The sequence below is a fragment of the Salminus brasiliensis genome, chromosome 16 (genome assembly GCF_030463535.1).
Source record: "Salminus brasiliensis chromosome 16, fSalBra1.hap2, whole genome shotgun sequence".
Taxonomy (NCBI): Eukaryota; Metazoa; Chordata; class Actinopteri; order Characiformes; family Bryconidae; genus Salminus; species Salminus brasiliensis.
The window spans coordinates 2426775-2498863 of NC_132893.1; the positions used below are offsets into that span (position 1 = coordinate 2426775).

At 41.1% G+C, this 72089-nt stretch overlaps 4 protein-coding genes across 4 annotated transcripts in view; 2 read left to right on the forward strand and 2 right to left on the reverse strand.

The window, feature by feature from the left end:
* The first annotated feature begins 13347 nt into the window (after positions 1-13347).
* LOC140537226 (GTPase IMAP family member 9-like) lies at positions 13348-49161 on the forward strand. Its single transcript, XM_072659554.1, has 2 exons — positions 13348-13437; positions 48310-49161. Exons 1-2 carry the CDS (start codon positions 13348-13350, stop codon positions 49159-49161), a joined length of 942 nt encoding a protein of 313 aa, XP_072515655.1.
* A 4264-nt stretch (positions 49162-53425) lies between these two features.
* On the reverse strand, positions 53426-54238 carry LOC140537227 (GTPase IMAP family member 7-like). Its single transcript, XM_072659555.1, has 2 exons — positions 54202-54238; positions 53426-54087 (listed from the first exon to the last, which is right to left on the reverse strand). The coding sequence occupies exons 1-2, from the start codon at positions 54236-54238 to the stop codon at positions 53426-53428; spliced, it is 699 nt and encodes a 232-aa protein (XP_072515656.1).
* A 1690-nt stretch (positions 54239-55928) lies between these two features.
* Positions 55929-56955, forward strand: LOC140537228 (GTPase IMAP family member 9-like). The gene is made up of 2 exons (XM_072659556.1): positions 55929-55983; positions 56207-56955. The coding sequence occupies exons 1-2, from the start codon at positions 55929-55931 to the stop codon at positions 56953-56955; spliced, it is 804 nt and encodes a 267-aa protein (XP_072515657.1).
* Positions 56956-71335: 14380 nt separating this feature from the next.
* LOC140536973 (GTPase IMAP family member 9-like) overlaps positions 71336-72089 on the reverse strand; it is a 2441-nt gene continuing 1687 nt past the window's right edge. Inside the window, exon 3 of the mRNA XM_072659097.1 lies at positions 71336-72006. Within this exon, the coding sequence (XP_072515198.1) occupies positions 71336-72006 (671 nt within the window). The remainder of the gene's footprint in view (positions 72007-72089) is intronic.

The following is a 72089-nucleotide window of genomic DNA, read 5'->3' on the forward strand; positions in this document are numbered from 1 at the left end:
GCCCACCAGAGAAAGCTCTGGTCAAAAACAGTAAAACAGACCCACAGAGTGGTTGGTGTGGTTCAACAGGTACCACCGCTACCACCACTGCCAGTGAGCTAACGCACCATGTGGGAGACTGGGGTTCGATTCCCCACTCTACATTGGCCCACCTCTGTAATACAAGTAACCTCGTAAGTCGCTCTGGATAAGAGCATCAGCTAAATGCCATAAATGTGGTATCAGCTTCAGGACCACATGATGATGTGGATACTGAAGAGCAGCTCAACACCTCCAGACTCTGCTAGTGATATCAATATGGGTTTCTATGAGAACCAGGCCTCATGACTGCAGCTTTGTTTCTGGGCCATGTTCTCATAAGGGGAACTTGACATGCTAAGCAAAGTCCACAGAGGCAAACAGGGTCTGTGCTAGGCTAAAAGTGCTAGGCTAATGCTAACACTCTCTAACATGCCAGTTACCATCGCTCGAAAACAAACTGGACTCCCTCAGAGGAACCAAACTGGAGCTAAACTCACATCGGAAGGGAAAACACCAGCTTATTTATTTTTAGCCATAACTCTCAAGAAAGCCGAATCCTGGGAAGCGAGTGTTTTTAACACGGTGTTAAAACTATGCTGTAATAGGTGGGTCTGGGAGCCATCGCTCATGCTGTAAACTAGCCAATCATAGCAGAGCTTAACATTTTTTTTTTCAGTAGTGAAATGAAGAATAAAAGGAAAACCAGTGTGTTTCATTTTGAGGCAAAGTAACAGGGTGGTAAATGGGCTTGTAAAACCAGGTCTGAGTCGATTTATGCCCCAACCAAAGTCACATACTTTCTATTTATACATGATTCTGAAGCTGCTAATGTTGCTTTACAGCAGCAAAATCTACTGGCAGTACTTGGTGTCCTATTATTTAGTGGAAGTAAATGAGGAACCATGTTTGTAAATGGGATGTATGAAGAGGTTCTTTACCAATCCAAAGGTCCACATGGTACCTCATCATGATGGTTCTTCATGGAACTAAAAGAGTTTCCTCCATGGCTTTGCTCACCAGGGACTCACCAGGGGTTTGTATGGCAATGCTCCAACCTGATCCAGTGAACTTGTGAATCTGATCAATCTGTAGGTCCTCCTTGAAGATAACATCTCACATCATAATGTTTTCTTCAAATGACCTAAATGACCTGCCTTCCACTTGTTCCTCACAGCTGTCCACACTGGTGTCTGGGTTTGTAATTCTCCACACATTCCCCAGCTCCGTCTCTCCAGCTCTCAGCGGTGTTTGAGTGATAGTGATTGTGTTGCCAGGACATCGCTTGGACTTGACTCCTCAACCCGCTCCATCACTTGATAAGTGGTGTGGGCTCTCACATTGTCTTCTTGTTGGCAGATCAAGTCATTGGTTGTGGTTTTCCACCAGAAAAGAAGAGAGCGAACCTTCAAACACATCCAACACAACTTCTCAACATCAGGGCAAAGCATGTTAACATCTGAGCAGCTCCGTTTGACTGTCAGTGTCTATTTAAGCGATGGTTTTGGTGATCTGAGCTGGTGTGCATGGGAGAAGGTCGCATGGATTGACTGATTGATAGATGGATGGAAAGAGCCACTGTTTACTGAACTGACTGCCAGGCATGATTGACCAAAATCTTAAATACTCAATGAACACATTCTTTAGCATCTTTAAGGTGAGACACACACATTATTTGCATTTTCTTTGTGATTTCATGGCTATTTCTGCTTTTGAGCAGTCCAGGGTGACTGTAACCAAGTGACAGGATCTAGGCCTCCCCGATCTTTGCTCTTTTTGGGGTCATCTTGGCATCTTGGAGTAAATATCCCCCCAAAATACACATAAGTCATCCATGTTGGTCTAGTTTTTGGGCCTACATGGCCTGTCTTGATTAGGCCTGTAAAGAGACACTGCAGTACAACTACTGGCTATATTCATTTTTGACCAAAATACGGACACTCCTTAATCAGGTCTGGTCTCTTGGTTGCTACTGGTTGGTCTTTTTAATAACATTAAATGACATACAGTTTTTTATATTCTCCAAAGTGTTGTGAAGTCTAGACCTCGCGTGAACACCAGCGTCTTTTTCTTCCGTGTTCTTATGTGGGCGGAGCTTGTGATATTTCTGAATGCTGAATGGTTAAAAGCGCATATTGAAACCCATTAGGGTGGTTTAAACACCAGAAATGCTTATTTGTGTCAAAGCATGCTAAAAAAAAGTTTGATGTGGCAGTGTGCATTTGCTCGTTTGTCGAGTGCTCCTCTCTCCAGAGCATTACACAGAATGTGCCGACAATAGATTGCAAGGTGATGCGAGTGCACAGCAATCTTGCGAGCACTCATAACCACACATGCCTTTTAGTGGCATAATGAAGGGCTCTCTGCGCAGAGGATATGAATGAAATCAGTACGAGGGATGAACACATAAGAATTAATCAGAAAGTAAGCGCAAGTCTAAGTGTAGTTTAACCCTGTCTGGTCTAATGCATGCCAGGCAACAGATTCAGTATCATGCTTTGTCTCCTGTTACTCATTAAAGCAGCATTATGTGAGTGCTGCTATCGTTTACTCCTGGGCTCCCCCTACAGTTGGGAAGTGTAATTCACTTTTACACCACTGCTATACATACAAAAGCTGCGACTGACACATGCTACACATATACGTTGGCCGACAAGCTAAGAGATACAGATGTGGCATCTGAAGTGAAGGAAGCATGTGGACTGTGGACTGAGGTGTAGTGCTGCTCCACCAGTTCCATAGCGCAGTAGCAGCGTTGCGGCCTGAAGTAGCAATGACGGAGATGCCGTTCTAGAAGTAAATGAGGAACCATGTTTGTAAATGGGATGTATGAAGAGGTTCTTTACCAATCCAAAGGTCCACATCTCTTTAACAAACATGGTACCTCTTCATGATGGTTCTTCATGGAACCAAAAGAGGTTCTTCCATGGCTTTGCTCACCAGGGACTCACCAGGGGTTTTTGTCAATCATGAACATCTGCTTTGCAACCCATTTTCCACACCTTCAACGAGACCCTCACTACGGTACCACCTCTTCTCAATCTATGCATTCAGATATTATAATCAGTGATTCTATGCCCATGTGTTTTTGATGCTCCAGCCCTTCATTGCTGGTCAGTTTCGGACCGCAAAGATGTGGCTCCAGGCTGGACCTGGTTGGGTGAACACTGCACACACTGTCACACCACTGCCATGTCAGAGTCAGCTCTGCGCTGGAAATGGTGGTGCACCAGGCAAATAATATCTGGTCAGCAGTGGCCCTGTGATCACAACACTGACCAGTGATTAATGGGATTAAAAGGGCAGATAATAATCTGTGCAACAACAGATGGTTTATATTAGACCTAGGTGACCAGTTACTAATAAAGTGGATGTGTAAGAGTGTGTGTGTGTGTGTGTAAAGCTATATTTACATTCTGTTTACAGACACTGAAAATCCTGTTGAGTACTTGTTCATATAGTTTCTGTAAGAATCACTTTGCTGTTAATGCTTTCAGACTTACTGCTCCAAATAACAATACAGAGGCTTTTGGACTGGTCGGTTGCTACTGGCAACAGGCAAGGTGGAAAACTCCATGGCAACATGAAGCAGCACTCACTGTTGCATGTACTGAGGCACATTAAATGTACCTTTTTAAAAGGCTTCGAAACGGCCTGGAAGTTGGTCTTTTCCAGGTGAGACTGCGGATTAAAAATCCCACTTGAAAGAGAGAAGATAAGCCTGCAAGACAGCTCAAAAAAAGATAACAGATTTATATATATATATATATATATATATATATATATATATATATATATTACAGATACAACATATCAGCATATGAAACACATGGCATGGCATATAGATGTGACATACAGTATGTAAAACAGGTGCTGGATTTATTATATTGTTATAATATAGTGTTAGAAAATGCATATCGCCACAAGTGCTTATGACTAATTATACAGGCTTATAACAGTCATTATAAGGTATTGGTGTATGCCATATAATGCATTAATAAGGCACTATGAATACTGGGTTCATAGGAATTGTTATTAAAATGTCTACTTAAATGACAAAATATATATATATATATATATATATATATATATATATATATATATATAGCACCTAATGATAAAGAACAAATGTTTTAGTACGTTTAAAAGACATTTCTTAGGTGTTATTTCTTAATTAAACTAATCTGATATTGAGAAATATAATTCATATGTAATATCATTTCTATTAGCATATATTAATGTATGTATATAATTAATGTGAGGGTTTTGTTTTATTATTAGCAGGAATTTGGGCGTTTTTACTTTATATAATATATTTACAAATGCTAATCTGTCTATTTTTGTTCAGTAATGTATACACACATGCCTGACTATGTTTTTATGAATTAATGATAAACACAAGAATTCACTTATGGCAATGTACAGTCATTTTTTTATATTTTCACAAAGTTTAAACAAATAACTATGAAGTCATATACCAACACAATAATGTTTATTTGTTTAAACTGAAATATGAGAGCTTCTGATACCAATGTTAATACTAGAAGCACAGGTGAAAGCAATAATGAAAAGACAGGACTAGGGAGGACACATACATGGAGACTGGAAAAGGGCCAAAAACATTGCACATTATTTTTTACATTGTTTACAAAAAACAATGAATCAATCAATTAATGTCTTAATGTTAATGCTAATAAATTAAACATGCTAGAATTTGTCCTATTTGCAACATCCTTAAGGTGTTTGAATAGAGTGATGTATATATATATATATATATATATATGTGTGTGTATCTATATATATATATATATATATATATATATGTGTGTGTATCTATATATATATATATATATATATATATATATATATATATGAGACCTATAGCTAAAATTAGCAAATTAACACACTAGTGACATAAATTGTTTTTTTTTTATATAGTCACTATAAAAAAAGACAAGACAAGACACTTTCAATAGAAACAACTTTAATAAATGATTTTTTAATTTAATAAGTGAAATAATCTTAAACAGTTCTTACAGTCCCAGAATTTCTTGCTATTAAAAATTAAGGCTTGCTATTGATTCCAAATGTTTGAACCCAAGTATAATTTTAGGACTACTTGCAGCACTTTAATAAATCTGTTGGTCATTAGTAAGCAATTATGCACACAGTGTGCGTCCATAATGGAGTCAGATACAGAATGGCCTTCATGGCCAAACAGTGAGGCCTGGGTTGTGCATTTTTATTACTTTAGCTCTGCAGGATCCCCAGTAAGTATAATAATATGCTTTAATGATCAATCAGGAGTTGGATTGGTGGGTCACTTTTTTGGCCAAATGGCTGAAGTTTAAGAAAAAAAAGATTCACCGCAAAAAATATTTGTGAAATAAAATCGGGGAAGCTCACCTGACATTCAACTAATGTTTAACTGAACTCTAAGCTGAATGGTCTATTGAATGTATCCCTACATTTAACACTAAAACTCAACCTTGCCCTTAAATCAATCTCAAAACCTAACCCTAAAAGGTTGTAGTTTGCCATCCAAACAAAAAGTTACCATGAAATTATCAAATTTATATAATAATTCTCATTTTGGGGTTGTTGATGAAATATTTTACAGTTAATTTCCTTATTTATAGACATTTTTACACGCATTAGGCAATTCTACTGAAAATGTTTCATTACGGTTAAATGATAAAAATTTAAATGATCTGCCAATGGAATAAAAAAACACCTCTAATAGATATAATGATTAAAAACACATTTGTTTTGTTCACTATTATGGATTCCGAACTTTTCAACAGTGATTTTAACACAAGTATAATTATTGGACTCCATGCAGCACTTTAATAAATCTATTGGTCATTAATATGCAATTATGCAACAGTGTGCATTTACAATGGATTCAGCTGCAGAATGGCCTTCATAGCCAAACAATGAGGCCTGGGCTGTGCATTTTTATTACATCAGCACTGCAGGAGCCCCAGTTAATGTACTAATGTGCTGAATAGAACAGTTTTATGATCAATCAGGAATGGGTCATGTTTTTGGCTAAATGGCCAAAGTTTTAGAAAAACATTCACAGCAAAAATGCTGAAATAAAATATTTTGTTAGCTTCTTTTTCTTTGATATTGCTTACATTTTCACATTTTTGCTTTTAGTACATTTATCTACTGGAAGTTTTGCTTGTTAAAAAAATCTAGAATGTTATTAGTTATTGGAAGAAAAAGATAAATTATCTGGCAAAGAAATAAAACACTTTCAATAGATAAAATAATTTAAAACGTGAGATATGTGTAAAATTAAGTACAATAATGATAAAATATCATTAAAATTATATTATGAACTAAGTACAATAATGATCAAATTTCAGTAAAATTATATTATGAAGGTACCGCAGCATCCGGTCTAACACGACCAGACTCTGCAATAGCTTCTTCCCATAAGCCATCAGACTTCTCAACTCCAGAGACTCTCTCTCTCGTTCAACAACCATTTACCCCAGACAATATGGGAAGCATTTTGCACTAATAACTTTACTACCTCACTGGACTCAATATTTATTGCACACTGCATAATTTGCACACTACCCCTAATTATTTATTATTCTCTGTCTGTACTGTGTTGTGTTGTCTGTCTGCACTTGTACTGTGTTGCACTTGTGTTCTGTATGCACTGTGTCTATGTTGCACCATGGTCCTGGAGGAACGTTGTTTCGTTTCACTGTGTACTACACTACACTGTATGTAGCTGAAATGACAATAAAAACCCACTTGACTTGACTTGACCTAAAACTAACAGCCTTTTTTTTACTGATATTGATTCCAAACTTTTCAACAGTGATTTCAAAGTATAATTATTGGACTCCATGCAGCACTTTAATAAATCTATTGGTCATTAATATGCAATTATGCAACAGTGAGCATTTACAATGGATTCAGCTACAGAATGGCCTTCATAGCCAAACAACAAGGCCTGGATTGTGCATTTTTTATTACATCAGCACTGCAGGAGCCCCTGTGAGTGTACTAAAGCGCTGAGCAGAACACTTTTCAGACCATTCAGGACTTGGCATGGTGGGCTTCACTTTTGGCTGAATGGCTGAAGTTTTAGGAAAGATCTGAGAGTGTACACAACCCTTCGGAATGCTCTCTGGCCCTGCCTCGCCCGCCGAGGCCGCCTGTCGATCTCTTCTTGGGGGATCGATGAGAGAGGGATTAAGTAGCAGGCAGGCAAGCCGAAGGAAACATCGATGATGTTTACCTGTACAGAAGAAGGCTTGCGCACGCCGCAGCTCTGTAGGCCAGTGTGCTTTGCTTGTTTATGCTTAGGGTCATTTTAAAAGCCCGGTCATATCCCTGAAACGGGAGCTCGTCCACTTTGCGCCAATCCGACGTAAACATCTGCATAACGTTGTCTCGAGGGCTGTTCCTCATGAATTGTTAATGCGGCTGGGTGGTTAGACGAAGCGAAAAGCGTATTCCCGTAAAATGTATAACTCCTGCCGGAACAGCGAGGCCGCAATTATCCCCATTACACGTTCCGGTAATATTCCAAACCCCTCCTGAGACTTCCTGAGACTTTCCTTTCCGTTTTCCACATGCTCACAGGTTGTTATTGATGAGGTCAGATTTAATCAGGAAATGTTGAGTTTGCCGGTTGTGGCAGACTCGTATGCATCACACATCCCATGAATTATTGTTACTTATTCCGGAGTCCCATTCTTCTCCGTGACACTTATCCCGTAGCACCGCAGCATCCATCACGCAGCAGCCGAAATCTTGGGCTCTACCTTGCATGCATCAGTGGCCTGGGCAGAGATTTTGTCAATCCGCAATCCAGGCGCCCCACCTCACTCAAAGTTTTATACCAAATGCATCATTCATTCAGAGAAAGTACAACAAACCCTACTTATGGAAGTGGTGCAATATTAATGACAGCTGCTGGAAAGAGGTGTGAATGGGAACAGGGGAAAAAATTAGCCTAAAATGACTTCCTATGGATGGAAAGGGCAAAAAGAGGCCCTTTAGGTCATTTCGCCACTTCGGTCATGTATTGAGAAACTTGTTAACCTGTAGAACCCATATGGAACACTGCTATATGGCCTTATATGATCATATTTACCATATATGACCATATTACTCATTTATTTATCCTAAAATATACACCAATCAGCCATAAAAAAAGAAACAGGTGAAAGCAATAATGAAAAGGCGGGACTAGGGAGGACACACAGACTGAAGACTAAAAAGGGCCAAAAACATGACATATTATTTTTATATTGTTTACAAAAAACAAGGAATCAATCAATTAATGTCTTAATTTTAATGTTAATAAACTAAGCATGAATTATTATAGCTAGAATATCTCTTATAAATGATCAGAAAGTCCTATTCTTATTCTTAAGTTGCATAATGTTTGTAAATATAATACATATAAGTAAATTATATATTATAAGTAAAAATGCCTAAATTCCTGCTAATAATAAAACAAAACCCTCACATTAATTATATTAATAGATAGATATATGCTAATAAAAATTATATTACATAACTAAGCTAACACTATACAAGATTGAATGCACAAGACAAGTATATTAAAATAACTGTATATTTATCTGCTATTATATTGTATATTATAAAGGGCAAAAAGAGGCCCTTTAGGTCACTTCGCCACTTCGGTCATGTATTGAGAAACTTGTAAACCTGTAAAACCCATATGGAACACTATGCTGTATGGCCATATATGAGCATATTGACCATATTGACCATATGTGATCATACTACTCATTTATTTGTCCTACAATATACACCAATCAGCCATAACATTAATACCACTGACAGGTTAAATGAAAATCATTGATTATCTTCATCTACAGTGGCTCCTGTTATGGAGTGTTCCCGGTATACAGTATCACAAGTGCTCTAAGGAAGGACAAGGATTCACTACAAGTGGCAAACTAAGTATTCTAAGTATTCTCGGAAGAGGAGGGTCTTCAGTCTGCAAGCGTTGGACTGTGGTTTCGAGATCATAGTGGTACATAGTCAGATGATTATTATCTCCCACATATACCATATGTATTCCATTAGCTTCATTCTCTTAGAATATTATATCTAGACTAACATACTAATAGACTTAGGCACTTAATCATAACTTTCGGGTGGACATTTACTGCTCAGTGTGAAAGAGACCACAAATCAGTTACTTCCCTTCGCTCGGAGTGGAACAAACTAGCTACTCTTCCGGTCCTGAGTGAAGGCCTTATCTGTTTTCCCTATGCTGGCCACAGTGAGCTATTGTCCAAGTGACCTCGAAGTTGCATACCAACTCGTTTGGGTATCTCCAGGTGTGAGGGGCTTCTAAAAAACATATTTGAGCTTCCTTCCTCTTCATTAATTATGCACAAATTTTAATGCCCTTTTGTTTATTCATATCACAATTAGGTGTAATCAATTAGCTGTAACTTCTTTGTCTTATGTGAACCAATGGAAGGTGACAACACCCCATTGGGGAGATAGATAACCTTTTGGAACTTGGTCAACCCTCGGAAATCTCTGGGTATCTTCCAGGCCGAAAACTTTTCAATAAATTGCTTTCTTTTATTACTTTGGAGCATTAATTGTGACTCTGTGATTTTACTGATTTCTGCTTATTTAGAAAATTTTCATCACAGGACAACCAGTGGAAGTTCGTTCCACCACTTCGGTGCAGGACAGAAAAAAGTCTGGACGCTCGTCTTCCGTGGATCTTAAAGGATGGCGGGTCGAGCCGAGCCGTACTTGAAACTGGAAGGGCTCTTGGTGCGGACAGGCTTTTGACCATCACCATCAAGTACGGAGGGGCTGACTGGTCCGGTCTTGGCTTTGTAGGCCAGAGTCAGGGGTTTAAATCTGATGACCTGGGCAGCAGCTACAGGACGCTACAGTGAAGAGAGAATGAAGAGAGTGAAGAGAGTTGTTCATTCTGAGACAAAATAACAGGGTGGTAAACAAACAGAAAATTTGTCACCCCAACCAAAGTCTCATAACTTACTAATTAGACAAAGAACAGCTTAAAATATTCAATAAGAATGCATTCTTGGCATTCTTACTAACCCTTTAACTTTTAAAGGGTTAGATGTAATAAAGCCCATCCCATTTCGAGTTCAGTTGCATTCAAAGCGATATTTATTAACTACGTTCTTTGGTACCTTTAACCCGATTCTTGACAGATGGGGGTAAGCAAGTTCATTCCGCTAATCTACAGCGGCCTGTATTGGCATTCTGTTAAATGTGTGATCAGGGTCACTGCTGCCAACACGTTCCTTTCTCACCTTGGGGTTTCCATGGAGACGAGGCGACGGACTGGCGCCTAAGTGCTTAAAGATCAGCGCGCAAAGGTGCGAAACCACTTTCTAATGGTGCAGGCCACTCGCTGATGAGGCAGTAAACCACACTCTCGTGCGATTGATAGTAAATAAGAGTCGAGTCATTAAAACTACATGACAGCGGCTATAAACTACATTCCCATAATTAATCCACGGGTACACAGCTAGCAGCATCACACCCGGGAGTATTCGCCGGTAATAGATGTAACACTCGCCGAAACACGCCTGATAATAAATCCAAACGGGGGGCTTTTACTGACTTTGATCGCGAAACAAATGACTCTACTAAAACAACAAATAATTATAAGAAGTTGCTGAATTTGGGCCTCGCTCTCGAATTAACTTTCAATTATGAAGGCTGAGGGAGCTGCAGGAGGCCACGTCCAAAGCCTTGCTCATCTCGGGCTGATATAACCCAAAATGTAACATCCAGAGGGGTGGTGCTGGGCTCTGGACACGAGATGAGTCAATTATTCATCCTTCCCGTTGGGATAGGAAATAATCAATGCCGAAGCCAATTTCCTCATGTTGACCCTAAGGTAATTGACTATGAGTGGCGGGGTGACACGGGCCGTCCCGTCGTCCCACTGGGAGGAAATAGAATTTTGTTTGCTGACACCGCTGACGGGAGCGCTGTCGGTTCCGCTGTCCACGCGCCTCATTCCATGTGTATCAAAGCGGGTCAGCGTTCATTTGAATTGGAAAACAGCCTGGTGTTAATGAACACCACCAGTGCTATTAGTTTGCCGAGCGGAATAAGTGTCTGCAGAGAGGGCAGCGGCTGATCAAATATGAGATCAGATTCAAACACAAGTACGAGAGGGGTTGTTTTTTTTCCCTTGAAATCTTTGCTTTTTCTTCTAGGCTACCCTTGTGTTATCGTTATTGAATCAGAAGCGCTGTTAAAATGCATTAGGCAGTGAGTGCTGCAGTATTATGCCGCACTGTCACTGTGCTAATTGCATTTAAACTGCACCTACAGCAGCCGGTACTTAAAACCAAAATCACGTCAGAAGTAATTATTACCAAAGTAACACCAGCCACTATCGTTGCAGAAAGGCTAATTATTTGAGGACTCTGTAACGCACACTGGAATCATTTGGATTAACTTGCAGAGTACAGGGTTTACTCATACACTCCTATTCATTCCCATTCAGCGCCTAGTAGGAATGAACAATATTGCACTGGCAGCTCAGCGGCACTGAGGTGCTGGATTGAGGTTGTGGGTTCAATGCTTGAGAAGTTTGATGTTCGGCCTCCTCTGGATACTCTTGTTAAATTCCCTTTAGGTGTGTATGGTGCCCTGCAATGACAATGGCTGCCACTCTGTCCAGGGGGCCTTCCTGCCTAGTTCCTAATTCTCAATGATCCCAGGTAAGCTCTACACTGTGGACTGGGAATGAGCTGATTAGAAGATAGATGGATGGATGTTGGTGTCTGCAATAAACGCCACAATGTTTGGAAGACCCTATATTTGGGAGAAGAGCCATGCCTGAAGCTCCTCCTTCTTCCAGTCTAACCGCCAAAAAAATTCCCTGTCCGACCTTGTGATTCCTGTAATTAATGGAGCCAACTACCTGAAGCCGGATCCCTGTAGGGCTGTGGTGCAGGACCACAAAGACTAGTTCTCAACACTTGTTGCAACCTTACTCCACTATACATGGATCCCCCCTGTACAACATCTAAAAAGTTTGCCTGTTTCTCTTTGGTGAGGTCACCCAAGTAACCTTTTCAAGACTTGCCTTCAGCAACCCTCTCTTGTCTTGATTGTCTTTCCCCTTGCAACTGATCCAGAATGCAGTGTCACGTCTCGCCTTCAATCTTTCCAAGTTTAGCCCTGCCACTCCTTTGCTGTGTGCCATGGACTGGCTGGCAATTGACTGGCAATTCCGAACTCAGAGCCCTTCAAGCGCTTGGCTCGATCCTCCGTCCTTGAAGATTCATGGAAGGCCAGCATCCACACTCTTTTCTGTCCTGCCCCTGTTTCAATTCCATTCTTTAAATCTCTCCACCAGTTCCGACTTACCCTTTGGCTGTGCATCCTCAACCTACGTTAAACCAGACACTTATGTTCGTTTAATCCCTCGCTCCTTAGAGGAGTCAAATAATCCACTTCACTTTAGCTAATAAAGTAACCCTAAAGGCCCCCTTAAGATGGCGAAAGTGAGGCTAAATAGACAAGGGCAAGTTAAAACACTGGACTGGCACTAAGGTGGTGGAACAGACTTTAACAGCTAGTCTTTAATCGCTGCCTAAAGACACAAGCATTTCAAGAGCAAACTCTGACCCGACCATCTCCATTTCTCTGGTATTCAACTGTCCAGTCTTGCTAAGTCTGTTGCTGAACCATGGCAGCCTCAGCTTTCTCAGTGTTCTTGGCCGACAGAAGTTGAACCCAACATGGTCTTCGGCTGTTGTAGCCCATCTACCTCAGTCTGACATGTTGTTGTACATTCTGAGATGCTCTCCGCAATTATAGTTGTATAATTGTATTGTAGCCTTTCCTACAGCTCCAACCACTCCGGCCATTCTCTCTTGACCTCTCTCATCAACAAGACATTTCTGTCTGCAGAACTTTCGCTCACTGGACGTTTTTTCTTTATAACACCATTCCAAGAACTGCAGGAGATCAGGGGTTTTAGAGAAGTACTCAAACTCATGCTCAAGATGACTGAGCTCATATTTCCCCCATTCTGAAGGTTGATGTGAACACTACCTGTACTTCTGGCCACACAGCTGCCACAAGATTAGCGGATTAGATAATTGCACAAATGCAAAAAGGCAAATAGTTGAGTATATTGAAGTGAAAAAAAGGCTGCAAACCCAAACATAACATCATTTTTTTTCTCCAGTGGACCTCCTGCTGCTTGCATACGGGTCTGTTTGGGTCTGTAATCATTTGTATAGCAAGATAAAAAGCTTCTCTTCCAAGCTAAACCATGGGCGGCCTCCCACTCTGGTAATGACGGTCGACACTAAAAAGTCGAAGCTCATAATGGCCGTCGTGAAAATTCTCAGTGTCTACTTCCAAGTCAAACACCTTGAAACAAAGGTAAGTGCCTAATTTAGCAGGTTCTTTAGCAGCCACTTTAGTTTCTTGGCTCAGTACATTACCGCACTCAGAACAGAAAGACAGGGGGAAGGTTGTGATTGGCTGGAACATCACCACTGGGATTGCCCTGCCACTGCTTGAGTTGCAAACTGTGTCACCTTCGTCTGCATTTTTATGAAGCAACCGACTGTGCTTTCTCTGGGTATGAAGCGTGGCGGGATACCACTCTCTCTTGCGCTCTGTCTTCCTTCAGTCACTAAGCAACACCCCAGTCTTCGCATGCTGTAGTGACACGCCGCAGAGGTGGGTTAGGGTTAGAACTGAATTGGAAATGAGCAGCTGGAAATAGCTCTTGATGTTAAGCTAATCACAGCATGCGTTGTATTGATTCGAGTTATCCAGCAGTGCATCACAAATCCCTTACCCATTCTAACAAAACTTCATGCAAAAATACTATGCTATGTGCAATACACAGGGGAATCACTAGGGACTTATGGATGGGGGTGGGCTAAGCCTCTACAAGAGTCTTTCTGCCTTGAGTTTGGTCTTCAGTGAAAGTGAAAAGCCTGCTCAATTAAGAAAATTGCATTTCTTTGCCTTAGGAAGCTTATGGGTTGCTTTTGTAGTATGTTTTGAGTCTTCATTTACATTGTGAAGCTCCATTCCATCTGTTCTGCAGCATTCTAATGTAACCTGAGCAGAAGGTAGAGCTCTATACACTTCTGCTACTTCTATCAGCAGTCACATCATCAATAAACCCCAGTGAGCCAATTCCATTGGCTACCATAGAGGTATATGCCATAACCCTGCCTCCACCATGTTTAACAGATGATGTGGAATGCTTCGGATCATGAGGCATTCCTTTCTGTCGCCATACTCTGTCCCAGAATGATGGGACCCTCTTTTTGTGTTTCATTTGATGTTATCTAGTTTTGTGTTTCCAGGACACTAGGAGGATAAGGATTTAACATGAAGCCAGCTACTGCCACCACCGAACTGCCACCAATACAGGCAGCCAACAAGCTTTGAGGAAAGCACTGGGTGCCCAGCTCTGCTGTAGTAGCTAATAGACGCCTGTGCCAGCCAGCTGTGCTCTCTCAGGCTCTGGCTGCTGACGGCAAAGCGGCATGGCTTAGGAAACCCTCTGTATTTTCAGTCATAAAGGCATCCCTTGCAGACTGTAGACTTTTAGACAGTAATACGATGGCCTTCTCAAACATGTGCTTGACTTGATTAGATCTTGTGAAGGAGTTTTTTGTTCATCAAGGAAAGAATTTTGCGTACATCTACTTCAGCTGTCTTTAGTTGTCTTCCAGGCCTTTTGGTGGTACTGAGCTTGCCATTCCTTATTTTAAAAGAATGCATCACCTTGTTGATTTGACCACTTTTTTGTTTTTTGGTGTTTTAGCAATCTAATGATGGGCTCCTTCACTTGCCTCAACACCTCTTTGACTTCTTTTGACCCAACAACAGCTACCAAATGCATAATTTAACTCTGAGAATTTACTCCAGGTCCTACTTTGTCATAAAATGACAAGGGAACAGGCTACAAAAACTGCTTATTAGTTACTTTTATTGCTTCATTTCTGACTAAGATGGTGTACAGAAGCAGAATTCCAAATATTGCATCACTGTCCCAATACTCACCACCATGATTGTACGTTCATCATAGCAAACCAACACTAACACCTCTAACTTTCTAAGAGGTCATTGGAGAAGGGGCTTAAACTGGAGAAGCAATACATTCAATTAGTGTAGTTGGTATATATTGGTTTTAGGTGCCTAGATCTACCCTACAGCCCAGTCTTTTACTGGTGTTTTGAATCAAGGTAATATTTTTTTTCTTTTTTTGAGATTCATAATTACAGAAATGTAGCCGCATGTCTTTAATTATACAGTACGGCGAAGAACATGAACTTCTGGGATCATCAGGATAATTGGTTGCAAGCTAACACTGAAACTCTCCATGAGAACAGTCACCACCCGAGAAGGCATGCTGGCATTAAAGAGTAAAGTTTTCCTAGTTATTTCACTTGTGATCTAACCATCCACTGAGCCAAAGTTGAGAGGTTTGTGCTTTTTATTTTACTATTTAATTATTCTATAATTTTTTTTTACCAATTTATTCTAGCTTTTCAGGAACACGTAAGCCATTCATATTTTACTCCATATGAGTGTAAACATCATCTGACACTCATGCCACTCACTGCCTTTCTCATCTATCACCCTGGTGAAGGTCAGAGAGCACAAGACAAAGAAGATAAAGAGCTAAAGACCTTAATAAATCAGACAGGGGCTGTAAAAGAACACAAAAACCAAATAAATAATAAATAATAAATAAAATGAAATATATAGCTACACGCTTGAGCACTTGTGGGGTGAGCTGACAAGGACAGTTCCCAAACATGAAGCGAAAACTTCAAATGGTCTGAAGGTTTGTCCGTGTTTAGTACTTGATAGCACTTCAAAATCCAGTCTGCTACTTCTATCAGCAGTCACATCATCAATAAACCCCAGTGAGCCAATTCCATTGGCGACCATAGAGGTTCATGCCATAACCCTGCCTCCACCATGTTTAACAGATTCCAATCATTGAGGAATTCTGAGAAGGTGGGCACCTAGGTCAAGATCATATATCTACACTATACAGACCTAAAAAGTATTGGAACACCTCATTCATGGTTTCTTTTAACATCAAGGGGATTAAAAAGAGTTTATCTGCTTCTGTTGGAGTAACTGTCTCGACTGTCCAGGGAAGAAGACCTTCTACTAGATTTTGGACTAGCATTTCTGTGAGGATTTGATTGCAGTTAGTAAAATAGGTGACCATTAATGAGGTCATGATGTTGGCTGATCACCACCCCCATCATCCCCAAAACTCCAACCCATCCTGAAAACTACTGAATGGAGCACCAACATCATTCCAGAGAGCACAGTTAGTTCCACTGCTCCACAGCTTAACACTGGGGGGCTTCATACCCCTCTAGCCCACGCCTAACATTAGGAGGCATTGTGCCAATAGGTTCATGTTTATCCTATTCTATTGGCAGTACGTCTCTACAGGAACAAGACAAGCTGTATCAGAAATAAGTGCAACTTAAAGTAGCTGAATGCATTTATTACAAGGGGTGGTCATAACTATTTGGACATACATTGTCTGCATAGTGACCTACACCGGTAAAAATGGACAAGCAAAAGTTTCACACTATGATGGCTAGCCAGCAACAATATATTGCAACCCCGCAGCAACCACCTGGCATGCTACAGCAACCACCCATCAACATCAGTTTCACCCTAGTGACTTCATAACAGCATCATAGCAACTGCCTGGAAGTGGAACCCACATCATTCTGAGCTTCCTTTACTTCCTTTATCAATAAATCCTTTACCTATTGCTACAAAGGCCCTGCAGATGGAAAGCTGCAGTGTCCTGATCATGACAATGGACCACCTAGAATGTTTTGAGGGGACCTTAGAGAAAGTAATTAGTTACCAGAGTGAAGCAAGTGAACCAATGCCTAAACCCAGATCTAAAGAAGCTTGGCTGTTGGCAGTAAGACATTCTGTTCCATCGTATTGCGTCAGCAAGACTAATTGTTCCAGGTAATGTAATATTGGTCTCTCGTTTACGTTGGCCTGAGTAAAACTAATACAATTAGGACATAGATCTGCCTAATAGAAAATCATGCCTAATCATGTTAAGCAATAATTATTAAACAGCAGGGAGGAAGAATGATCTGTAATGTTATTGATACCTTTGTTTCACATTCATTAGATACATGCCTGGTGCTGCCACTCTCCAGCAACCTCATCCGACAAGACAGGACAACCAAATTCACCATAAGTGTCGGACACAGGTGGAATTTGGCCTCAGCCTTTAACCCAAACACACACAGCGACAGTGAGCACAGTGCCCGGAGCGGTAGGCAGCCATCGTCATTGAGAGGGTGAAGGGCCTTGCTCAAGGTAGCGATGCCCAGGTATCGAACCCACATCGTTGTCATCAATGAGCCCGGTGCTCCATGATATCATATCCTGCCGACCATCTACAGCAAGCGGAAGATCATAAAGGACATCAGCCATCCAAGCAACAGACTGAGAGGATGAGGAGGAGATTCTTTCCACAAGCCATCCGGGCTCTCAACCAGGACTGTGGCTGTTAAGACTACCAGGGGCGCTTTCTACCCCTCTATCCCACACCTGACGTTATGTATGTAGTCACGTTGTGCTGGTTGTGCTGAAACACTTGTTCATTAACAGACATTCTTACGGACTACTCATCAAAGTACTTTGGGAAACTTTCTTTCCAGATCTGGGAACAAAACTGAATTGAGACATCCATGTAATACCTATAATACCATAGTAATAATAATAGCCCCAAATCAGAAAGCAGAACTTCTGCGCTCATTTGCATGTCTTTTTTTTTTTGCTTCAGAAGCAGAATTCAGATTATCTCCCATCCCTGAACTCTGCTCTCCCTTACTGTCCAAATGCAGGAACAGCCTGTGCTCTACATACTTAAGCTCCAAAGGTGGGGAGAGCGACAAACTGCAGAAAGTTAATTGGCTGCAAAACTCTGAGGAACGTGAACACAGAGGAAAAGTCAACCAAACTTTAACCTGTGGTGGAAAATTCACGATGCTTTTCGGGTGGTAATCTGTATGATGGGGATTTCAAAACCTGGCTACAGTCCATGCATTTTCACTTGGCTTCTACTGGGCTCAGTGCAGACGAAAGACGAGCGCCATGTGTAGGGAGATGTATTTACATCTTAATTAGTCTATTGGCGATGAGCTTCACTCTTCTTCTAAGAGTTAAGGCCTCCATTGATGTGTTAATACATCCACCGCAATATCTTCATTAATTTCATATTACGGAGGGTGGCAATTAGACAGCTAAGCCAGCGTATACGCCGTGGCAGCTGACTTCAAATCGATATATGCTGTTTCAGAGCTTTCAGCATTTGCATATTCAGAGCGTTGGTGTTATTACGAAATCCGCACGCTGCCCGGCACACAATCCAACAGCCTGCCAGGGACTGTCAACAGTTGGTCAATAAAAATCAGCACCCAAAGCCGCGAACACACACTCACACACACACACATAAACAGCGAGGTGAGTGAAAAAAATACAAGCTTGCTGGGTTGCCGACATTCTTAAGACTTTCTTACAAAATAAAAATGTACAGAGTCGTTCCTTATCCCCGTCGTTCTTTAATCTTTCTTAATTTTCTAATTCTCTGTGGTTAGACTGGAAGGGGGGGAGGGATGGCTGGGGGAGTGTGTGTGTACCAGCCATGTGACTGCCGGGGAACTCAGCACCACCTCCATGTTTAATGAGCAATTATCGCGCCAAATGCCCACACAGGGTCTAATCTGTCAACAACCTAGCAACCTTTCTAATGTGAGCAGTGTAAACTTTATAATTGCTTTCAACACAGAATAATGAATCAATTATCGTTCTAATTTCCATATGCAAGGAAAATTAATGCGGTGCCATGTAGTTTACTTGTTTAATTGACTCCTCCGTCTAATAGGGAACTTTACCAAAGTTACCAAATGAGACGCTGGCAGCTCAGAGGCCGCAGCTACAGAGCGACGGAAATGGCGAGGTTTCTTCTCCTAGTGGAGTTTTCCACCTTTAATGGATTTTCATCAGTATAATGTAAAAAACAGAAAGGACATGTGGGACATGTGCAAGAGGGGCTGTTAAAGAATAATAGAAATGAAAACAATGGTTTCTTCACAGAATAAAGACTTGGATGGGTAAGTAGATTTTCCTCTATTATTTGATTTATTGGTTCAAATATTTGGTTATGTGATAATAATTTCTTATCAGAAATAAAAAGAATTCTTAATTATTCCAAACAGTAACCATTAAATATTCAATTTAAATTCCTGTTTTTCACTTGATCCTCTTTTGTTGATGGATAAATGGGAAAGTTAAAACTCGGACAAAAAATTCGGACATCCAAGTCCAAGTATATATATATATATATATATATATATATATATATATATATATATATATATATACTGTGCTAATGTATAACCCACACCTTATATTGTGTGGTTTATACCATAGTGCCCACAACTAGATTATAGGTAGCATAAGGAATGAGGAATGAGGGGTGTTATCTGACCTCATTTGGACTGATTTTTGTTGTTGTGATTGCTGCTTGAGTTGGGTTGGACTTGGTCAAATGCCCTCAGGCAAAATTTCAGGGTCAATGTAAAGCTCCAACAGCAAGAAGCAACAAGATGATGGACACGTTCCCTTTTATTGTTGGTTGTCATGGGAGGTCACAACTGTACTGATGAGGAAAGTCTCTGGCCTCTTATCACAAATGGGTACAGCAAACGACGTGCCAGTCATGTGACCGTGAAAGCGGCCCAAGCTATTTGGTCCATAAGGAGACTGTTCCTGTCATAAATGTATTTATAGTTGGGCATGTTCTTCCCATTTGAGGGATCCCCATAGGCCTGTCTGCAGGACAGCCCTTGTGGGAGCATCTCCCAGCACTCTGCACTCTCTCTTTCTGCCGCTGTCCACAACAGGGCTGTTTTCAGAAAGGGAAAAAAAAGCTTACATGGAAACGCAATTAAAACACTTTCCCCTGAATAAAGAACAGGCCATTTTTAGTCCAGATGCTGGCTGCGGCACGTCACAGATCCGTTAGTGTCACGTCAAACACCACCAGCAGTGAAGCTCTGTCTCTACCAGAGCCTTGAAAAACCTAAAGGAACAATCTGAAGGCATTTATGTACGCCTTTGTTGCTGCACTCCAATTATATATAGTGCTTGAGTATGAAATTGCTTGTGGAGACTCATGCCGACTTGTTCTTTACACTGGTAGTGATAGGAAGCAGGGGTCACCATGACTACAACACAAATGATTTACTATCCAAAACCACCAATGAAGTCTTCATTCTTAGCTCGAGCGAGTTTAATATCGCCATGGGCGGAAAGGCTGCCGTCCAATAAAGAAGGCCCTGCTAAAGGCCCCAAAAATGACGTGATCTAAAGATCGCTTGCCATCAGCAGCTGGAGCCTGAGAGAGCACAATTGCCCCTTCCTCTGCACATCCCTCCTAGTGTGATGTTGGTCAGCACAGGCGTCTGTTAGCAGTTAACATAAACCTATTGGCACCATGCTGCCCCCCAGCATTGAGCAGTGGAGCAGTGAAACATTGGGGATGAGTTGGGGATTATGAGGTGGGGTGGTGATCATCATTCATCGTCCTGTCCTCATTAATGCTCTTGTCACTGAATGCAATTAAATCCTCACAGCAATGCTCCATCCAAAGTCTAGTAGAGGCAGTTACTTCAACAAAAGCAGGATTAACTATTTTTAATAGCTTTGGTTTTGAATGAAACGGTGAATGAGCAAGTGTCCCAATACTTTTGTCAATATAGTCTATGTGGGTGTGAGTGTGTGTGTGTATGTGTAACCCCCACCCCCCCCACCCTCCCCTTGTAGTGCCACCTTGCTGGAGCCCATCTGTTGATGCACAGTTTGTGTTAGCCGTCCTCTAGCCCTTCATCAGTGGTCAGTTTCTGCCCACAGAGCGGCTCTTGGCTGAATCTGTTTTGGCTGGTGGATCCATTTTCAACCTAGCTGAGACACTGACGTGTGTAAAAATGCCACACACACACACACACACACACACACTGTCGTGTTAATGTCACCGCTGTGCAAAGAATGGACCACCCTGCAATAATATGTAGTCACTAACAGCGGTCCTGTGATCAGATGCTGACCACAATGCTGAACAAGCTAAAGTGGGCTGCAACAGAAGAGCCAAGGCCCTATATCTACTCTATGTATTGGATCTATAAGGGAGGGGAGGGCCTCATAAAGTGGTCAGCGAGTAGAACTACAAGGTAAGGCTTTCTAATAAAGTGGACGGTGAGTGCATATAAGATTCCTCGGCTTGTTGAACACCATTACTGGACTTTTGTCGCAACCTCATTTAAATTGCAGGTCCTGAAGTGAGGTCGCGACCTCCAGCATGAGAACCCCATCCCGATCTCATGTTCCCTGATCTCCCTGACCTCATTATCAAAGCCATCTCCGTCACGTCGCAGCTTTCCGACCAAAGACCTTTGAGTCGGCCTCTTTTTAAGGCATTCCGAAGCAAATGAGATCGGAAACTGGAAGACAGGGCCTTGTTTTAACGAGTTCTTGCGTGGCCCGAACCTCCAACCTGACACTGTTCAGTGTGCTTTGGACTTTGTAAGCATTGAGAAGACCAAAATAGAGTTCATCTTTTTGGTGTGAAATGGTTAATGTAGAGAAATCTACAAACAAAAGGTCACCGTGACCACACCACGCCCAGCCAACATGCTCATTTGAGGCTAGAGAACTTGGCTAGGTGGGTTTCAGGTAGGCATGGGCTCTGAGTGGGCTTGTAGACACTAGGACCCATTGGGGCTTCTCAAATTGGCCTCCGTCCCAGCTCACCATCCATTCAAGGCCCCATGTGCAATGTACAAGCCAAATGGGGCCCATGCTTAACCTCACCTTGTCTCATCGCTGACCCTGGTGGGCATCCATATGTGGGGCTTACCCATGCAGGCCCTGCATGGACTTGTTAGCCAGGCAACTTTAGTAAGCTTTTTTACTATCCATGGACACCCTCACCCCCGGCAGGTCAGGTTCTGTGGTCATAGTTCTCACCATGTGGGCAAAACGTGACTGAGGAAGAGCTGGGAGAGGGAGCTGGGTTGTGGAACCAGCCTGTAGCTCTTGGTAGTGGAACATGATGACTGTAGACAAGGTTCCGGTAGTCCAGCTAGTCCAGTCCATCTTGAAGCTTGAAGGTTTCAAGGATATGTGCGTTGCCATGGTGACGTCAAGAAATTGACCAGTGTTCATTAGAACATTAAGACCACGCCCAGACCGTTCTTAGACGTTTTCTTAGATTTCTCCTTGTGTTTTCTGGTTAATCCTTGCTGAACGCTTCACGTAACACCTAAGTTTAGTATTCTATAAAAAATTCATTCAGTATATCAGAATCAGAATGCTCCCGAGGCAGGGCTTCTGACCCCTTAATCAGGCTACGTCCCGTCCGAAAGCGGTATTACAAACGTCTATTACCAGCGAAGTAGCCTGTAGTTACTGTACTGCTACACCTTAGCGTGTAATAAGTCTAGCTGTGTTAAACAGTAAAGCATGGTGGTGGTAGCATCATAGTAGATTGCGCACTCTCTCTCTAGCAACACGTCATTTCAGTGTGATGCTGGCCGGCATGGGCATCTGCTAGCTGATGTATCAGAGCTATTAGCATTATTAAAAAACTACTATTACCAGAGAATAGCCCCGGCAGTTTGTACAGAAGTAGCCTGTAGTTACTGTTCTAATACACCTTAGCGTGCAATAAGCCTCGCTGTGTTAGACAGTGAAGCATGGTGGTGGTAGCCTCATACTCTAAGGCTAACTTGGACCTGCACAAAGCAGATGGATGGAACTGGAGCACAGCCCTCCAAACTCGACAATATTCTTACTGTTTAGTGAGATCTGTGCCTTGGATACATTTGAGAAGACAATAGGTGTAGAGGCTCGAGTTTGAAGTTGCGTGACACAGGTATGAACAGAATCCACCGGCACATCGATAGAAGTGTATATTAGTCTTCGGGGACAATCCAGGAGAGGGTTTTCACCAGCCGAGATGGGTGGGGATGCATGTGTGAAATCCTCGCTAACACCTCGACAAAGCCTTAGCGCTTTTTCAACACGTTCACATCCCTCCTCAAACAACACCTCCACCACCACCACTACCGCCATATATACACACACACACACACACACACACACACACTCTCGCACTCACATCCACACCATATGTTATGTTAGCTCTAAGCTGCACTGCTTTGCTGATCCAGTTTCCTGCACAAAAGGCCAGGGAGCGTCACATGCGCACTTAGCCGTAAATGCGAGTGGCCTCCACAAAAAGCAGGTCAATCCTACTATTCACTTCCGCCATTCACTCCTCTAACACCCACCTCCGAGCTTTGCTCTCATGACTTGACCTTTCGCTCTCCATCACTCTCTTCCATATCCACTCTATCCTCTCAGTGCTTTCTTCCTTTCTCTCTCTCCCCCTGAATCCTATCAAGCCATTCTAAGCACCTCTCTTTGGTCCAGCCCACAAAACCCCATTCTCTGTCATTCGCTGTAGAGACACAATCAGTGTAGGGGTCTTTTTTTCATTATAGAGCTTTCTCTTCACACTCCACTATATTCTCCATCAACTCACTGCTATAAGAACCTTCCTTCCTGCCCACGACTCGAACCGATTCACAAGACTGGTCACGCAATTCTGTATTCTCGCGATTCAATAAAAAAAGGAAAAATGATGCAACTGAACACACACGCCGTGCCAAAGAAGAACCATGTTGTGTGTGAAGAACCTTTACATTTATATATATATATATATATATATATATATATATATATATATATATATATATATATATATATATATATATATATATTTATATATATATATATAGATATATATATATATATATAAAAAAAATAAATAATAATCTTCATGTCAAATACAGGTTCTTTACAGCTTTAAATGCTGGGGTCATGCTGCCTGCTGCCATCAGCAGCCGGAGCCAGAGAGAGCACAATTGGCTTTTCTCCCTCCAGGTGGGTAGATGGCGCACTCTCTCTCTCTCTCTCTCACAACTCGTATTTTCAGTGTGATGCTGGCCGACATGGGCATCTTCTAGCCGATGTATCAGAGCTGGGTACCTGGCGCTTTCCTCCGGGCGCATTGCTATAAACACAATACTATAAATTATCCAGTTTCTAATATAAAGTATACAGTAACTATTGCAGATTATTTGTTATCTATTATAACTTTTTTACTAGTACTTTCTAAGAATTGTTCAATATGTCCTATGAATTAATCAGTAACTATTTGAATTATTCAGAATATAATCAAAATTATTCAGTAACTATTCCGAATTATTTAGTGTCTATTTTTTTTGTACTTTCTATGAATTGTTCAATATGTCCTATGAACTATTTAGTAACTACTATGAATTAGTCAGAATCTAATTAAACTTATTGAGTAACTTTTATAAATTATTTAGTGTCTAATATGAATTATTCAGTAACTACTATGAATTATTTAGTTTTTGCCAGGAATTATTTAGTAACTGCTATAAAGTAATTGGTATCCAGTATGAAGTATTTAGTTTCTAATATAAATTATTACTATTACAAATTATTTAGTATCTATTAAAAATGGTTCAGTACCTTCTGTGAATGATTGGTTACCTGGTGATGTTTCATTGGCGATAGTTGGAAAAGAGGTGGAGGCATATGAGGCATGTCTCAGTCCTCATCCCCTCAGTGTTGGTAGGGGGATGCAGGATGCGATACTAAGGAGTGGGTTAGGTCATTGGAACCAAAAGTGGTTCTTTTATGGTGTCGCTTCAGGAACCCTTAATAGTTGCACCTTTATATTTAACAGATATATTCAGTTGTTGTGTTGTCTACCAATGAGAATAGAGTTGGAGAAGCTGGAAGAATGCAGCACACCACATCACCTTGTGGGATTGGTTTGTTGTTGGTGCAAATGTCGGAGTTCGAATAATTAATAGGATATTTTTACTGTATATTCTGTACTCACTGGTCATGCTGGCATCAATTTCATCACAACAAATTTCTCATGCACGTACTATAGGTTCACTGATCCTTATCGGTTCTAATTCTGCGAGTGGTTGGACGAAAGCTTCTAGTCTCCAAAATGTTAACTTTACAGAAGAACAGAACTTTGTAAACATCTGCTGATTAAAACTTGTCAGAGTAAACCCAATGTTTGTTTTTCTAAATGTCTCTTTGTCCATTCAACAGGAAATCTTCACACAATGAGAGTGGCAGATGGCATCTTCAAATCGTGTTAAAAAGAGAAGACAAATAAAAACGAGGGATATGCTGTTGGTATGGATGTAAAAAAAATATTTTGGGCTTCTTTAGGCTCAGGATTCCTTGATTTTAACTTTAAATCAATATTGATTTTTGACTTTAAGATTCCTATGAATCTTAAAAGATATAAAGTTCATTTGAATTGTTTAGTATCCATTACAAATAAACCAGTTGTCCTTATGAAGTATTCAGCAACTACACAATACTATAAATTATCCAGTTTCTAATATAAATTATACAGTAATTATCACAAATTATTTGGTATCTATATTTACTAGTACGTTCTATGAATTGTTCAATATGTCCTATGAATCAATCAGTAACTATTTGAATTATTTAGAATATAATCAAAATGATTCAGTAATTATTACAAATTATTTAGTATCTATTATATTGTTTAAGTACTTTTTATGAATTGTCCTATAAATTATTTAGTAACTACTATGAATTATTCAGAATATAATCAAACATATTCTAAATAAGAATATAATCAAACTCTTACAAATTATTTAGTATATATTATAAATTATTCACAACTTAACTACTATGAATCATTCTGTATGAATCATAGTGTCTAATATGAATTATTCAGTAACTACTATAAATTATTTAGTATCCACCAGGAATTATTTAGCAACTGCTATAAAGTAATTGGTATCCAGTATGAAGTATTTCGTTTCTAATATAAATGATTCAGTAACTATTACAAATTATTTAGTATCTATCATATTGTTTAAGGTGTAAGGTGTAAATTATTCAGTACCTTCTATGAATGATAATGTCCTATAAATGATAAGTCCTATAAAATTATTCAGTAAGTAATATTAAGAATACAATACCTAATATACATTATTCAGTAAGTAATATCTTGGGTATATAGCAAAGCACTTTGTAAGTCGCTCTGGATAAGAGCGTCTGCTAAATGCCGTAAATGTAAATGTAAATGTAATATGAATGATTTATTAAGTAATGTGAATTATTCTGTAACTACTATAACTTAATTTGAATCTAGTATTTACAATAAATTGATCATTATCTGCACTGAATATGTCTGCTAAGCAAAAGGGAATAAGGGCAGCTGGCTTTCTTAATTTGTTTCTAAAAAGGCATATGAACAAGTCCACAAGGGAACCATTAAGACTTTTAGGATATAGACTAAGCTCATAACACCTCTCATCAGGCCTCTGTTCTACTGTATGGATTTTAGATATGTATTCCGAGGCTTCATGCTGAAGTAGCTCCATGCGACACCCTTGCATCCTGACCCTTCACTTCTCCCTATGCTTCTCCTTTATAGACATAATCTCAGTCCGGCAGCCGCCTGCTTCCTTCACCGCTCTGGAGTCCGAACACACCTACTGCACAGGCCAGGACTAGTCAGGGTGGTACGAGGAGTATGCGCCTCACATTTTCCTGTGCATGCTATTGACAGGCTTTGATGTCAGATTGCACGGCGCTGTTTTGATGAAGTGAAAACTGCTGCCGATTTCTAACATTTCAAACCAGAGCCCATCGATCAAACTCGTGCCTGTCTGCCTCATGCGGAACGACCACTGCTTCGGCAGACCAAGGTGAAGCAGGCCGACCCATCTTAGAAATGACTATGACCCCTTCTGTCTCTCCAAAAATGATACAAAACTGCATGCTGTGTTCCCATTACATCTCATTACTTCTGCTCTCCCAGGACGGCTGGGCAGACGAACAAAACACAGACAAGTTAACACGTCTAGCACAGCAGCAGTATCAAATCCATCAGAGCTACAGTGTATCTCACTTCATGTTGCATATTAGGCCTGGTGCTTTGGATGGTCTGTGGATGCCTGCTGAAAAGAAATATCCATGCAAAAATACTTTTATAAAATATTCAAAAACCCTGAAACCCAACAAATTATCAGTAACAACTGCAGTCAAACATGTGCAGAAAATTTTGGCCTACTCTTTTTTGCGGTATTGTTAGAATTCGGCTACATTGATTTTCCAGCACTTACTGCCCGTTTAAAGTCTTGCCACAGCATCTTACTGATATAGCAAAGTCAGGACTTTGGCCACTCCACAATCTTCCTTTTGGTTCTTTTGAGCCATTCTGAAGTAGACTTGCTTGTGGGCTTCAGGTCATTGTCCTTCTGCATAACCCAACTGCTCTTGAGCTTTAGGCCACAAACTAATGGGCAGATATGCTCCTTCAGGATTTTCTGACAAAGAGCAGAATTCATGGTTCCACCAATTATGACAAGTTACCGAGGTGCAGAAGCAAAGCAGGCCCAGACCTTCTCACTACCAGCACCATGTTTGATTGTGTGGGTGGTATTTTTATGGTAGCTTTACGCCCAATGTAACAGGGACTATGTCTTCCACAAAGTTTTAACAGCTTTAACGCATCAGTCCACAGAACATTATCCCGAAGACTTGGCATTTTTTATTGTGGAATTGTGTACATTGACCTGGAATTGAGGCAAGTGAGGTCTGCAGTTAGTTAGTTAGATGTTCAACTAGGTTCTTTTTTGACCTCCTGGATTTTGGTAAAAAGGTTGGTACCATGAAAACTATGAAGTAAAAGCTATTTCTGCTGTTACCAACTAGCCAAAACATAAGCACTACCTGCCTAATAGTCAATATGTGCCCCTTTTGCTGCCACAACAGATCTCTTGGGCAACATCACAAGACCTCTGAAGGTGTCCTGAAGTATCTGGCACCAAGACAACAAGTTCATCTGGATTCTTTTTTGACCTTTTGGATCTTGGTAAAATTTTTTGGTAGGCTGGCCACTCCTGGGAAGGTTTATCACTGTTCCAAGATGTATCCATGTGTGGATAATAGACCCCAGAGTCCCAGAGCCTTAGCAATGGCTTTGAAACCCTTTCCAGGCTGGTAGATTTCAATTACTTTGCATCTGTATCTGAACCTCTTTAGAATCGTGGAATCGTGTGCTGCTTTTTGAGGCCTTCTAGCCTTCCTCCAATTACCAGACAATTCTATTTGAGAGAATTCGAGGTTAGATTTGAGCAGGTCTGGCAGTAATTAGGCCTAGGAGTGGCTAGCTAAGGGTGGGAATGACTTTTTTCACATAGGTCTTACTCGTGCTTAATTTTGCCTAAAATTAAAAATTAAAATTAGTTGGATGATATAAAACATGCAAAAAAATGCGTAAAAAAATATTTTTTAAGACCATACCATGCCACTAGCCTATTACCGTAGGCACTGATTCCACCAAAGTGGAATAGATGTATTCATAGATGTATACAGTTCTGATACACATAAATTGACTATTGTGAGAAACCCTAATGGGTCATATACCAAACTGTGCTATTTATGAAGTTATGAAGACAGTGGTGGTTCTCAGTCTGTCGCTCTCACTTTCAAGCGAAGGTATTATACGGAGCGACCTCATTAACAGTCAGTCAAAATCAACATGTTAATGAGTTCATGAATATTAATGCATAAATGGACCTGAAATCTTAGAGTCAAAGGCACTGATTGTAATAGCAGAAGCAGAAGCAGGCCTGCTCAAAAGAAATTCAGGCGGTTTCAGTGCTCGACACAAACTGTAAGTTATGGGTTTATTACTTTAATTCTTAATTTAATGCAATTATTAGAACAAATTGTTCATTTAAATCATGACCGAGCAGCAAAATTGCACTTCTCCTCAAACTATACGTGGTTATGTGGCATTTGATTGGCTGAACCATGTTCAAAGCTGCTATATTTAGTTTGCAAGTTCAGTCCATGCCTTCAGCTTATGATGATTTGGGAGAAGACTGTCAGAGAGGGGCGGAGAACTCTGGGCTGGAGTTCGGGTGGCTTCTGCTTTGTAATAGGAAGTCCGTCCACCCTTTGATATGTGGAGCCAGGAATGATGGCTGGGTCAAAAGGGACCACCACCTGCCTAAAACTGAATACGTCCCCCTTTTGCTGCCACAACAGATATCTGCCGTCACCCCACAAGACCTCTGCAGATGTCCTGTGGGCACTTTTGGTAGGTTCTGACCTCTGCACACTGGGAAGACCCCAGAAGACCTGCCTGATGTTTTGGAGATGTTCTGACCAAGTCATTGTCTAGAACATCACAGTTTGATCTTGACAAAATGGCTCAAACTGAGCTGTAAAATGGGTCAATTCCAAAAAAAGCGTTACTAAAAAGGCTAGAAGCTAATGCTAGATGACTGGGTGAAGCACTGCTGAGAGGAATGGTCTCCATGACCTGGGGGAGGGGGAGGGACCATTAGCCACAATGACTGTAAGGAAATCTGGTATAGCTGGTTGGGGTAAGTTAACGCCATCTCTTTAGCTAGTTAACCACACACTATTTACTTCACAAAACAACTTTGATACTCAATAAATGCGTTCGTCTGCCCCCTTAAGCTCCCCCAGATGACTGAAAAAAGAATAGCAAAGGGATAGCGGCTAATTCCCAGTCACTTAGAATTCATATGTTATACCCAATGAAAGTTCATATTTTATTGGTGCATGATAGGATTTTTACCATTTGACCACTGAGACTGACCAAGTACACAAGGCCAGCCACACCCTGCCCCCTAGGGTTTACATGAGGCCACAATTTAGCATCTTCTGATCCATGCTAATATGGAAAAGCCCGGGTGTTTACATGGTTACATTATTGTATTCATCATCATAACTAATCCCAAATTATGGACTATCTTCATCATCTAGGTTGGGTTTGACATTTACATCAACATTTACGGCACTTAGCTGACGCTCTTACAAGGTTACTCGAGGTGGGCAGTGCAATGCAGTGTTAGGAGTCTTGCCCAAGGACTCTTACTGGTGTAGCGCAGAAATCGAAACCCAGCCCCACTAGTGTGGCATCACTAGTTGTTGTAATCTATTATATAACCCCAAATTGACACTGTACAGAATCCGGAAAGGTGCGCTACAAAGTGTTTGCCTTGTTCACTAGCATGAACTCTCTAAAACACTGAACCACTGAACCCCGCACACAGTTCTTTGACGGCAGCTACAACAAGAGGAGCTCTGTCAGACAGCGACATCGTTCCTGATGCTCTCCTCCGGTTCCTCCACTCCCACTCCTTTCTTTTTTAATTCAAAGCCTTTATATACCTGAGTCACCTGTCAGATCCACCTGTGCCGCCTCGCTGCCTGACCCAGCATACCCCGCACCTCTGGAATCGTCTCTCGTCGCACTCAACAACTTCTTTTCCCATAGTTGCGAACATCAGTGTTTATCCTCCTATGTCTTTCTCCTCCTGCCTTCCACTCACTGACCACTTTATGAGCTCCACCTATTTTATAGGTCCACTGTATAAGTCTACAATTACAGTGAATCTGCTCCTGACCACAGGAGCACTGATGACCAGATAGAATTTGAGTGGTGGGGTCATCCTTGACACAGCAGTGGTGGCTGATGGCTCCCGAAATGTAGTGGCTTGCTAGTGTGTAGAGTGTGTCAGGCACAGTGGTGTCACTGCTAGGTTACCGCCCAGCCAAGAGCAGCTTATTATGTGGACAAAAGTATTGGGACACCCCTTTTAATCATTGACTTCAGGTGTTTTGTTCACTCTCACTGCCACAGCTATAGAAAATCAAGCCCCTAGCCATACGGTCTGCCTTTCTTACACACAGTAGTGAAAGAACGGCTACAACAAGAGGAGCTCTGTCAGACAGCAACATCGTTCCTGATGCTCTCCTCCGGTTCCTCCGCTCCCACTCCTTTCTTTTTTAATTCAAAGCCTTTATATACCCGAGTCACCTGTCAGATCCACCTGTGCCGCCTCGCTGCCTGACCCGGCATACCCCGCACCTCTGGAATCGTCTCTCGCCGCACTCAACAACCTCTTTTCCCATAGTTGCGAACATCAGTGTTTATCCTTCATTCGGCCCATCTTGTTTTCTAATCGGGGTTCCTCCTCCTATTTCTCCTCCTCCGCCACCCAGAGCGCTCTGACACTCTGCAAGCCTCTCGCCTCTGAAATGACCATGGCCTTCTTTTTGCTGTAATTGCTCAAAATGCTAATTGGACTGTGAAAGCAATCCCCAGTAATGCATGTGGGATTTCCCGCCGTCTCCAGTCAAAAATAATAAGCAAAAGGCAAAAAAAAAAGCTTTTAAATTCCAATTGCCACTAGACATCTGGATGGCCTTGCCCTGAATGCATTTTCATAATTAATACAGAAGTCTGGAGGAAGGTGCCTTTCCTTGACTGAAAGGTCCTTATGCATTCCCCTGGCTAAATATGCAATAGGAAAGTGTAAACTTGGCATGCAAGGAAGATGACATTTGAAAAAGAGCATGCAATATTCATTTAAATTCAAAGTACGGCCCTAACACAATTTTTCTGCAAAGCTTCCAGCTGAATATGAAGGACCGGATGCCCTTTGGAAGAGGCTAGGTTTTTTTGTTGCTGTTGTTTTTTTTCTATTTCTTCTTCTTCTTTATTCACAGATCTTCTAATTCGCGACGTACAGCTGGTGCGGTCCATGAAAGTGTACTGTATTTAGCTCATTGCGCCGGCCTACAACACCCAAAAGCATGATGAATAATTCTCCCTGGTGCAAGACCCATTCTTGCGAATATTGACCAAACAGCATTTAAAACTCAGGCACGGTATAAACAGCGCTTTGCCTCGATAACACCAGCCAGCGTTAGCCAGCTAGAGCAGAGTGATGCAATCACGGGGCTTTTTTAGCCTCCGTATAACAGTCCAGCTCGACGCAACAGAAGGAGTTTGCCGAGCTCTGCACGGCTGGATTGTTTATGGGCGTCATAAAGGAGGATGCAGCTGCTGTTTGGTTGTTTGCGATGGAGCTTGGTTGCTGGCTGGTGGTGCAGATTTGGGTTTGGGAAGCTGGAGTAGGGGCACACTATGAGGGGGAATTCGGAATCACGCTGTTGTGGACTCCTTATCATGGATGGCTGAGGCATCCAAGGGATTTGACCTGGATTGCAACCTCCCAGTGAAAGACTAGCTTCATTCCAGCTGGATTAGCTTTACCTGGGGAGCAAATTAGCACTAGCTGGGAGTCCCCCTATCACACAGTGCCACCAGTGCTGGAACGGTGAGGGTGGCATGTGCTTGAAGTGCCATCAAATTCTGTCTGAATTGCCACTAAGGAGCTCGACAATAACTGCCAAATAAGTATTAGGGAAAGAGGTAGAGCTAGTCTAGTAGCCTATTATGCTACTTGCACAAACCAACCTCATGGTCAAAGTGTAGATCCTTTCACGTCAGGATTCTTTAACATCAGTTATGTACTGTCAAGGAGTGGGATATAGTAGGCAGCAGGTAAACTGTCAGTTCTTGAAGGTGATGTCTTGGAAGCAGGAAAAAACACTATGACCAAGAACAACTGGGTCTTCTGGAGGTCCGAAAGTGCTCCAAGGAAGGGCAACCCAAGGCTCGTCAATGCTACATTTACTACATTTACGGCAATCAGCAGACGCTCTTATCCAGAGCGACTTACAAGGTTACTCATATTACAGAGGTGGGCCAATGTAGTGTTAGGAGTCTTGCCCAAGGACTCTTATTGGTGTAGCGCAGCAGCACAGTCACCCAGACCAGGAATCAACCCCAGTCTTCCACATGGTGTGGTAGCTCACTGGCAGGTAGTGGTGTTATCTGTTGCGCCACACCAACCACACCAACTACTATCCATGAAGGCCCCATAACCTCACAACCTTACCGGACCTAAAGGATCTGCTGCCAATGTCTTGGTGCCACATCCCACAGAACCCCTTTAGATGAAGGTCCCAACATCCTGCAGTATTAGGCAGGTGGTTTTATTGTTATGGCTGATGCACTCTACACACTTTTGGATGTAGAGCCCAGGCTTGCAGATTCCTGTGAGCTACATCCATGCCAGCACTGATTGAATCATTTTACAGGGTAGAATGAGATCAGGCCAAGCTAGATTGAGTTCCTCTCTGCAGGCGCTTGACCTGCGCTGACATCGGCTGGGCAAGTGCACTGGAACAACGGGTAGCAGGTGGATCTGAGTAGCTCACATTTCAGTTTCTTTGCTTTTCCTCCTCCTCTTCTCCTTTTCTCCTCAGCTTTTTCGATCTTGTGGAAACCGTAGGTGCTTGTACACTCACCACCTACCTACACTAACCCTGCCTTCCACTCACTAACCACTTTATGAGCTCCACCTATCTTATAGGTCCACTGTTTGAGTCTACAATTGCAGTGAATCTGCTCCTGACCACAGGAGCACTGATGACCAGATAGATTTTGAGTGGTGGGGTCATCCTTGACACAGCAGTGGTGGCTGATGGCTTCCGAAAAGTAGTGGCTTGCTAGTGTGTGGAGTGTGTCAGGCACAGTGGTGTCACTGCTAGGTTACCGCCCAGCCAAGAGCAGCTTATTGTGTGGACAGAAGTATTGGAACACCCCTTTTAATCATTGAATTCAGGTGTTTCGTTTAGTCTTACTGCCACAGCTATAGAAAATCAAGCCCCTAGCCATGCATGTGTCCGCCTTTCTTACACAAATTAGTGAAAGAATGGGAGGTTCTAAAGAGCTCACTGAACTCCAGCATGGTTCTGTATGCTGCACCAACAACAACAACAACAAGTCCTTCCCTCCTAGATCTTCCTCCATCAGCTGTGAATGGTATTATTATTGAACCACAAAGAGCAACTCAGCCACCGTCCGACCACGTAAAGTTATAGAGCGGGGTCAGGGCCAAGTGCTGAGCTCAGAGCAGAGTGCAGAAAAGCCTCCAACTGAGTCAATAGCTGCAGAGCTCCAGACCTGCTGCTGCTGTTAAAGCTTAGAGCAAAGGTGGACCAGCTTCATATTAATAAAGCCTATGGGTTTAGAATGGGGTGTTGTAGAAGCTCCTGTAGGCATAATATGTAGGTGTCCCAATACTTTTGTCCATGTCGTGTGGATAGTGTAGATAAAATAATGTGGCTCCAGGAGGAAACTGAAGCTACAAGAGATTGTATTGGAAGTGTACAGTTCTTTTTGCACGTCTAAGTAACATCTCCTAGGCTTTTCGTGGAGCTCCAGAGAAAAGATCTCCATCAGCTGGACGTAAGAAGTCCTGAAATGCTGCTCTGCCAACGCACACTCGCTTACTACTAGCCCTCCAGAGGCTGGCTCTTATTAAGATCAAGAGTTCCTTGCTTGTCTGTGTTTACCTTCCGAGCTAATACATGTACGACAATGTGGTATTTGCTCTGCTTTAGTCAAGTCAATTTCAATCACATTAAGTGTCACTTAGCATACTTGCACTCTGCGCTCATTAATAACCCAGAGCATTGTTGATACATTATTCAGGTGAGATGTGGGAGGTGGTTTAATGGACACGCATGTAAATGATTAATTTTTGCCCAAGCTGGTTGTGGCGGCCGTGTTTACGGGCGAGTTCCTTCCGGCCGTTTTTCCCTCGGATTACCAGAGCCTTGCGCGCTCAGCCATGCGGCATCCCAAGCCCCGGACGAGGCAAATAGGAAAGATATTAAACCATTAAGTCATTTCAAGCACTTACTGCGCATATTAGAGGCTCATTAACAGTGACTTGCTCATGCATGTCTGATCATCGGGGGGAAATAACTGCCCTTGGAATGAGCTGGTCTTTACCTCTGTGGTCGCTATCTTTGTCATCAGTTGGAGACTAGATTGAGCTTCTTCGACGAGAACAACAACCAACACCATCTAAGGAGCGAACTTTTCAGGCTGAAGAGGTCAAAGACTGCATTCATTAGGTATTGTGAGTTGTTCTTTTTTTACATAGAAATAGTAAACATGCCAAAAAATAAGTATATTTATTATATTTACCACCCTTTTATGTTGCCTCAGAATGAAACACGCTGGTTTTCCTCCCAGAAGTTACGTATTATAGCATAGTTTTAACATGGTAATAACAAATAGTGTCATTTTTCCTGCAATTAGTCTTAGTGGATGCTTAGTGCTGCTGTCCTCTCATTGTGTCCTCTCTGCACGATGCGCTGTTAGCAAGCTGAAGAGACTGTAGACCCCATGTTTGGGGACTCTTTCTTGAGAGTCACCGGGTTAAAACAAAAATAAGCCTGTGCTTTCCTTTCTGATGTGAGCTTAGCTCCAGTTTGGTTCAGCTGAGGGAGTCTAGGTTGTACACTGGCACAGGAAAAGCTCATGAGGCCTGGTTCACGTAGCCACCCGTAGTTATTCCCATAACTAGCAGAGTCTGGAGGTGATGAGCTGCTCTTTAGTATCAGCACCACCAGTCACGCCTGATGGCATTTAGCTGACGCTCTTATCCAGAGCCGAAGAGGAAGACTTACAAGGTAACTTATGTTACAGAGGCGGATAATGTAGTGTTAGGTAAACTCTTTATTGGTGTAGACTCAGCAAAGTCACCCAGACCAGGAATCCAACCCTGGTCTCCCACATGGTAGCTAACCGGCAGGTAGTAGCACTAGCTAATGGGTGGGGTTTATGTAAATTTTGGGAGGTGTGAATATAATGAGTCAGGGCTGTGATGTGGGTTTTGAAGTTGGCCTGTTTTTTCCAGCTCAGCTCCAGCCGTGTTTGAGGTTCACGGTTTGCTCTGAACTATGCCAGGACAAAAAATACAGTTTACTCCATTACAATTTATTCCATTTTACATCATGAACGTTTGTAAAACCGCCATCCTCTCTAATCTATCTCGCCTATATTATCTCACAATTCATAATCAGCAAGCCATCTTTCATTTGGCCTGCACTGAACACATAGTCACAGCCGTGTAAGTGGGGGCTTACAGACCGCAACGGCAAAGCCAATCCAAATGGGCCGCGACTTTATGAAACATTGATGTCCCCTAATTTCTTGGCAGCAAAAAAAAAGAGAAAGAAAAAAAGCTCGGAGTGGTAATAACGTGTTTCTTTCCGCGCCTGCCGCCGTCGTGCCGGACCAGCGACAGGAAGACTGCAGGCCATAATTATCCTGTTTGTTCAGAAGCCGATGCCTTTTTATTATTTAAATCTCTTTGGGCGGCGGGAGCGCGGGGAGGTGTGCCTCGCCACCATTTTCTTGTCATGTTGTGTTCGTCAGCGTTAATGCCCTACTCCCCATAATTTGTTGCTGTTTTGTCTGCTCCCTTTTCTCATCCTGAATTAGAGAGCGACGGCTTTCCCTGTGAGCGGGAGGGTGTAGGGACCTGTGTCGTGATGTAAAGGTTTCAGAACTGAGCAAAACGAGCGATCTAAGAGCTGTTGGTGGGGGGCGGCGGCAGTGGTGGTGGAGGGGTACGAACAGCGCTGGGTGGGGAATCAAACCTCCAATGTGTTCGAATCTGACAGGCTCTGTTGTGCAGGAAAAAAAGGAGGCAGGCGTTCCGGAGGCCCCCAGTGGCAGCGACTTGTCTCAGGAAAATCTAGTCGACCAAGGCTTTTCAATGCATCCAGCCTTTCAATACGCCACAGCGTTGTGATCCAAGCTCATGGGGCGCATTCTTATTTTTGTGTCTGGAGGCTATTATGAAAAGTCATCTCTCGCATTGGTAAAGCGCTCAGCTTCCACAAAACACACATCCGGCTATTTTAATGCGGTCCCATAGGCACGGGGCGTAATGCTCGGCATGCTTTGTCTATTGATGCGCTCCGATCATTAGCCGTTTTGTAGCTCAAATGATTTTCTCCCCGATACACCACGGCTCGGCCTGGTTTCAAATTGCAATTTACGCCCAGGTCTTTACCTCCATTTTGGGCCTTATTGACCACCAAACATATGGATCGCTGGTTGCATGTCGCGTGAATGAATTCCCCCTGGACTCACGGGGCTGCACTGAAACTGCACTCTCCGAATGCACTTAAACTGTACAGTGTTTATAACCAAACACCGAGAGCACAGACTGCCTGTTTGTATTCAGAATACCAACATTACAGTGAGTGTCGTTTAGGCACTGAGCGAGGAAAAATACACTCTGATATTTACTGCACTGCTATTGCCATCAACGCTTGTTGCTAGGGAACTATAGGAGTGTATTTTATAAAAGAAACATTGCTTTTACTGTTGGCTGGCAAAGTGTCACCCATAAATAAATTAAAGCAGTTGTTTTTCCTTTCTTTTCTCACACAACTATACAAACTTACCCATACACACACACACACATATATGTATATATATATATATATATATATATATATATATATATATATATATATATATTACAGCAGCTCACCTGATTTACCATCATTGAGCACTGATTTACCAAACCAGGTGTCGGATGGTCGGTACCTATGAAAATCTATGGAAATCTATGGTTAATAGGATGTAAAGTGACTGTTACAAATGTAATTCTTAGAATATTCAATCTGTGCACTTTTCTGAACATTCCTAGAATGCGCTTATCTTATTTATTTAATTCTTTATGTTTTAATGTTCATTTTAACCATTTTCTTTTATTATCAGTGTAAATTCAGACAATATTTAATTTCATGTTTAAATAAATCCTTTATTTTTGTTTTTTTCATTTAATATTATGTATAATTTATGGATTTATGGATTAATGGCTTGATGTCACTTTTTACCATAGCTGTGTCTCACTGTTTTTGTCCAGGTATTATTGTCTGTGTTATTTATTGTGTTCTAGCCGGTGTCTCTAGGTTTCTTCTCTAGGAGTTTTTCCTGCCACTTTCGCCACTGGCTGCTCAAAAGAGGCTCGGACCGGAAAAAAAACGCTATAGAAATAATAAGAAATCTGAATTTAATTGATCATGCATCAGTTTTATGATTACCTTTTTCATATTGTATTTTATTAATTGTGCTTTCCGACGAGGTTCCGACATTCTAATAATGTTGTAATGCAAACTATTATTACATCACATGTTGAACGTTCCTGGAAGGTCATTTCTGTATTATTACAGGCCAGCCTTCCTGGAACCCTTTTAAAACATTGCTGAACGTTCCTATAATGTTCTCTGCCAGCTGGGTAGAGCAGAAGGGGAGCTTTAGAGATGTTTGTTGAATGTTATTCGTATTTATTCAAATGTTACTGTTTTACTGAGTAAAAACACTAACTGCCAAGACTGCCTGATCTTTTAGCCATGTGGATCCATAGACTAGTCAGCTCTGCCAGCCTATTTAATTGAGGGCAATGATTTACAGATCAGATGAAGCCAAAGGCAGGCAGGATTGGTTCTTTTTAATGTAGTAATTAAGTCAAGTCAAGTCAAATTTATTTGTATAACGCTTTTTACAACTGTTGTTGTTACAAAGCAGCTTTACATAATTAGTAAAAGACAGAGACAAAAAAGAAATAGCGTAAGACATGAATTATTTATTTAACTGACATGTTTTAAATAAAGGTTAAATAATAGCATCAACCTGTTTATTTCTTTATTTTATTTATTTATAAGGATTATTACGTTTTTGCCCATGTATTGTCAAAGCCAAACTTACCTTAGCAGACATGGGTAACGAACCCATGCACACCAGCACATCAATCCTGGCCTCCAAAATTGACCAAAAACGAACCCATTTGTTTAATTCATGTCGTTTTTGAAGGTGTAAACTGCCTCAATCCCTTACATGCCTTATCCAGAAAATCCAATACCCCCACACACACACAAACACCCCCCTCCCCTCCAAAAATTAACTCTTGACCAGCCTACAAGCTTTTGGACATTAAATGCATCCTGATGGCCATATCTCTGAATTTCACCTCTGACCTGCCGTGCAAAGCGAAGCCCTGATAAGATGGACCAAGATAGCCTCATGATTAAAGCCTCACCTCGGAGATAAGAGAGTGACTCGACAAGAGCTGTTGGCTGCTGCTCAGTCAGAGATATCGATCCCACAATCATCGCTTTAACATCCTTCCTGCAATTTAGACATGGAAGCAATACTATGGCCGTAATGGGAGGTGGGACGAATGCTTTCTTGCTTCTGTGGATCCATCTGGACAAGTGTCCAGGGGCTAGCTAAAAAAAAAATCACCCTCTTGCATAAATCTCACACTCTTTAGCTAAGGGTAAAATCCCTAATCGCTCTGTTATTGGCTTTAATCACATTTCTCTCATTAATGCTGCCCAGCAAATGCATGTGCCTGGGTGCAGCTTGGTCGGCTGGGTTGTTGCCATGTTGAAATACTGTACAGTGAGCTGTCATATCTGCTTGATGAGTGTTTGTTGGGTCACAAAAGCTGCAACCTTGCTGATCAAAACTCAATATCCTTTCCAATGGCTCTGGGCTCCAGCTACGCTATATGTCCAAATGTTTGTGGACACCCCTTCTAATAAATACATACTTCAGTGCTACTTTAGGCTGCACCCATTACTGCCATAGTAGTAGTGCAAATGCTCACACATAGCTTGTCTAGTCCCTAAAGGAAAGTATTGCCAATAAAATAGGACACATGAACCTATTGGCCTAATGCCTAAGGCCTAAGGTCACAAGATTGTGCAGGCCAAGACCACTCTGGTCAAGCAGCTTGACCCAGTTGGTTGACCAGCATGAGTAGAATAATCAGCGAAACCAAGCTGATCAGTCGACAAGCATTACCAGCATCACCATGTTAGTTGACCAGCATGATCAACAAGCCCAAGCGGATCAACTAGCTGACCAGAATAGGGTACATTTTCTGACCAGATGTTCACCCACCTTGACCATCAAAGAGCACCTAAGGCCATCTGAAACCAGCTGGCCTTGAGCTGGAATTTTCAGAGGGGGCATTGTTTTTTGCTAACCTGCTTTTGTCAATTAAAAATTAAGATCAATAATTAAAAATCAATATGTTAAAAAATAACCAAAAAAATATAAACAAGTCAATTTTGTAGTGGACAAAGTTTGTGGACAGTGTGTGAAGATTCAGGCGAGCAGTTAGCACCATGCTAGCACCGCTATATGTTTCCTTTGCTGGCCAAAATGGCTAAAAATAAAGTAGCACTTCAGTTACCTAACATGTGCTGCATGACCAGCATGACCAGCATGACCAAAATCAAATGTAACATGCTGTTTATAATCTGGTTAAGCAACTAGCTTACCAATATAGGGTAAGCAATATAAGTTTTCACCTGGATGACCAGATTTTCAACCACCTTGACCTTCAAAGACCACCTAAGACCATCTGAAACCAGCTGTTCTTGAGCTGGAATTTTCAGCAGATGCACTGTTTGTTGCTACCCCATGATTGTCCATTTTTATATTTTTTGAAAAAGAACCAAAACAATGCAAGCGAGTCAGTTTTGTGAGTGTGGGAGGACTCAGGCAAGCAGTTAGCATCACGCTAGCTATAAGCACCGCTATATGTTTCCTTTGCTGGCCACATTAGCCTCGTGGCTTCAGTGCTAAAAATAAAGTAACACTTCAGTTACCTAACATGTGTTGTATGACCAGCATGACCAGCAAGGCCGTGTGAATCAACCAGCATGACCAAAATCAAATGCTACATTCCATGTACTCTTCATTATCTGGTTAAGGTTAACTAGCTTACCAATATAGGTTAAGTTTTCACCTGGATGACCAGATTTTCAACCACCTTGACCTTCAAAGACCACCTAAGACCATCCGAAACCAGCTGTTCTTGAGCTGGAATTTTCAGCAGATGCACTGTTTGTTGCTACCCCACGATTGTCCATTTTTATATTTTTTGAAAAAGAACCAAAACAATGCAAGCGAGTCAGTTTTGTGAGTGTGGGATGACTCAGGCAAGCAGTTAGCATCATGCTAGCACCGCTATATGTTTCCTTTGCTGGCCACATTAGCCTCGTAGCTTCAGTACTAAAAATAAAGTAACACTTCAGTTACCTAACCTGTCTTGGCTGACTGGAAACGCTGGCGATAACAACAAAATGTGCTAAAGCATTCCTTAACCAACAGCACTGAGTACTTAGGACTTCATTTAACACACTACTGCGTACATTCATCATTACGGTATTGAAAGGTGGGCTGAGTTATTGCAGAAGGCGTTCTTATGAGTGGGGATGCCGTCCTTCCCTATTATGATTCCAGTCTAACAAGGGATTATGACAAGCAGTGGCTTAACAGGGGAGTATTTAGCACTTACTGAGCTTTCCAAAGGCCTGAATGCTGTAAATGCGCAGTAGCAGTTATACACTGTGTATTATTATATCTCGCGGTTAAAGAACCTTTTCACTACTGCATCATTCGACTCAGTGTAGCCCTGCTTCTGGAAATCGAACCTCCTCCAACCCTATCTGACCCCACCTGATCCATCTAATTACTGCCTTCAGAAGTCCTTTACTAGTTGACGGAGGTGTTAGATTTGAGGTTTAGAAGAAATCTGCTGCAAGGTAGATCTCCATTAATTTAGTTATTAATAATAAAGCATATTATCCAGTAACTACAGTAACTGCAACAGGCTAATCAATAACTTCTATGAAAAAAATATATTATAAAAAAAGGTAAAGGCCAAGGTGCACGTAAATGTGAACTAAGGGCAGTGAATACACACACCCAGAGCGGTGGGTAGCCAACTCCAGCGCCCGGGGAGCAGAGAGGGTAAAGGGCCTTTGCTCAAGGGCCCAACAGTGGCAGCTTGCCGAGCCCGGGTATCGAACCCACAACCCTGTTATCTGTAGCTCGGTGCCCTAACCACTGCTGAGCTACCACTAACTATATAAATATATAATTACACCTATAGAGCAAATTCCCTAGACAAGGATGTCCAAGTCTACTCTCGGACTAAAACTGCAGTGCCAGTGCTGAAATGGTAGTGGGTTTAGAGTGATGCTACACCACTATTGCACACCCTAACAGAGCAGGCTTGGAGAAAGGATGCAAATATGAATGGTCTTTATTGAAATTAGGGTTAGCAGCTGCAGTTATATTGCAAACAGGAGCTCAGAGGCCTGGAGAATCATTGAAAAAGTAAACAAGGAGCGAAACACTGGAGACAAAACGAGAACTCTAACAGATTAAGAAATAAGGGAACATGAATGATAAGGGGACAAATGTTTGTGGACATACCTTCTAAGGAATGCATTCAGCTACTTTAAGTAAATGCACACCCAGCTTGTCTAGCCCCTGTAAAGAGGTACTGCCAATAGAATGGGACTCTCTGGGGCGAATAAACATGAACCTTGCCAGGCGTGGGCTAGAGGGGTTTAAAGCCCTGCAGTCTTGAGCTGTGGAGCAGTGGAAGAAGTGGGTTATCTGGATTTATCCAGTACGTTTGGAATGAGTTGGGGAGTTGGGGAGGAGGTGGGATGGTGAGCAATCAAATCCTCACAGCAGTGCTCCACCTAAATCTAGTAGAAAGCCTTGTTCCTTGGACAGTAGAGACAGCTACTTCAACAAAACACTTTTTAATACCCTTGATTTCAGAAGGAATAATGAATAAGCAGGTGTCCCAATACTTTTGTCTAAACATTCTGAATGTTAACGTTTTGGTTTATAGAACTTAAATATGTTTTCTGAACTTTTAATGTTTTTTCTTACAATTGAATTTAGGCTTTACACATTCGACAGGCATATTTATTAGAAAATACCATTTAATCAGGCAAAGACCCACGTTTACATCCAAGTGGTCCTTTGAGTTCTAAACGGGAGTAGTGTTCTAAATAAAGAACCTAAAGAACCTCTCATCCTCAAACAATCTGCAAATGGTCATTTGGTTCTAATAAGGTCTTTAAAAGCCACTTTCTATCTCCATTAAACCAAGTAAAGGTCCATGTATACATTTTAATAGTTCTTTGAGTTCTAGACTAAGTAGCCTGTCCTCACACCATATGCAAATGGACACTTGGTTCTTAAAAGGTTCTTTCGAAGAACCATACATTAGAACTTTTCTATCATAGAGAAGAACCATTAAAGAACCATTAAAGTTCAAATAGACAGTTCTAGACAGAAGCACTGCATTTACTAAGTATCACACCATATGTTGTAAGGTCATTTGGTTCTTAAAAGGTTCTTTAAAAGAACCATAGATCAGAGAAGAACTATTATTATAAGAAGAAATATTATTAAAATATATATTTTAATAATATATATATATATTAGGGACCTGTCAAATAAGTTGAATAAAGTGCCTCAGCCATCTGATTGGACGGTGTCTTTTAAATCTGGCGGGAAAATACACTGGGAATTCCGGAAGGAGGGATATCCGGAAGGCGGGCTTTTGATTGGTTGAGGGAGGGACATCCAGAGGGCGTGGCTCTGATTGGTCGAGAGGACCTGTCAAAACTAGTTTGATGAAAAGTGCCTCCTATATCTCTCTTATATTTTCCATCAATAAATATATGCTCTAATTCCTATGTTTGAAAAACATTTGGACACATTCATTAAACATTATGTATCAGTGTTTTTATTGGACTGTTATTAAATAATTATTATTATTTAAATATTATATTTATTATATTATAATATTATTATTAATTAATAAATTATTATTATGATTATAATTTATTGTATTTGGGGTTTTTTTAAGTCACTTCAGATGTTACCATAATCTTATTGTTTATCAAACCGTTGTATAAAAACCTTTTACAAATATGATGCAAACCATTATTACGCCACATGATTTCAGAACGTCTGAAGAACCACATGTAAGAGGATCTCATCACAGACTAGAACCGTTAAAACTTGAAAATACAATACCCATGTGTGCATTCTCTGAATTGCTCTTTGAGTGGCCATGGATCTACAAGTTCTATAGAGATCCATTGCTTTTACTTGAGAACCCCCAAGGAACCCCATTTTTAAGGGTGTAGAGATGACAAGGTTAAGCAATCAGTAAATGGTCAAAATATTAGAAAGATGTGGGTGTGTAAAAGCCAGTGGTGACACTGTCAAACATCCGCTAAAGTACGAGGACCTTCCACAGTACAGACCAGTATAGGGCTGAATGACTGCTCAGTAATATGAGAAAAAGGGGTTAACCATTACTGTGCACTCAATAATTGTACCCTCAAAGGCCAGGGCAAGTCTAGCTATAATTACCATCAGCGTCGGACGGTGTAGCTAGTCTAGGGACCCTTTGTTTTACTGCGTAGATCTTCTGCGTCCTGGGCTCCATCAATGGATTTATTGACCGAGGGAATCACAATATGGAGCTATTGATGAGGAGCATTTCACCCCTCATGAGCTCAAGAGTGGGCAACCATCAATCACTCTGGAGTGTATTAACAAAGGGTACAGCCTGCTGCATGCTCCTCTAGTATCCCAAAAGCCAATCTGGCCTCACTGGGATTTGATTCATTTCCACCTGTATAATAATAATAATAATAATAATAATAATAAAAAGCAACATGATTTTTTCTCCTTTAAGAAAATTGTTCTAGGATCTCGGGAGAGTCACATGACAAAAAGTTGGGTGTTTATCACTGTGAGCATAAAGACTGTAATTCTTCCCTGCAGAGTGAGACTGGACCTCTTCCTGATGAGGCCTGATTATACTGCCATCAAGTGGCACATGGCGGTACTACAGACCACTTTGTAGTCTGTTAATCATGCCCACTCTTAAAATAAGCATGACCACCATAAGGACCACCTCCACCACCACCACCACCACCCCCACCCCCCTCCACCAATTAACCCATTAACCCAGGTAAAGGTCCAAAGGTCCGAGTACCAGACAAAAGACCCCCACCCACCCCACCTTAAACAATCGGCAAATGGTCATTTGGTTCTAATAAGGCCTTTAAAATCCACTTTCTATCTCCATTAAACCAAGTAAAGGTCCATGTATACATTCAGATGGTTCTTTGAGTTCTAGACTAAGTAACCCCTCCTCTCACCATATGCAAATGGTCATTTGGTTCTTAAAAGGTTCTTTTGAAGAACCATACATCAGAGAAGAACTATTAAACCTCAAACAATATGTTTTAAGGCCATTTGGTTCTTAAAAGGTTCTTTAAAAGAACCATACATCAGAGAAGAACTATTAAACCAGGTCAAGGTCCATGTACACATTCAGATGGTTCTCTGAGGACTAGACAGAGGCATTGCCTCTAAACCAGGTAAAGATCCATGCATACATTCAAAACCTTTGTTGAGTTCTAGATAAAAGCACTGGAATACTAAAGAACCCCCCCCCCCCATCCCCTAATTGATCGGCAACTAGCAATAGGGTTCTTAAAAAGGTTAATCAAAGAACTATAGCGAAATACTATTGAACCAGGACGAAACCCAAGTATGCATTCAAAATGGGGTTCTAAAAAGGTTCTTTAAAAGAACCCTACACAGATGAGATACACACTCTTCACAAAGAAGAACCACTGCACCAAGCAAAGACCATATATACATTTAAACCTCTAGAGAGTTCTAGAGAAAAACACTGCCTCTACCCCCCCCCCCCCCCCCCAACCAAAGGGCACATATGGAGTGTAATTAGGAGAGTCACGACTGTGTGCGTTAAGACAACAATCACTGCTCCCTGCTTTCATATCCATCTGTCAGAGATCGCCGTGCTCTCATTTCTAGCCTAAATATCACAAAGGCGCAGTGTTGGTATAAGACAGCGAACGTGCCTCCTCACGCACGAACGGCGGAAATGTCAGGATGGCTGCAGCCCCCCGGGGGGGAGATTGGAGCAGGGCGGGGGGAGTGTAGGCAAGGAGGGATGGTGTGGGGGAGGAAAGGTCAGGTACTTTAGGCTGCAGCTGGCAACTCGTACATGGAGACCAAAACACTGGCATGCTCTAAAAGAGCGGACAGGCCGTGCTGGCTGACCCTCTGGGGCCCCTTTCATATCGAATCCTCATTACAATTCTCAGTCTCCGCACTCCGAATGGACGGCAAGTAGCCGCGACTGGGCTGCTGTTTGACACGGTGCATCATGTCTTGCGTGGGGTCGCCTTATCTGTATCCCTAACAGAACTACAATAAATTCATTAAATCCAACCCAGAATCATCTCTAATGTCCAGACTTAAATGATGTGCAACATGAAAAATAGTTTCAGAAACAGGAACATTGCTGTGAGGATTTGACTGCATTGACTGCAGCGAAAGGATGTTAGATGGTCACCACCCTACCTTACCCTATCTGCCCTCCTCTAATTTGTATGTAGAGATTTATATATGATAATCTACGTACCTTGAGGTCAGCATTTCACGTAATAGCTGTGCAGCAGTGTGGTTAGCGCAAGTCTAAGCTCTGTGACGGTGGCTGTAGTCTCTGTGGCGCAGCGTAGTGCTCACTGACATTTCTCACCCATTTGCTCTGTCATCACTCCCCGAATGTGAGGCAGTCTCCCTGACCCCTGCTCTCCGGGGTTCGCTCAAATGGCACGGCTCCTGCCTCCAGCCTTCAGGAGGCCATGAGACAGAGCCTGGCAGGGCCTCAGTCGAGCCAAGAACACGTCAGAAACCCTAGGCTTATTTTTCAGTTCAGATCAGGTCCAGGATCAAATGCCATCCACAACAGTTCACTGACCAACAACAACCTGAGGTCATTTTAGTAGATGGTGGTAGATGAGATGTGATTATATGAAAATTTCAATCGTTGAAGAGGTCCTGGAATGTCAAACTATATTTATCTGGACATACTCTAATGAGAGGTAATTCTCTGGAGAGGTTCTGGAATTGGCTCCAACCCTGAAACACATCCCTCGGCTGACTTACATAAACTCAGACCACTAGCAAAGGTCCTAGTCAAAATCGGTTGCTGTTGTTGATACTGAGGAGCAGCACGTCACCTCCCTACTCGGCTACCTTGAGGTATATGTGTTGCTACATGAACCAGGCCTCACGACCATTGCTTTTTTCTTCTCCCCATCGCCCAACCCTTGAAAACAAACTGGACTACCTTATCTGAACCAGACTGGAGCTAAACTCAATAACTAAAATAAGCAAAGACTCGAAAAAGCCAAACCCAGTGGGGTAAAGCAAACCCCAAAGCTAAAATCCAATCACACAACTGCACATCACGCTGAGAGGACACAATGGACAACCGCGCTGGTAAGACTTTTTATTGCAGGGTGAAAACTATGCTATAATACGTGGGCTCTGTGAGCCGCCATCGGTACCATAAACCAGCCAATAACAGCAGAGCTTATAGTGCTTTTCTTTGTAAATCCTCTGCAAAAAAAAATCAGAGGTGAAATAACAGGGTGGTAATCGGGTTTGTTACTTTGAGCATTTTTCAGCCCAACTAAAATCACACACTTTAGCATATGCATTCCTAGCACCGTCAATTCTGGACAGTTGTATATTAAAATATCTGTCTTGCACATGTTATACATTTAAGGATGGAGGAACAGCTGAATATTTTAGCCCAAGCCCTGAATCCTCAAACCATATTCTTCTTGACAGTCTGAATATGAAAGTCTGATTTTAAAAGACATCAACAGACTCATCATGGCATTGTGTGGGTCAATCAACCTAGCTTGATGGTCTTGATCCTAGGATTAGCTTGATTGTAGCTTGTGAGATAGGCAATATACTTCCTAAGAAGGACTCCCACTAAGATGTATGAGATGGGAAGGAGGTGTGAGTAATAGCCTTACTGCTTTATCAGGATACCATATAAGCTAGTATCACGATTGGGTCCATTAATACCAGCTTTAAAAAACCTATTCCAAAATTCACATTACAGTGCAAGTGTTTGTTTAACAATGCTAGCATGCTTATACTAATGCTAATATCAGTACTACTATTCTATGAGCATGGCCTTCCCCTCCCTGATGGGCTCAATTTAGGGAAGTAAATGAAAATGAAAGGAGCCAGGCCTGAAATATGAGAGCAGTGAATAAGATAAGGGTGTGAAAGCACCAGGCTGTTTAACAAGTTGCCACTTCAACTGCCTTTAAAATGCGGACAACATTGTAAGGCAGAGCGTTCATTTGACACAACGATGTTAAAGCGTGTCCACCTACACCGGAAAAGAACCAATCCTAAAGGTGGGTCTTGATCTTTTTCCTTTCTCTTATATACGTTTAAGTCATTAACTTTTAACATGTTGCTTTTTGTCTGAAAGGTGCTAAATGAAGTAAAAGAAATGTTTGATTATTATCTACTCTATCGACAAATCTCCTGTCCAATGGCATGACTGGACGCATTACATGTTTTGAATTACTAAGTAAAAGTATGTCACCTCAGCGACTAATTCTGTTGTGTTGGCAGGCCAATCACTTCGCATAGTGATGATAGGGAAAACTGGAGTTGGAAAAAGTGCCCTTGGGAACACCATTCTCGGCAGAGTGGCATTTGAATCTCGTCCCACAGCAAATTCGGTGACCAACACTTGCCAGAAAGAATCCATCAATGATGGAAGGGACATTTATGTCATTGACACTCCTGATATCTTGGATACCAGTAAAACATCAGAAAGCATCAAAACGGAAATAGTAAAATGCATTCAGATTTCGTCCCCTGGACCTCACGTCTTCCTGCTGGTGATGCAAGTTGGCCGTTTTACCATTGAAGAACAAATCGCTGTGAAGGCCTTGCAGGAGTTCTTTGGAGAGGAAGCTTCTAACTTCATGATTGTGGTGTTCACACATGGGGATGCTTTGCGGGATCAGACCATAGAAGACTATGTGCGCGCTGGACATTCCGAACTCCATAGAGTGGTCCAGTCTTGTGGGAGTAGATACACTGTCTTCAACAACAACGACGCAAAGAACCGAGACCAGGTCAAGAACCTCATTCTTATGATCGATAAGCTGGTTGTAGCCAATGGAGGAGGCTACTTCACTCAGGAAATGTTTGAAGAAGCTGAACGAAAAATCCAACAGCAGAAGCATGCAAGGGAGCTGGCAGAGCGTCAAACGTACGACTCCAGCTTCTATGACATTCTCCATCAGAAAATTGTTGTGTTTCAACAAACGCTTATGCAAGATTCAACTCAGAATGACCTGCATCCAACTCAAAATGACTTAGATCCAATTCAAAATGACTTAGATCCAACTCAAAATGACTTAGATCCAATTCAGTAGCACACCCATTTATTTATATGCTTTATATTTGCACAGAATTTGAAACTAGTGTTTATACCTTTAGAACCTTTGATTCCAGCTCTTCAATCTTCAGGAAATCAGTGTTTCTCTTCACTCACACTGTCCCTATGCAGACACATAAATCCTTACAAAAGTATTGGCCATAAGTGGATTGACATTGATCTCATTAGAATCTTTATCTGAATTTACATATTTTGTTTATCCTATCTTAAGAGCATCATCTATATACCTTAGAAACCCTTTGGGTGTTTAGTTATTTATGGTCTGTGTTCATTGCTAAACGTGGGAAGGCTATTCGATGATAAAATATCTGCATGTTTGTAGGTTTATACAAACTACTGTATGTGTAAATAAAAGATATTGGTTATTTGTAATGACAAAAATCTTGTATTTCCATTTTAGATGTTTTTTTTATTTTTTATCATAATGTGAAACTGACGGATTAAATAAATGTAAAAATTAGATTGACTTCCTTTGAATTCCATTTTTTTCTCCTGTAAATGTGCTGTTTTGGAGATACAAGGTTTTTGCCTGACAGTGATAATAAGTTGGATATGAAGGACTTTAATCACATAAAGTCATATCAAAAACAGATCCCTCAAATATAATCTTCATAATAAATATACACAGTATGTCCAAAAGTTTGTAGACACCTGCTCCTCACTTTTCACCTCATGTTTTTAATATGGGTAATAAATTGTCTTCCCTTTGCTGCAGTAACAGCCTCTACTCTTCTTGCAAAAGGCCTTGCACATGATTTTGGAGGGTCTGATGGCATTCAGCCATGGGAGCATTTAAAAAAAAATAGAACAGGAACCTTGGGGCTCCTCCAAAAGCTCAACCATTCCTCAGAGCCCTTAGAGGTACCTGTAAGAACCTGTAAGTACCTGTAAGAACTCTGATCATTTCAGTCCAATCCTGCTTTCTGAGTGAGATATACTGTTAGAAGTTGAGAACATATACTGTTGCTTGAGAAACAGTTCCTTGGAGGCTGTTCAATTTAAAATGGTGGAGGAACCTTTGGAGGAGCTTTGAAGAACCTTAAAGAAAAGGTTGAAGATTCCTTAAAGCACTTTAAGAGGTTTTTCCACAGTTCCAAATTGAACAACCCCTAAATGTTCCTTATATTACTTTTATACTTTTATCAGTGTACTTGTGAAGAGGTCAAATAACGTTTGTTTGTCAGCCTCAATAGTTATAGCCTGGGCTAAAGAGAGGTTGGAAGGTGGTGAGGAAAGGGGACAAATATCTACTTAGGCAAGTGGGTGCATTGGTTTGAGGTCTAATACTGCAGGATAAAATTAAACCTATTATCAAGCAATTTGTAAAAAGAGTTTTTCACGGCCTCGGAGAGATTCACAACAACTGAGGTCTGATTGCTGTGATTGTTGGCAGACTTCTTGCTGTACCTTGTGACAGAAAAATCCTGTCAAGCCACTTTTTGTCAGGGCTGTTCATCTACAGTTGCCAGCAGAGCCGTCATAACGTCATGTGCTGGGCATTTAAGGAATGCATTCTTTCCTTAAATATGATAAATGACTGAGAACTAGTCCTTGCCCACCAAGTCAGGTTGCTGCTTTCCTTTGTCTACTTGGACTGTGACCATACAATAAAGCAGTGGTCAACAGCCTTTTCCTTTAGACTGTAGTTCCAACCTATCATGTTGTCTACCCTTCAACTTCCTTGAAGAAGTCCAATCCAGCAAATCATAGACCCCTGTAAAAGTGAACTAGTCAGCGCATATGTGTAGATTGTGGTGGGGACTAGACTCTTGAGGTAATAATAATAAATAATAAATAATAAAAGAATGAAATCCACAATCAGACAAAACCGTGGATTTTGGTGGACAGATTTGCTGTGGTAGGTTTAACTCTGTAGCATCTAAAGAATTTAGTGGGGATTCAAGTGATATGCTATTTTCTCATTACCACAGTTTGTGCTGTTTAACATTCGCCATCCTGTCATGGTAAAAAAAACCAGATCCCTTAAATATAATCTTCACATAAATATACATTATATGTCCAAAAGTGTCCAAACATTTGTAGACACCTGCTCATTCAGAGATGCTTTTGAAATGAAGTGCAATAATAAAAATTTTTAAGAAGGGTAATAAAGTGTTGTTTTTTGGGTGTTTTGCTGTAGTATTAGCCTCTTCTCTTCTGCAATTACCTTGAACTTGAATTTGGAGGATTTAATGGCATTCAGCAATGAGAGCATTATCGAGTTAAGGTATTGACACTAAAACTTCCCATCCTAGTCCCAAAGGTATTTGCTGGAGCTCCGGCATTCTATACTGTAAAAAGTAGTTTCTTGAAGAACGTCTAGCCTTCTCCATGAGCTCAAATGTTCCTCACTGTTCCTAGAGGTAGAAACTTTTGGAATTCCCTAGTATTAAACTTTGTCTTTGCTCAAAAACTCTTTTTTTTATGAAAAGGCTACTATATTTGCATCTAACGAGAAACATATTCATATTTTCCTCACTAAAATATTTTTTATTATCCTTAAAAATGGGGTCTTCTAACAAATATTTCTTGGAGGTTTTCTAAAACACCTTAAGATGTTCCTCCACCGTTTCAAATTGAAGTTAAGTATCTTTCCCTTTAACATTGTAGTTGCAGGTCCTTATGCCACTCATGGCATCATGGATTTACACTTGTGGCTTCTCCAAAGCCTCCACTTATTTTGGCAATGCTTTTCTATGCTTGTACAATTAAATACCTGTGTATGTAGTAAAGTAGCTGAAGTGTCTGGATACTTTTGTCCATAAAGTGTCTTTATACCAATTCCACTCAACGGAAATAGAGTTGCTCAATGCCAACATACATCACCACCAATGCAAGCCATTTACAGTGCTGTAAATCAGCAAATAAAAGCAGAGCGTAAAATAAAAACCCACATCTTTTATTCTGAGGCAACATAAGAGGGTGGTAAATAGGCTTGTAAAATTGCACCTCGGAATTTATATCTATTAGATATCAAAGAACAAAGAAATGGCTTTTTGACACTGTTAATTCTGGACTGTTGAATATTAAAATATCAGCGCTTGAAGAGAGCAGGGTCATGCATATGTTTATACATTTAAAGGAAGCTGGATGCACATTTCTTATTTATGCAAATGGATTCTACATCTGCATCTGACCATGAAGAAGAAGAAGTCAGCAAGCACAGTGCTGATACTCTGTGTGAAATGAATGCAGAAAGATAACAGTAATTTTACTATAAACACAATAAAAAAGAAGACCATTTGATACATTGATACCGTTTTATTTCCTGAATTCCAGGAGAGTTTGAACAAATCAAAAGATCAAATCTTTCGAGTCAACTGTGCGCAAGCCAAGGACACCAATGGCACGTCAGGCCGAAGAAAACATACAAAGCAAATATATCACTAATGATGCCTCTCCCTATTCCTGGAAGGAGGTGGAGCAATGCAGTTCAGTCCACACCCTGAATCATCAAACCCAGGTTTTCAGGACAGTCTGATTATTAAAAAAACACCTCAAACCTCCTCAATGGGTTTGTGTCGGCTGTTTCGTAAGCTACTGCTGGATGTGTGTATTAGTATGGGCTGGATGCATGGGGCGCCTTTCAAACAATTTGGAATGGTGATATCTGCACGTCCTGTCAATACTATCATCATCATATGGGTTCTGAGTGGTCAGTGATGTAATGCGCTATCACTATGGCCTTGGGGTTGTGAGTTCGAATCTCGAGCCACGTCGCTTTGCCATCTGTGTCCAGAGTCCAAGAGAGCATGTGTTGGTGGCAGTTTGAAAGGCTGTGGCAGTGGCTGGCTTTGCATGTATCGGAGGTGATGTGTGTCAAGTCCTGTCCCTTCTAGTGTCGGGAAGCTATGAATGTGTGGTTAGGTGTGGGTTAATTGGCAGTATCAAATTGGGAGAGAAAAGAATCAAGATACACACACACACACACACATATGTAAATACTATCATAATATAACGATGTGGATCAATGAACCTTGTTGCCCAGATTCTAGCTTGTGAGCTAGGCAGGCTTCTGCCTAAGAAGATCCCTCACTAAAAAGTATAGGATGGTAAAAGGGGTGTCAGGCATAGCCCTGCCTTACACTCATGTCTGCTGGAGTTGCCACTGAGTATAATCATACTAGCTTTAGCTAACAGTGCAAATATTTGTTTAACAATGCTGGCATGCTAATACTAATGCTACTATCACTATAGTACCATTAACAGTACCAATGGCAATGGCCTTCCCCTCCAACAGTCTATAGAACTGTGCAATCTTTGTGCCTTGACTTATACCTGAGGTAATGCTCCCTAAAGTTGACCCCAATAGGCATTTTCAAAATAATCTTCAGCAGTTCTTTCACTTGGTGGTGGTTTCTGTCATTGTTGTCAAAGGCGTGATATCTCGAGCCGAATGTTTCAATCAGCTGCTGAAGGTGAGAGTCAGCATTTTTGATGTAGTCGCCTAATCCTATTCCCTTTAGCTTCTCCTTGCCTGTGAACAGAACAACCGTCTGTTGGACCACTTGGTCCCCGAACTCTTTCTTTATGTCGGAGACGGCCGCTCTCTCACCCTCTGTGAAACGACCCATGTGCATAACCAGCAGGTACACGACTGACTCAGACTGAGAGAGTACTTTACACTTCTGAACTTGGATCTTTGGATTCTTTAGCTCATCATTGAAGAAATCGGGGGTGTCAATGACCCTGACGTTGATTCCATAAATGCATCCCTCTGCTTTCTCACACTCCTGGGTCACGGCTGTAGAACTGGCACGGGACTCAAAATGTCTCCTGGCCAATATGGTGTTACCCGTTGCACTTTTCCCACTGCCGGTCTGTCCCAACAGCACAATGGTAAGAACGTTCATCTCCCTGATAGGAAAGGCTGCGACAGGTTCTTGACTGACAGGTTTTTTGTCTACAACAAAGATCCACCATAAGCTCAGAGGTGCAAATATGCAAGAACTTGAGTAAAGGTTCTTAAACTGCTACTATGAAAGGAAATGAATCTGAGCATGAAGCTGAGAATTACCAGTTGGTTTAGGCTGGGCCTTTTCCTCTTCACACATTTTTCCATAAGCATCATTAGCTCTATCAATGGTCTCATATAAATTGTTTTCTACCTTATCTCCTCCAGGCACAGCTGCAAATGGCTTCTCTTCTAGAACAAAGCAGTTGCAGTTGTTATTGTGTCATTGACCCAAAGCCTCATATGGATAATGCTTAAAAAAAGGAAAGCATCCTTACTTGTTTCATCAATGCTCTCATATATTGTGTTGTGTACTGTGGCCTCTTCAGGCACAGCTGCACCTGTCTTCTCTTCTAGAACAAAGTGGTTGGGATTGCAAAAGAGTCATTTGCTCAAAAGGTTCACACTGATCATGCTTGAAAAAGAGAAAGCTGAGGTGAGCTAAGCATTACCAGTTAGTTTAGGTTGTCCCTTTTCCTCAAGAGAACTTTTTATACCACGTTTACTACATCTAGCAAGGGTCTCGTGTACACTAGGTTTTGCCTGTCCCTCCTCAGGTACAGCTGTGAATGGATTCTCTTCTGGAACAAAGCAGTTGTGATTGTTATCATGGAAAAGGAACGACCGTAATCATCTTAAGCACAAAACTTGAAATAGTGAAAGTAAGCTAAGCATTACCGGCTGGTTCAGGTCGGGCCTTTTCCTTTTCAGACGTTTTGTCACAAGGTTCAACGAAGGACGTGTCTGACCTACAAGATTGTGGAATCAAAATTGTCCTGCTTAGAAATTAGAAGGTTCAACCAGTTCGATCAGTATCTTGTACAGTTTCTCTTACCCCTCAGGTGCACACTTCTGCAACATTCTTCTGAACTGTGACAGCAGCTTCTCATTAAGTTCTTCCTGCTTCATGCCACGTTTGAAGGAACAAACTCTTTCGCCGCATTCGTCAAGAATCCTTTGGATGTTCTTCTCCACTTCTGACGACAGTGCTTTGCTTTCGCTAATGTCCCGCACTACAATCACATCGTCCACTACTGCTTCTCCGTAGGTGTGCTTCAGCTGTGCAAACATGGCTATCTCTTCAGAAGAGACGTGGTCATCTCGCAGGATCAGGAGGAACACACGTGCCCCTGGGAAAGATAAGGCTGTCTCCTGTAGGTCTTCTTCTTTAGAGTCAAGCTTGGGTCCATGGTAGAGGTCCGGCGTGTTTACGATACAGCACACCTGACCATCCATGTGATACACTACCCGCTGACATGTTGACTTTTTTGGCTTGAAACATTCAAAGCCGACCATGGTATTCCCTATCATCACCTTGTCGCAGCCTCTCTTTCCCAGAAGGATGACAGTGACTGTGTTGACGTCGCAAACCTTTGTGTCTTCCATGGTCAACAGAATAGCAGTGCAGCTGTGTGTTGGTGAAGCGGGTGGTACAGCAATCCCTAAGCCACTGTCCGAATAGCATTCACAAGCCTTCAAAGTCTGAAAAGAAGATGCAGGAGTTGCGGCCATCATTTTAATTCTCTAAAAGCATTAAGGTAGACATAAGAATAACTTACCTTGTAAGTTAACTCGTTTAAGTTAAGCAAAGCATATTTTAGGTGATGACTTTCCACTCGAATGTCTAGGGAAGAGTCAGAGCTCAGTAAATGAAAATGAAAACTGCATGGGTTGTTATATGACAGCAGTGAAAAAAAAGGGCGTGGAAGCAAAGGGTTGTAAAACAAGTTACCACTTCAGCTGCCTTTAAATTTCCAGACAACCTTGTCGTGGCAGCATTTGAAGCAACAATGTTGAAGCAGATCTGCTGCTCTTGCCTGCGCCGGCCAGCTAGAATTCCCGAAGGTGAGTCTTGGTCTTTTTTCTTTCTTCTTTACAAGTCATTAATAGTCTTTTCAGTGCTGTTGGGAATTGTCTGAAAGGTGCTAAATGTAGTAAAAGAAATGTTTGATTATTATCTACTCTATCGACAAATCTCATGTCCAATGGCATGCCTGGACGCATTACATGTTTTGAATTACTAAGTAAAAGTATGTCACCTCAACGACTAATTCTGTTGTGTTGGCAGGCCAATCACTTCGCATAGTGATGATAGGGAAAACTGGAGTTGGAAAAAGTGCCCTTGGGAACACCATTCTTGGCAAAGCAGAATTTGAATCTCGTCCCACAGCAAATTCGGTGACCAACACTTGCCAGAAAGAATCCATCAATGATGGAAGGGACATTTATGTCATTGACACTCCTGGTATCTTGGATACCAGTAAAACATCAGAAAGCATCAAAACGGAAATAGTAAAATGCATTCAGATTTCGTCCCCTGGACCTCACGTCTTCCTGCTGGTGATGCAAGTTGGCCGTTTTACCACTGAAGAACAAAACGCTGTGAAGGCCTTGCAGGAGCTCTTTGGAGAGGAAGCTTCTAACTTCATGATTGTGGTGTTCACACATGGGGATGCTTTGCGGGATCAGACCATAGAAGACTATGTGCGCACTGGACATTCCGAACTTCATAGAGTGGTCCAGTCTTGTGGGAGTAGATACATTGTCTTCAACAACAACGACACAAAGAACCGAGACCAGGTCAGGAACCTCATTCTTATGATCGATAAGCTGGTTGCAGCCAACGGAGGAGGCTACTTCACCCAGGAAATGTTTGAAGAAGCTGAACGAAAAATCCAACAGCAGAAGGTTGCAAGGGAGCTGGCAGAGCGTCAAACCTACGACTTCAGCTTCCTTCACATTCTCCATCAGAAAATTGTTGTGTTTCAACAAATACTTATGGAAGATCTTGAACAAAACCATTATGGTTGTCAGTGAAGGAAAACATATATGCGTATTTACCTCCTCATATTTGCACAGAACTATTGATAATACCTTTCATTCTTTCATTACGTATTTTAAATCTTCAGGAAATCAGTGTTTTTGTATAATTCTCATTCTCTTCACTCTTGCACTATGTGAACACATATATCCTTACAAAAGTATTACCCACAAACCTTACCTTGTGAGAATGATGTATATTTTGGTTATGAATTCTCTCTAGAGCATCTTTAAAACCCTCTGGGTTTGAGTATCTGTTATTGTTAATTATGGAAAAGTCATTCTGTTCTAAGTGTTGTAAGTCAACATGCTAATGACCACGGTAATACAAACTACTGTTTAAAAAATATGTAATAATTCAAAATAAATGAATAAAAATGTGATTATTTCATTTTGGAAGTGATCATTCATGTAGTGGTTACAGTAGTAGTGGTTATTCAATAGAAATGCTCCAAAATTATCGTTTTTACACTGACGTTCTTTTAAAGTAACCTGGAAAAGGGTCTGTTTTAGAGATAAAAGGTTTTTGTGGAATAAGTTAGATAAGCTAGATTAAAAATAGAGGGACTAAACGTTATATTTTCCAATGTTCTTGATACATTTCATTCAGAAGAGCTTCTAGTTTGAGGCACAATATAGAGCACGTTTTTTAAAGAGGTCAGATAATCCTAACAGGTTATATATAGTGTATATATAAATGTTCGTCAACCACAACGCCACATTTACCGCCAGTTGAATTCCAATGGATAAAGAGATAGACTGGAATGTAGTTGAACAACAGTGAACAAATATCTACTTAAACAACTGGACACACTTGCCTTGAGGTCTATGTAGTGCAAAATCTAATACTGGGTGATCAAATAAAACTCCTTTTTACAGATGTTTTTTTGTGTGAATACAGTGTTTCACAGCCTAAGAGAGATTCACAACAACTGAGGTCAGATTGCTAAAAAAATCCTGTCCAGCCACTTTTTTATCACAGTGGTTCATCTACAGCTGCCAGGAAATCCCCTGTGCCTTTGTGATAAATTAAGCCTGGACTTTCAACAACTATATTCTACCTAGTTGAGACACAACAACAAGTATCATGTAGGCCATCTGACTCCACACTGACAAGCCTCACTGGTTTCATGTCTACACAAAGTGTTCGTCTTACGTATATAAATTCAGCCATGTCACTCCACTACTGCATTCCCTTCACTGGCTTACTGTAGCTGCCTGCATCAGATTCAAAACCCTGACGCTGGTCTACAAAGCCCAAAAAGGACCAGCTAGCCCCTCCGTACCTGATGGCGATAGTCAAAAGCTGATCTGCACCGAGAGCCCTTCCAGCTTCAAGTACGGCTCGGCTCGACCCACTATCCCTCAAAATCCACGGAAGACAAGCATCCAGGCTTTTTTCTGTCAGGTGGATCAAACTTCCCCTGGGTGCAGAGTCGCTTGCTGTCTTCAAACGCAGACTGAAGACCTACCTCTTCCAAGAGTACTTGGGCGAATAGCTGAGTACTATGGTCACCTTATTGACTTATGTTTAGTAATGTCTAAAGCTTAGAGGTATCTTTGAAGTATCAGTCTATTCTAACTAGCTGAGGTTTTTCTTGGGCAAATAGCAAAGCACTTTTGTAAGTCGCTCTGGATAAGAGCATCTGCTAAAGGCCGTAAATGTAAATGTAAATGTAAATATTACTTATCACTGAGGACTAATCCATGACCACCAAGTCAGGATGCGACTTTTCCTATAAAACAGTGGTCACCAGCCCTTCTCCTGAACACCTACGTTCCTACAGCCTTACTCAAATGAGTCTGATCCTGAAAATCATGGACTTCATGGACTTCTGTAGAACATGTGTGTAAGACTGTGGTGGGAACTAGACTCTGCAGGAAGGTAGATCTCCAGGGCTGGGGTTGGTGACCAATGCTCCACGAGTATATTTGTATTGTCTAGAAGTATACCAAAGATTTTGATGTCATTTACCATTGCATCACCATTATTTAATCACTAATCTGCCCTAGCAGCAGCAAGCTTTTGCTGCAAGAAGAAAACGAGTGCCTGCGGTTCTGGGGTCAGTAAAGCCCTGGACATGCTGTGACAACTAAAAGAAGAAGAAGAAGAAGCTGGCATCCCTTGATGTTGTGTTCCCTCGTTTGGTGTAGGCCATCATAGCATCATCTATTAACAATTGCAACGTACTTTGAAGTAATTGGAACAAGATCTTCTCATTTTCGCAGGATCATGGTTCAACTTCAAGGATCACTTGAGTACAACTGCAGTGTCAAAACATACCGAAGCGTAGAACAAGCTAAACTGGTAAGGTAGCTGTGATCACAGGAAGGAAGTTGCATCCCTAGCTCAACCCGAGCAGTCGCACCCTTGTAAACAGTTTAATAGTAGAACTTCATCCTGTGACATTTTACAAGTTATTCTTTCAGAGCTGATTTTAGATGATTCCTTTCTGCTCCAACTTTCAGGGCACAGTAAGCCTTGACTAAATGAAAGTGAAAACCCTTTCCCTGTCATGCGACAAGAGCAACAACAAGAGCAGGGAGAGGGTTCACACGTTGTGTATAACAAGCTCCCTGTGGCTTTAATTTGCCAAACAACTTTCTTTCGTCAAATGTGTGTAGCGAACATTTGATTTGACAGCCCACACTTCTAGATAATGGATACCTGCTGCATTTGTCAACGCCAACGAATAGCGTTGATCTGAGAAGGGCGGCTGATTTTATTTCTGCACATTTATGTCTTTAATAACTTTTTCAAGCTACTTTTGATGTCCCCAAAAGTAAACAAAAAAGTGATCCTTTCAGTTTTTATCATGTTCAAATCAATAAAAATGAGAGACTGCTCATTCACTGCAACTATCTTCTGGCTGGCTTATCCACTATCTGACTTATCCAGAATGCAGCGGCACGGGTCGTCTTCAATGCTCTCTTCACTGTAGCTTCCTGTAGCTGCTGCCCAGGTCATCAGATTCAAAACCCTGACTCTGACCTACAAATCCCAGAACGGACCAGCCCCTCCATACTTGATGGCGATGGTCAAAAGCCTGATCTGCACCAAGAGCCCTTCCAGCTTCAAGTACGGCTCGGCTCGACCCGCCATCCTTTAAGATCCACGGAAGATGAGCGTCCAGACTTTTTACTGTCCTGCACCGAAGTGGTGGAACGAACTTCCCCTGGGTGTCCGAACGGCAGAGTCCAACACTCACTGTCTTCAAACCCAGACTGAAGACCCTCCTCTTCTGAGAGTACTCAGGCGAAGAGAATAGGACTATTTTCTCCTTACTGACTTGTGTTTAGTAGAGTCTAAACTTAGAGGATCTTTAATTTATTAGTCTATTCAAACTAGCTGAGATTCTTCTTGGTAAACAGCAAAGCACTTTTGTAGGTCGCTCTGGATAAGAGCGTCTGCTAAATGCCTTAAATGTAAATGTAAATGTAAAAAACACATAGTGGCACAACCAGCTCTTTACACCTCGTCAAACAGAATTAAAGTGTACTAGAAAAATAATGATCACAATGATGGCTTAGGTTATCTTGGTAGGCCTTGAAGAATTGGCATAGTGGCAACCCTGAATTCCATCCTTTCTCTCTATGGAGGCAACCAAGGTGCTTGTTCAGTCTGGTAACTTCTTCCTTGCTGGTCTTCTAGGCTTATTACCAGGCCCTTCGGCTGATTCAGAGCACAGTGACATGACTTATCTTCAGTTTTGACAAAGTTTAGCAGCAAGTTAGTTCCTGCAAGGCTTCCTGTAGTTGCATAGCATATTTAGCTGGCCTGCTGATGCCAATGTTCCAAGCCAGGACTGTCTCAAGAGCCCTTTAGGCTTCAAGCTTGACCCACCATTCATTACGATATGTGGAGGATAAGCAGCATCTAGACTTTTCTCCATCTTGGAGACAAGGTGATGGAACTATAACTATCAATAATTCAACACTAATTTTACAGTCATCACAGGCTTGTGATTGTACTTAGAGGTCTAGGCGCAGTATACTATATTTTGTATCTATTTGTTGGGTGCAACAAGCTCCCTGTGGCTTTAATTTGCCAAACATTTGTTGGGTGCATCTTTGGTATCTAGGTGTCAGTACTGACGTTAGCATTGGTATATTTGGACTCTTGCCTGGCCACACTATATTTATACCATATAAGGCTCTGGACAAGAGCCTCTGTTAAAAGCCTAAACTGTAAACAAAAGTAACAGTAGAGAAAAAGTGCAGTGAGAGGAAAAGCACAGTTAGGAACACACCATCCGTGACAGAGAAGGATTTAGGTCACTGTGACCGAGACTTGCCAGGAGGAAAATGTTCACAACAAAAGAGAGAGAATTATGCAACTGACGTCCTTGGTGTCTTGGACACCCAACAAAACAACAGAACACATCAAACAGGAAATACACATTCAAGTTTCCAGACTGCATATCTTCCTGCTGGTGATACAAACTGATCGTTTCACCCATGAGTAGCACCACGCTGTGAAGGCCCTGCAGGAGATCTTTGGAGAAGCAGCTTGCAAACACATGCTTGTGATGTTCATACACAGGGACGTGCTAAAAGATAAAAATATACGTACATGTCTCCTCACTTGCAATTCACAACACCAGACTGAGATTGAGGTGAGATGCTCATTGTCAAAGCAAGGCTTTGATCAGATAAGCCATGTTTGGTGTCTATATCTATATCTATAAAAAATGCTACATTCTTTCATAATTTCCAAAGGTTTCAAGCTAGCTAGTAGCACATGATTCATGTTTTAGCTAACTACATGTCATACAATCAAAGAAACCTCATTAAAAACAATTTAGATTTCTTAATGCAATTTAAAGCAAGTGTGTGATTCCACAGTGCTAGCTGGTGGCGGCTATCAGCTTGGGGCCTACTCCTAGTTAGCCAATTAGCTTTGTCTTTTTCTCTGCTGCCTTCTAAACAGATCTATGCTGCTTGATACATTTCCAATTCATGGCCATGCAAGCTTAATGAGAGCAGTCAGACTCCTTTGGGATGTGTTTTGGGTATGTGCATTTAGGTCACTTGTTCATACTAAAGACAGATATGGGTCACTTACATACTCAAATGTGAGCAATTAGGGGATAGCAATAAGGATTGTGTGAGAGTAGCCTAAAAATACAAATTTGATCAAACATATAATGGCTGAATGATTGGGCAGGGGAGTAGCATGGCTATGAGGGGCCTTGGGGGGGAAACTTTTTCAATGCCAAGGACATTAACCAAGGCTGCAGGCCATCAAATGTGTCTTTGCAGCATGTAAATAGAGCATCACCCTTCTCCACTGTTTCTGGAAGTAGATGGAACTTAGCTGAGGTGTTCTAGCTTCTAACATAGACCATTAGGAGTTCAAAATTATGAAAAAATGGTGAGAAATTGTAGGTTTCATCCCTTCCATCCCAGAAATGTACTCCCCAGTACTGTAAAGGCTAGGATACTGGCTCATTAGTCTTTTCTTTCTGGAAGCTACCCAGCTAACATTGGGCCTGTATGGTTAGCCCAACTGGGCACCTGAAAGTTTTGTCCATAGGTTCCATGTTGACCCACCATTTAGTTGCCCACCAGGGTCAGTGATTGGACCAGGAGGGGTTAAACATGGGTTGTATCTGGATTGTGCACTATGCATGGGGTCTAGATGGGACCCATGAGAGATAAAGGTGGGCTATAACGATGGCAAAAAGCCCAACTGGGCCCCTTTAGCAAAGTATGTACAAACCCACTCAGAGTCCATGCCCACACAGAACCCATCTAGTCCACCCATGTGAGCCCAGCATGTTGGCTGGGTACAAGCTGTATGAAATGAAATGAAGATCACTTGGCTAGGTGGTGGGTGTTGGCCTCACTAAAGCACTGCCTCTGAGATATAATTCCACCAGGCTGGGTTTCCCCTCAAAATTCTGCCTCCGCCATTGATTTGGGATAGCGTGATGAACGGATGAATGAGATTTGCAGACAATGATTAGGGAGCTGTCTGCTTTTCAATGAGAGGTTCATTTCTTTTGAGCAAATACTGGATCTAAACTGAACAGTATGGATATGTATCAACAATGGGAAATAGACAACGCTGGCTTCAAAGTACTAAATCCCTTTTAATCCCTTCCATTAGTACAATCCAGTGTGAGCTGTGAAAGGGAAGCTTTTATTGTGTTATGGCCCTGGTGTAATTTTAAGCAAGCATCTCAACAATCAACACATTTATGTTTTATAAGAGTATTTCTTGAATGGAATATCAGTTATGGCAACGTCACATACAGTTAACAGCTGATGCAGCTTCATTACCTGGTGTCTGTTAAGTCTGTTTAGGTGTGTGGGAGCAAGGAAAACAAAGACGTGCAGTGCATGGGCTTCCCAATATAAACCACTGGTGGGTATTGTTTGCATATATTAGAACGCCCTTTGGGTTTAGAGATGCTACTACTGTTTCCACTGTGCTTATATAACGAGCAGTAATTCTTTCTCTGTTGACTCAAATTGAGCTGTTGGAGGGTCATGTAGTATTCCAGCACATTGAAATGCCATACCTGTTCAGTGCTCAGACGTGAATCATATTTTTCCTATCATTTTAGGACATTTTAAGCCAGATTCATAAAGGGCACTGACACGCTTAACGTGATGTCATTTCCTTTCATTGTTTTATTTTCATGCCAATACAAAAAAATATGTCTATATATAAATATGTATATATATATATATATATATATATATATATATATATATATATATATATATGTTTATACAACTTATTATATATATAGAAAATAAGTCATTATAAACATAAAACATCTTTTTAATACCCTTGATTTCAGAAGAAGCAGTGATGGTGCAGGTGTCCCAATACTTGTGTCTACATAGTGTATATTTTTGCTGCTTTATGATTATTTATTTGCTTACTTTTTATGTACTTTTAAATATATTTATTAAAACATTTTGGTACCATGGCCTTATAAAAAATTTAATTATTTAAAATAAATAAAAACTGGCAGATAACCCTTAATTGTTCTTTACTAATGAAATATTCCAAGCTTTTTTTTTGTTAATTAATTACTATCTCAATTGATTTGAGTAGGTCTTCTAACATTCTAATATTTCCATTAGAATATTGAGAACTTGCATTCCATGAAAATTCATTAATTATTCTTTTTATTATTATTATTTTTAAAATGTAAAAAAATGTAATCATTAATTAAATGCATTTTTTATTTTCTAGCCATTTCGCACAGTTCACCACTAACCATCGGTGGACCCGTGCAGTTGCTGAGTGGTATCCGCGAGAGCGGAAGAGACAATTGGAAGGCCTATGTTGAGATGAGAAGACGAGATACCACATGGGATGGGAAGTCTATAGAAAAAAAGAAGAATGGGAGCAGTGCTGTGACCAGTGACGTCTACAAGGTCTCAAGTGTCTACATTTAACACTGAAGCCCATTGAGAAATACAAGCAGTTCACCTCTGACAGGAGCCAAACATGTCTTGCTTATCAAGACAAGGTGAAAGCATTTGGCTTAGCATCAGAGAGATCATGCCTGAGCATCAGGGCCTTGCCTTGTGAGGGTCAGGAATGCTTTGAGGAAGTACTCTTTTTATTTCTTGTTTGGCTGAGCTCATTCCCAGAATCCAAGCTCAGTGCTAGCAAAACTGTGAACTCTGTGAAAGCTTATCACACATTAAAGTGTATTACTCAGTAACTACAGGGACTTCTGTACAAACTAGTGGGGCTATTCTCTGGTAACAAAGGTTTGTAATAACACGTTCAGCCTGACTGCAGCCAATAGCCTGTTTAATGGGTTAATGCAATAATGATATACATTTACATTTACATTTATGGCATTTAGCAGACGCTCTTATCCAGAGCGACTTACAAAGTGCCTGGCTATTTACCCAAGAAAAACTTCAGCTAGTTAGAATAGACTAATAATTCAAAGATACCTCTAAGCTTTAGACATTACTAAACACAATACAATAAGGTGACCATAGTCCTCTATTCGTCCAAGTATTCTCTAAAGAGGAGGGTCTTCAGTCTGGGTTTGAAGACAGCAAGCGACTCTGCTGTTCGGACACCCAGAGGAAGCTCGTTCCACCACTTTGGTGCAGGACAGAAAAAAGCCTGGACGCTCGCCTTCCGTGGATTTTGAGGGATGGCGGGTCGAGCCGAGCCGTACTTGAAGCTGGAAGGGCTCTTGGTGTGGATCGGCTTTTGACCATTGCCATCAGGTATGGAGGGGCTTGTCCGTTCTTGGCTTTGTAGGCCAGCGTCAGGGTTTTGAATCTGATGACCTAGGCAGCAGCTACAGGAAGCCAGTGAAGAGAGAATGCAGCAGTGGAGAGACATGGCTGAATTTAGGGACATTGAAGACGACCCGTGCCGCTGCATTCTGGATGAGTTGCAGGGGCCTGATGGTGCGCAGAGGGAGACCAGCCAGAAGAGAGTTGCAGTAGTCAAGTCTGGAAGTGACGAGAGACTTAACGAGCACCTGGGTGGCCTCTCTAGAGAGGAAGGGTTGAATTCTCCGGATGTTGTACAGAAGAAATCTTCAGGACCGAGTTACGTTTTGCAACATGACTTGAGAACGATAACCGATCATCTATCACTACTCCAAGGCTTCCAGCTTCTGTAGAAGGAGTGACCAGTGAGTTCTCAAATGTGATGGCAAGATCGTTTTTAGGTCCAGCAGTTCCCGTTAATTAGTATATCTAAACGGCCACAAGAAGACCACCTCAAGGAAGAACCAGGAACTTTGGTGGCACTTTCTCGTTTACCGAAAGAGCTGCAAATGCAAAGACCGGTGCATGGAGGAGCACATTTTCAAGCTTTAATTGGTGTCATTTGTGAACAACGAAGTAAAGGGGGAACAACAACAACTTCATATCTTCATTCAAGAAGGGTAATTAAGCTTCCCCGTGCTCCTGCGGCATTTACAAGGAACCGTCGTCAAAGCAAACGGTTTTCATTTTGCATTCAGCTCTGCTGGAGATGCGTCTCCATGCATCTACACGCACTGCAGTGAAGTGTTTTCTCACAACGGCGAGATGAAAGCTCCAGGCTCATGAGCCGTGGCATCCGATTGCAGATTGTAGAAATGCATTTTCAAATCAATCAATGGCTGCCTTACCAGGAAGCACCGGATGTCTGAGAGATCACTGCCAAGCAAGGTGCGGGACATTTCTCATAAGGCTTAAAAGCGTCTTTATTAAGAGCTTACTGAAACTTCCACCATGTGTTAACATACTGAAATGATTACTCACTGCATTTTACCGTCCATTATCAGACCTGAGAGATCACAAATCTATTTCACAGCAGAGCAGACCTGGTGGTTAAGGCTCATTCTGTAGACGATTCTCCAGATAAAAATATGTTGTTTACTTGCATTTATAAAAATATGACAAAAGTTTTCAATCATTCAGACAATCTTTATTTAAATTTGGAGTAAACAAAGGGTGACCAGCCTTCACAATGTAGATGAGCCAATACAGAGAATATGGATTGAGAAATGAAAAATAATATTTTGATACTAAAAATTAGATTTATTTTAATTTGATCATAATTTTTTAATTCAAGAATAATAAAACTAAACAAAACTGAGGAGAAAAACAAAAAATGGAAAATAAAAACAAAAGAACTACAAAAAAGTAAATAAAAAAAAAAAAATAATATATGGCTAGTAATATATATATATATATATATATATATATATATATATATATATATATATATATATATTACTAGACTCAAATATTAAAGCCATAGACTGAATGGAGATGTTTAGATACTAAAAGTATAAAATATTTATATTAAATGTCTGACCAGTCTGACTGTGAGTCTTTAAAAACACACTTCTCTACTTCACATACTAATAAATGTATTTGTGATGGTTGTGCGCCAAAAATAATTAGGTTAATAATCATAATGATCATAACCAATCTTTAGGATTACTCAGATTTTGAAATTTCATTTCACTTCATTTACCGGGATGCTTTAAAACCCAAGTTACAAAAACTGGTGAAATGATTGATATTGGGGCTGTTTGTTGCTGACCCCCTAAAAATTAATTTTACATTATTTGTATTTCTGAGCCCTAAAAACCTATTTTAGTTCATTTGAATAAGCATGATTTTTACAGTTACACTCTGTATGTACTTTAAAAGTATATATTTATATATATTATTCTTTATTATTATTATTATTATTATTATTATTAGCCTATCATGTGCCTTATGTTTTATCTGGTTATATTATGACCATAGTCATTCTTATTTGAGTCAGCAGAGGGCAGTGTAGTGAGAAACCTGTATTCACTGTGCCGTGTACAGCACACATAGAGCTGCATCTAATGCTCACTTATTTATTATTATTACTTATTATTTATTATTTGTGCATTTCAGTGCAGGACTTCAGTGCAGGACTACGGATATGATTAGGGTCAGGGTCAGGGTTAGATTTTGGGTTGAGGTTTAGATTAGGATTAGGGCCAGAGTTATGGTTAGGTATAGGGTAAGGCTGTGTTAGGGCCAGTATGGGGGTTAGGATTAGGTTTTAGGTTGAGATTAAGGTTAGGATTAGGGTCAGGATGAGGGTTAGGATCAGGTTTTAGGTTGAGATTAAGGTTAGGATTAGGGAAAAGGTCAAGGCTATGGTTAGGTATAGGGTAAGGCTGTGTTAGGGCCAGTATGGGGGTTAGGATTAGGTTTTAGCTTGAGATTAAGGTTAGGATAAGGGTCAGGATGAGGGTTAGGATTAGATTTTTGGTTGAGATTAAGGTTAGGATTAGGGAAAAGGTCAAGGCTATGGTTAGGTATAGGGTAAGGCTGCGTTAGGGTCAGTATGGGGGTTAGGATTAGGTTTTAGGTTGAGGTTAAGGTTAGGATAAGGATCAGGATGAGGGTTAGGGTTAAATTTGGGGTTGAAGTTACGGTTATGATTAGGATCAGGGCCAGGGTTAGATTTTGGGTTGAAGTTTAGATTAGGATTAGGGCCAGGGTTATGGTTAGGTATAGGGTAAGGCTGTGTTAGGGCCAGTATGGGGGTTAGGATTAGGTTTTATCTTGAGATTAAGGTTAGGATTAGGGTCAGGATGAGGGTTAGGATTAGGTTTTAGGTTGAAGTCAAGGTTAGGATTAGGGAAAGGGCCAGGGCTATGGTTACGTATAGTGTAAGGCTGATTAGGGCCAGTATGGGGGTTAGAATTAGGTTTTGGGTTGTGGTTAGAGTTAAGGTAAAGATTAGAGCCAAGGCTATGGTTAGGTTTTGGGTAAGGCTGTGTTACATTCTGCTTAATGCAAGCAAGATATTAAGTCTATTTGATGTAACAGATGAACAGTAAATATAAATATGCATGTATATACACACACATAATTATGTATAATTGTATATTTAATGCAATCAATTAAACCATAAACATCACACCCACATCACAGCTGCTGGTAGACGTAAAAAGCTTAACCTCATGTTGTGGCATCCAGGTGATTATGCCTTGGCAGTGGGTCAAGAATGTATGAAAGGAGGAATTTGCGGCATGCAGGAAGAGGGAACACTTTTTCTTTTGTCAGTCGATGGAAGATTTTTTCTACTGAAACCACTTCCAGTCAACAATCATTCAAGGAAACTATAGTTGGAATGTTGAAATGCCCATAAAGCTTCAACCTTAGACTAACCAGTGACGCTTGTAATAGTGTGCAGGTTATATAGGTATTGGGTCCTATGCACGGACAAAGAGTTCCAGTTCCAGGGTTCTGTAGTAAATGCAATGATTCTATATAAAACCCCCTTTGGATTCTTTAAAAAGCCCTTCCAGTGCAAGGGAAACCTCTTGTAAATGGTTTTATCCTTTCATGTGTTTACAAATGGTTGACTATGTTGCACCAAAAAGGGTTAAAATGTTGTAAAAGGATCACGTTTGCAGTTTTGTTTATGCTTTACTATGTAGAACTCATTTGCTTGGAGTGCAAGGCCTTAAACTGGCCCTATACCTTTACATTATGTGTACACCATGGGTCTATAGGTAGGTTGTATTCATAAAGTAGGCGGTGGGTGAAAGTATGCATTTGCTCATACCTTTCATCAGCTTTCTTATTGTGAGTGTAGCTCAATGCTCTCAACACCAACCAGGGTGTCAAAACACAAAGCATATGAAAACCTACTGAGTTTTATAACCTCTGTGGACCTCATATATAAAAGCAGTCCTCATAATCCAAAGAAAAGTAAATTGGTATCAGGCTGATAAACCATGTTAAATGTGTATTTTTCCTGTTCTTTTAAAGAGAGTCTGAGATCTTCAGCACCTCAGACAGAGTGTACAGGCTTTATGGGGGGTTTATTTCAATTTAGGAAAAATTATTTCTTAATTTAAAGATTCTTTTCTGTAGAAATGTACCCTGTAATAAAGAAGACCGTCATTGACAGATGTGCTAGTTTGGAGTTCATTTTGCATTTATCAAGAACTATACTGAAATATTGCAAAACAAAGCAGACGTCTCAGATTGTTGGCATGTGCATGAAGACGTTTGTGTGCAGTGTCACAAAGAGGACAAAGACAGCACTGCTAAAAACAAATGCGAGAAAGACATCAGGAAGATGAAGCTAGTTTCTTTGTTTACACTGCTTACAAGGTGAACAGATATAATTTAGAGATTAGACCTCAGTGCACCTCTATATGACGTTCCAGTTAGCTTCCATTAAGATTGCTCAGACAGCCCTAAGGCCTGCTTATCTCCCTTTGTGTCAATAAAGGAGCTCTATTTATAACTCTAAAATCTAAAAATGAAATGAAATGAAATTTCCATGTATGTAATATGCATACTTATTTGACTTGTAGAGTGTCAGACATGTGTGTGTGTATATATATATATATATATATATATATATATATATATATATATATAGAGAGAGAGAGAGATAGATAGATAGATAGATAGATAGAATTCATATATTATTATTGCAACAATAACCTAACATTATGTAACTTATTATTGAACTTTTTTTCAATATCTTCCAGTATGAAAAACACAACATCAAGAAAAACATACAGAAATCTAGATCTTTTTTCTAGAGATCTTTAAGTATATTAATTATATCATACAAACTATATTTGCATTATATTATTTTAAGTGATTGTAAGATTTGAGTAGTTTGTGTATAAGTACAAAAATAGCCTTAGTGTTATCCTATGCAAAAACTGATGCAGTTAAATATATGAAATACCTGAAATATACATTGATATATATATATTTATACACAAATTACATAATGAATTAATTATGACCCATTTAAAACCTATCAGATATTTCTTACCTGAGTGGATGTTTGGAGATTTCCCCACAAGAGGGCAGTGTTCGATTACTTTGCACTAATATCTGAGTGCAAAATCTGTTCTGCAGGTTTGTATTGTACAGCAATGATGTATGTCTGGGTTGGACATATGGTTTTTAGACAGGCCTGTAATTACAATATAACCTTCACATCCTGCGGTGGTTCTTTAAAAGGGGGATTCCACCTTTAATGTTTCCAACTGTCTGCATAATGTAACCACTGAAATGTAAACAGATTCATTAAGGATGGTTTGGTGTGAAACTGTTCATTCATTGGTAGGTCCAGAAACTTGCTGACACAGATTTCCTTCACACAAATATAGACATTTTATTTACAATGCAAACTTACAAGTGAACCTACAAAAAATGTACTTTTCTTTGGGGACTGTTTTGCCTCATCACACCCTGTACATATCACTGTGTATGTAAGCTAGGGTCAACTGATGTACATCAGGCACTGTATTTATTTATGACATATCTCCTATCTTAGCCACAATGCAGCTTGTCCAGGGTAAACCTTTATGGACAAGTCCATCACAACCTACATTAGATGTATTATTTATGACTAAAATGGTAAAGGATGAAATCTGGACAGTTGTGCCTAAGGTAAGCTATGGTAAACCGATCAGGCGTATCAGTAAATCCTCTGTATGTGTCTCTAGAACATATCACTCTGAATGACTTACTTTTTCAGCATGTAATTGAATAGAAATTGAAAATTAGGTTCCCATTTAAAACCTCAAAAATATCAAATTCTTCAAACTCATAGAAATTTTAAAGGTTATTTTAATAACCAAATTTGGTTGCTCTGTAGCATCTCTCTACAAAGGTTCTTTGGCACCTTTACAGTATGCAGGTATTACAGTATGCATGAACGGCCTATGACAGAGCTCTTCATTTCAGATCCAGGTCAGATTCAGCTGGGGTCCAGCAGTTTGGTGATTACCTTAAAAAAACAGCAACCAGTGGAACTGAACCAATGAATTGATTCAGCAGTGCCCAATACTGTGGAGATCACAATCCTGCACTGGACACCGGTTCTCCACAAAGATAACTGAAGAACCCTCATTTAAGATGTTTTGCAATCACTATTACTTGACCTCTTAAAACCAGGATAGAGCTCTTTAATGTTCTGCTTCTGCTGGACCTGCATTTTCATGATGCTCTCCATCAGCTTTCTCACCTGGTGAGGGTTTTTTTCGTTGTTGTTAAAGGCGAGATACCTGGAACCGAATTTTCGGATCAGCTGCTGCAGCTCAGGATCGGCAGTTTTAACGTAGTCATCTAAACTTCTCCCCTTCAGCTTCTCTTTGCCCGTGAACAGAATGATCGTCTCCTTGCCCAATTTTGCACCAAACACTTTCCCTATGTTGGAGACGGCCTCCCTCTCCCCCTCGGTGAAGCGACCCATGTGCATAACCAGAAGATAAACGACAGGCCCGGGCTGAGAGAGTTCTTTACACTTCTGAACTTGGATCTCTGGATTCCTTAGATCCTGGTCAAAGAAATCTGGGGTGTCAATGACCCTGACTTTTATCCCACACACTACTCCCTCTGCCGTCTCACACTGCAGGGTCACGGGTGCAGAACTGGCACGGGACTCAAAATGTCTCCTGGCCAGTATGGTGTTCCCAGTGGCACTTTTGCCACTGCCGGTCTGTCCCAGAAGCACAATGGTCATCACATTTCTTTCTCTGCTGGTTTTCTTGATATCAGGTGTGGAGACCGCCTGGTTTGCTCCTGGGACAAAATGTCAAGTGTATCATTTCAGTAAAGGTCAGTCGGTTGCTGTGGACAGTAATTAAGGACAATGTGTGTCCCTG

Coding starts and splice junctions, on each gene's coding strand:
- LOC140537228 (XM_072659556.1), top strand. CDS start 55,929: ATGTTGAAGCAGATCTGCTGCTCTTGCCTGCGCCGGCCAGCTAGAATT. Junction 55,984..56,206: donor GCCAGCTAGAATTCCCGAAG/GTGAGTCTTGGT, acceptor TTGTGTTGGCAG/GCCAATCACTTCGCATAGTG.
- LOC140537227 (XM_072659555.1), bottom strand. CDS start 54,238: ATGTGTGAAGAGGAAAAGGCCCAGCCTAAACCAACTG. Junction 54,088..54,201: donor GGCCCAGCCTAAACCAACTG/GTAATTCTCAGC, acceptor TCTTTGTTGTAG/ACAAAAAACCTGTCAGTCAA.
- LOC140537226 (XM_072659554.1), top strand. CDS start 13,348: ATGACGGTCGACACTAAAAAGTCGAAGCTCATAATGGCCGTCGTGAAA. Junction 13,438..48,309: donor TCAAACACCTTGAAACAAAG/GTAAGTGCCTAA, acceptor ACTAAGTAAAAG/TATGTCACCTCAGCGACTAA.